The sequence below is a fragment of the Schistocerca serialis genome, unplaced genomic scaffold (assembly GCF_023864345.2).
Source record: "Schistocerca serialis cubense isolate TAMUIC-IGC-003099 unplaced genomic scaffold, iqSchSeri2.2 HiC_scaffold_1402, whole genome shotgun sequence".
In the NCBI taxonomy this organism is placed as follows: domain Eukaryota; kingdom Metazoa; phylum Arthropoda; class Insecta; order Orthoptera; family Acrididae; genus Schistocerca; species Schistocerca serialis.
The window spans coordinates 2,605,361-2,677,449 of record NW_026047628.1 but is presented as its reverse complement, the minus strand read 5'-3'; the positions used below and the strand labels follow the sequence as shown (position 1 = coordinate 2,677,449).

Sequence of the window (72,089 nt, the reverse complement as noted above, 5' to 3'; positions counted from 1 at the left end):
CAGCTCAAATTAGCGATATCGCCAGGCAAATCACTTAACAATAAGTGTGTTTTTGACTTGAATAATACTCTCTGCGCCTAGCGAGGTACATTCCACGTTACTGTGGTACCACTTGTTTCGGGCAGAGCAAGCTCTATCAAGCTGGAGCAGAACTGCAAAGGTGACATGGAGCCTCGAATTGTTTTGTGGACAGGATGTCGAAAGATCGCAAGTGAACTGTCTCGAAGTCTCAGGAATGTAACAGTTGCAATCCATGTAACCGATCACGTGTTGTAAACCAAGTGGCTCCCCATGAAATGGACGAGAATGAGAACAAAGAATGCAACGTGGCACCCTCCACTCTGCTCGGGGCCTCGATACACCGATCGTCCTTCGTGGTGATCTGATCAGAACGAGGGCTTGTACGGATTGACGGTACAGTGTCCAGTGTCCAGTGTTGTACTGTCGGGGTGGCTCTGCCCGCTTCCTCCTCAAGGGGAGCCGCAGCAGTGGCCGCAGTGCTGACAGTCAGCTGACTTGCTGACCATTTGCTAGTAAAAGTGTGCAGTACACCCCACGCCGTATCGACTACTGCTGACTGCTGCTCTCTTAGTGCTTCACTTTCAGTGGCTGCTTGTACTGATGTGGATAGGAGAAGTCGATGTACGCTCGTGTGAGGAGTCAGAGTGCAGACATGGAGGTGGCTGAAGGGTGTTTTGCAGGTCTGCTTCCGGAGTTCATGCTGTGCGGCACCCCGGAGCACCTGTCCGCCGCCGTGGCAGCTGTGGAGCGCCTGGCAGCCATCGTCAGCGGCTACGGACTGCCGCCGCCGCCTGCAGGTGTTGGGGGGGAGGAAGAGGGGTGCTCCGGCGCCCTGGCGCAGCTCCGCCGCCTCACGGACCGCCAATCCTCGGAACTCGTCCGGGAGCTCGGCTGACGGATCGCTGCCGACTGCATCGACTCCTGCTCAGTACCGAGGTACGCACCCCACTCGACGCCAAATCTACTAACTGTACAACTAATCCTCTTCTTCTGTCATTAAATTTGATCTCAATGCTGTCACATATTTTTCCTATTTCCCGAGACTAACCATCTGCCAGTAAGCATACATTAGTTAGACCCAAGGAGGCAGTGCACTAATAACTTCTACCGCCGCCTCTTCTGTTGACACTTTGCGCCGCGTAGTCGAAGACTGTGACTCGTGGCATACGTCTCTCTCCAGTCGCTATCTCCGCATATCGCTACAGGGAACAGTAAATGGTCTGATGACGATAGTCAAATATGGAAAGCGGTAACCATCAATAAAACATTTAGCGATTGAGACTCATTACCTTACTAAAATTCAATTTGAATCCCTATTTCTTAACCATATTATCAAAAATCAATAAGAGTACAGTGTCATTTGAGATGACAACAGCTGCAGTTTGATGTCGTTGTTAGTTGTAAATAAGTTCAAAAGTGAACAATAAACACTGCCAGTGGCTGAATTAATTACTTTATCCAAAGAAGCAGTTAGAGAGTCTACACCCGGTACCACCAGATAATAGTAGTGCTCCATATCATCTGCTACATATACGCCATTAAAATCTTTAACACGGCAGCAGTTAGCAACAGTAAAATTATGGAGGCCATAGGAATCATACTGCCAACCAATGGGCACGTCAGAAGTTTATCCAAACTTTTATCTAGGTTTCCTGTTCATTAAGCCATGTGGCTGTATCTTAGCATTTATATGGATCAGTTTATTGTTGACCGAGCCTTATGAACTGGTTTCTCTTTTTACACAATAAGTTTACATTTGTTAGTACTTCTTCCAAGGAATACGGGTTTATTTCTTCTGAAACATAGATAAAGATTTGAATAAACTTTTGATGTACAACTAGCTGGTTGCGTGATTCCTATTCTGCCCATACATCATTAAGTTACAGTAAGACAGTCAGATTCAAGTCAACTTTTTCTTCAAGGATCATGCAATGGCATCACGATATTACCGCCTCTAGCCTCGGAAATTCCGTCAGTTCGCCGAGGATGATAGTATCGAAATTTTCTCCAGATACGCAGCATCCACCTGAGGCCTCCTACTGATGATCAGATCCCGTAGAGCTACCAGTCTCTTGGGATGTCAGCTGCCACCTTGCAGCTGCTGTTCCAAACAGTACCGTACAACGTCTGTGGCTATAAGACTGGGTTGTCTAGTAGGTGCTGAAGGGTGCCTGAGTGTTCGTGAAACCAGGAGTGTACGCACGCAGCCCTGAGAACACGACTGTGTCATCTTCTACAAATCAAGTGTCCTGAGAATACTGATCAGGAAGGTATAGAAGATAGGGCAACACCTCGTCATGGAGAATGTTGAAATACACGTGCTGCTTCAGCTTCACATTAATCTTAATGACTGAATCCAAGTCATGGTGACAAAAACACTCACATAATACCATGAAACCACCACTGGCCTGAACTACATCCTCTACACACTGCAGCTTAAACGCCTCATTCGGCCGTCGGTCCAATCGACATCTCAGTATTTTCAGAACAGGCGAAATCGTGACTCGTATAACGCACCTCCAACCAGCCACTGTGTTTTTGGCCCACTCAAGACGCGCATCTGTGTGTGTCTCTGTGAACGACGGTCGCTGACTAGAAATGTCGAGTCTGTGCAGCTGCCTTCGCAACGATTTCTCTGCAGCTGGTTCAGAAGGAGCTGCTTCGCCTGGCAGTGCCAATTTTCGTCTGGTTTGAAACTCATTGCCGGTGACCTGCAGTGACACTCATCACCAGCCCTGTCGGCTAGAATCTTTTTACGCCACTGCCTTACATCACTACGAGTGGTTCATCATTCGTCGCAGATACTTGGAGAGTCCGCGTTGACACAATAACAAATTGTCCAGCTTTGCTCGCGGTGTGGTCGTGGACATATCCAAACGCAAAAATTCCTTCCTGCCACTCCTCGACATCGCCACGTCGACCCAGGTGACCGCGCTGACTCCACGTGAGCGACTGACACGTACACACCGCGATCGCCACCTCACCGTCACCACTGACGTCAGCGGTGGGGCGTCACGTGACCGCCTGGTGCCTCCCTGCACCACAGCATCCATCATTCCAAAGTGACCCCTGTGCTCAGTTAAGTGGAGGCAAAGCATTTCGCGTGGGGAGATTATTTCATCCTTTCCAGAAGCTCTGGGTTTTGTACACTTTTAGCCAACACTTAATTCGCGTATGATAAGCATCAGGTTGGAAATCATGCTCTAGTTGGCGACTTGAAGCTCCCTTTGTTCTTTCTTAGTTTCATTCACAAGTGGTGTACCATTATCGGTGGATTAATTTCGTTGTACAAAAGACTCGTCGTTTTACGATAACCACACAAGTGTTGTTATTGCTGTTAGAGGCATACGTGTACTGCTCACTGAATATGTACGAATCTCAAACCTTAGTTCCTCATTTGGACATAATGCCATTTTAATATAGCAAAGGAAAACTTTCCTGATATTCTGCAACTATTATTTACATAATCACAACCTAGGATTCAGGTTCTTATGCTATGATCAAGTGACAACATGATCGGTTGTGGAAAATGTTTCCGATGTGATATTATTTTCATGCTCTGTAGAGCATCGAAAGATAATACATTTTACTCAGTTTAATTTTCTGTCAAATGCAGTTATGTCTCCGTCATATTAAGAAGTGAATTAAATCTCAACACATCCGTATCTTATTTAGCTAATAAGATTGCTGAAAAGTTGATCTGTCACACTCAAAAGTGTAATTAAATTAGGAAATAAGACACTGAAGCAGTAGATCAGTTGTCACATTCGGGCAGCAATATAAGTGCTGATAGCCGAAGTAGATGGGATATAAAATACAGGCTGTCTACAGCTCAGAAAGCGTCTCTCGAAAAAGAGGAATTATTTATTGTTTAATATAAATCTGACTGTTAGGAAGTCATTTCTCAAAGTATTTGTCTCGAGTGTAGCCTTGTATAAAGGTCAAACATGGACGATAAGCAGTTGACACAAGAACAGAATAGGAGCTAACTGAAATGTAATGGTAGATCAAACTGCTGAAGAATAGGTATGCAGATGGTTTAATTAATGAGAAGATACTGAGTCGAATTAGAGACAGTAAAAAATATGGCACAACTTGACTAAAAGAAGTGATCAGTTGACAGGACATCTCCTGAGCCATCAGCGAATCGTCCGTTTGGTAATGGAGAAAAAGTGTGGGGAGTAAAAATTGTAGAGGAACACCAAGTGATGAGTACAGCAAACAGGTTCAAATGAATGCAGGTTGAAATAGGTATTTGGAAGTGAAGGGGCTCGCACAGGATAGTGTAGCGTGGAGAGCTGCGTCAGACCGGTCTTCCAGCTAACGACGACAAAGACAAATAGTTACGACAATTGTAGTGATAACAGAAATAAAGTTATTTCACATTAATGTAATGGGACGGACGAAAACCTGAATCTTGCTGGCAGATGGAAACTGCGTGTCAGGCTGGGACTCAAACCCAGTCCTCCTCCTTTTGCGAACATCGCTCTCACCAACTGAAGTATCGAGATGTGAAGAACAATATGGGAATTGGGGTCCGCCTTGATCCAAAACATTTTTGTTGTTTAGTTATTCATTCCCCAAACTAGTTTCAGCGACAAATGTCGCCATAATCAGTGGGTTGTTTAAATCTGAAACGTACAGAAAATAGCATAATTATAAAACATTGTAAAACATTATTACATGTGTACTCTTTGTTTTTTAAATATTGTTTTCTGTGAATACTTTCATAATACTTTATTTATTATACATTACAGCGTGGTTTTAAGACTGTTGTCGCTGTCTCCGGCATATTTTCCGTTTTCTTCTGTTGCCTTTTTTCTCGGCATACATTGTGTCATCTGCAACTGTGTGAGCGGCTGTTAGTAATCAAATGCAAAAACGTGAATTTGCGTATGTCAGCGTTATGCAATAGGGATTGGGTAGTGTTGTGGATAAAGTATTGGTGTGTACTAAGTTGTTGCTTAGTTTCTCGTGTAGCTACTCAAGTTCGATGGACGGTTTGCCGCTACTTTGATAAACAGAAAAACATACGGACTACTTGAAACATTTGATATGTTAAGCGTTGTTTTCCCATGTCCTTTGCTAAAAAAAAGCTACGGCATGGGCCACAACTGAAGGTAGTAGAGGTGTCCCTTTTTTTTTCTCTCTATGAGAGTTGCTGTGTCGAGAGGAAGTGAAGGAATCTTGCCTGTTTTCACTAGATGAGGCATCGCGAGGGAAAATGCTAAATTTTCCAAGGATATGCTCCTCTTCTTTTCTGGATTTACCTCATTCGCGTGGAAAGTGATTTGAGCTCTTAACCATGGCAGTGTAGGATACGACCAGTGGCCATCTTCTTGTCACCCGTGCTATGGAATACTCACCTCCCAGCTGATCGGCTGTGTAGGCTCCTCCTTCCTTTGTTACGTTGTAATTCTTGCCTTACTGCTGGAAGTTTATCACTTACTCTCCTTTCTTGCCTTGAGCTTCTGTGGCCAAAACAGATGCAACGTAGAAGGAGCAGGAGTTTTCTGTAGTTCATCACAGCTCTCGTAATCTCCATACCTGTACCATCTGCTCTCCACAGTTCGATGACATTAGTGTGGTTTCCTTGCGTAATCCCAAAGCAATCCCACTAAAGCTATTATTTCACATCTTGTAGCCTTTTTTTGCATCCCTTTATCTGTAATACTGTACAGTTTCTTTCTTAGACTGAGTACACAAGTTTGTGTATCTTACTATTTTGTCAATCATTTCCAGTCTAAGGACTGTCCATTTCACTTGACACCTCTCTGGCAATACTTTCACCTTAGGAAATATTTTTAAAATATTCTTTCTTTAAGTTTTTTGGCCTCATTAGCACATAATTTATTCCATTTTCATGTTCCTCCCTCCCAGTAAAAATACAAACAGCGGAGAGTGACTATTCGCGGTCACCGTCTGAATTGTGTTCTCGTTCAGAGTCCGAATCGCGGTCACTTCGTGCGATAAGTTCTTCCTCTTCATCCTCAGTGACGTCACCGCTTTCGTTGCCTGGTTCGGTGTCGAACCCTGGATCCTCGTTGAGTGGCCACGCAGGCTCCTCGTCGTCGGTCAGCTTTTGTGTGGCCTGTAGAGGGTGACAGCGGCCCGCTTGCGGACAAAGGGTGACGAGATCTTGTATTATTCTAAGATGGCACACACGTTGTCTATTTTGCGTTACTACAGCTCACTTGGACGAATGACAACACAACTTACCACTGAGTTAGCTGAAGCAATAATGAAGATATAGATAACGCTCGCAATTTTATAACAACGATGTAACTTTTTTGTTTATTATGTAGAGAATTGTAGAAGACAGTGTTATTTGAAGTTGCCACACTTTATACATAGACGCACCCACTCGCGAGTAAAGTCTTGTAAGGATTGGCAACTTCTTTAAGTGTTTGTAAATGTAAAATTGTGCACCTCAAAAAAAGCAGATAATAGTTATCATTCGATTACCATATCAGTGAGTCATAATTGGAATCAGTTAATTCACAGAAACGTGGTTGCTATACAGTCTGGACCGGAAGACTTGCTGTTATTAGATGATGTAAGTTGCTTCACTACTCCGAAAATATCGCCTCTAAATTAGTCATTTTGGGAACTGTTTTTGATTCGAATTCTGGAATATTTACTTCGTCTTCGTCGTACCACACACAAAGATTTTAAAGATTTAGTTGACAATGAAAGAGGAAAAAAATTCCAAATATCAACAGACGGCATTCATTGTTTTGTACATTCAAAAGTACTTCGTGCTTAATTCGCAGACCTGGAGCACGCGAAGAAATTGGTCGAATGTTTTATTTTTTGAAGGAGAAAGGAGTGCACGAACGAAACTTAGAACAACTCAAATCGAGTGCAGATTTCACATTTTAAGTGAACATGACTGCATATTGCTCATAGTAAGGCACTGCAAGGTAACTTTTTCTGATTTGATGGGTACGCATGTAAAAAGAAAATCGCGTTTCTGAAAGAGACACATTCTGACAAACACTGTCCAGTTCCTAAGATAACTGGCGTTAAAAGAAATGCGAGGTTCGAAGAATACGTTGTGACCTAGAAAGAATTACAAGTGTAGTCTTATAAAGATTTTGAGTTGTTTAAAAGTTTGTCCACATTAACGTTCAGTTACGTATTAATACAGGTTACGAAACATCAGTGCTATTGTGCCAAGTTATTCTCTGCTTTTGTGTACATTTTTCTATAAAAACATGCCAGACAAATGTGGTGATTGCCTCAGAAATCTGAAGCATGGAGTGTGAAGACTGTCGGTTGTGGTTTCATTGGGGCGAATGTAGCGGCGAGGAAACGGGGTAGATAAAGACTCCTCCACGGCAATGTAGGTTATGTAGAAAGGACAGAAAAATCGCTGAACAGGAGTCGAAAATTTGTGCCCTTAAGGCGAATTTGGAATTATGTACGCTAAGGGAAGAGAAAGAGGTGGGGTGCTAGGAAAAGGTAGAAGCGAAGGGTGAAAAAGGGAAACTGTTGAAAAAAGTTAGTAAATCGGATGTAGTGGAGGAAGGGCCTCACCCAGATGTAGTTGAATGTAGGTTGATGGAGAATATTAGCTTAAAGGAAAAAGACAGGTTGGGATCAAATCAGAATAGGAAAAGAAGAATGCTGCTTCTAGGCAGCAGTCATGGGAGGGGTATAGGCCAGGAGCTTCAGAAGGAATTAGTTTCAGCGCATCAAGTCACAAGTTTTGTGAAACCAAATGTTAGCCTTAGCCAGGTGCTCGGCGCTGTCGGCTTTAATAATGATGCTCGACCAGTCTTAACTCGCCTTTTTACCGGCACTAGTCTCTCGGTGATTGTTAACGGTTAACTCCCCCCCCCCCCCGCCCCCAGATGGCGTTTACCCCAGGAGAGAAGCCCCTTATCCATGTCACTCTTGTTCTTGCTCTTAGAGCCCTTACTTCGCCGCCTCGCAATGCAATTACGTACGTGGACTATATTGGGGGAACCTTTTTCGGTCCATGCATACGCCAATGACGTCACGGTTTTAGTACGACATGGCGAGGACATACCGAGGCTTGAGGATACGTTGGATTCATTTTGTCGTCTCGCCGGTGCTCGCATAAATGATAGTAAATGCACGTTCCTACCGTTGAGAGGCTTAGATCATGTCGTTATTCCTTGGACGATGGTCGTCAATCGCCGTAAGGGATCTTAGTGGATCGCAATCCGATCAAAATGGCGTCACTAAATTGGCGTGAGGTTACGAGTCGTGTGCACGGAGCGATCCCTGAACATGAACGGCATTCTCTTAGCCTTCTTCACAAGGTACAGGTTTTAGAGACCTATGTCATCACTATAGTATACGTCGCGCAGGTCTTCCCCCTTCCCGCAATGATGGCCCGCAGACTGAAACGGCTGTCTGGTCGATTCCTGTGGCGCCGTCATACCTTTCGTGTCCGGTATGAAGTCGTGGCCAGGCCTCGTAAGCTTGGAGGATTGGGTCTTTCCGATATCAAAGTGAAGACATCCATCTTATTCGTCCACTGCAATGTTTTAACCTATATGCGGGCTCCGCATTCAGTTACCTCTCCTTTACTTTCCCGTCTCCGGCTGGTCAGTTTGACCCTTCCTGTTGTTGTTGAACGGATTAATCCTAAATTGCGGCACATTCGTGAATACTTTCTAATTATCGGTATCTTAGGTCTGATATACTTTCTATGAGGCATATTACTACCAACATATTATCACCCCGTGGGCGTGCACCATGTCCCCTTTCTTCTGTTGAACTTGCTTCCCCGTCAACGTCTTAGAAAATGGTCTGGTCTCATCTTAGTCTTCCTGTATTGCCGATGGAGATTGCTTCAACGTGGTGTAAGGTCACTCACCGTCTGATACCAACAAGTGATCGTCTTTTCCGTATCGGCCTTCGTCCGACTGATCAGTGTGAGGGCTGTCATCAGGCTGACACCTTGCTTCACAGGCTTGTTGCTTGCGGACGGGATGATTGGCTCTGAGTCAGTCGTCAGTTAGCTTTCCTCACTCGAGGGCCTGAAACCGCTTTCCCAGACGACACTGTCCTACATCCAGACGTATCCTCTTTTCCCCAGATGAAAATGATCACGATTGTCTGGCTCTTGGGTTACTATGTTCACTATGTCATTGAGGGCGGGAACGACCTAAATCCCCGCGCTTTTCACCATTATCTGACAACTGTGCATTGGAAATGGCAGCGATTGCCATGATACCGAACGCTTTTTGCGAATATGCTCATTCTTGTGTTTAATCGACAGGCTGTTGGTTAAATTCCCCTGTGGTCCTTGTTTCTTCCCTGAGCTTGAGCCCCCTCCCTTCTAGCTTAGTTTTGTCACTTCCCACATGCACATAAAAAAATTGAGCAAAAGGGTGGGATAATAGGTTAGTCTTCCCATCCAGAATTTAATAATTGTTTGTGCTTGAACTAATTAGTTGATTTTCTTTTTTGCAGCTGATATTAAATGATGGTTTCACTATGGTTGTCTGATTTTCATCAAAATGCCAAGTCAATCTGATAATAATAAAAAAAGTTGGTAGAGCACATGCCTGCGAAAGGTCAAGGTCCTGAGTTCGAGTCTCGGGCTGGCACACAGTTTTAATCTGCCAGGGAGTTTCATATCAGCGCACACTTTGCTGCAGAGTGACAACCTTACTCTGCATTTACCAATCATTTCTTAAGTGTATGTGAAAGAATTGGTGAGAATAGTTGCAAAGAAAAAGCCAAACTGTACATGGAAGAGTCAGTTGTGAGAAATTTCAGTCATTAATTTTCACCTAGAAACCTCTTCTGAAAAAGAAATATCATTAAATTTTTGATAAATCAATGTCTGTTGGAGCAGGTGACACCACTAACAAGATATAAAAACAATGTGGGGCAGTTACAGCTGATGTTCTGAGTCACATATATAATGCATCAGTAATGCAAGCTATTTTCCTAGCCAGGTTAATATATCCCTCCGTCAAGCTACTGTACAAAAAATGGGGCAACACAGATGTCAATAATTTTTGGCCAGTATACTTGCTTACAACATTTTCAAAAATCGTCGAGAACAAAATGTACTCAAGAGTGGTTAGCCATCACAACCGTGAAGGGATTCTTAGTAAATCGCAACTGGGATTTCAAAATGCTGTTCCAGTGAGACAGCAGCATACAGTTTCACTGCTCACGTAATAGAATATTTAAGTAGTAAAACACCAGCACTAGGAATTTTCTATGACTTATCAGAAGCATTTGACTGTGTTAACCATGATATCAGAGAAATTACAATTCTACGGTATAAATAACAGCATATGACTGGTTTAAGTCAAATCTACATAACAGGAAGCAAAACGTTTATTTATATGGTTTCATTGATTTACAGAAGTTTTCCATTTTATGTAACTGGTGTGAAATTACACTAGGTGTTCCACAAAGTTCAATCATGGTTCTCCTGTTCTGAATGTACATGAACGACACCCCTTCTTATCTGAAACAAGAAGCTAAACTGACACTGCTGATGATGCAACCATCACTATTAAACCTGTAAAAGAAACACCAGTGGGAAATGATACAAATAATGTCTTTGGAAAAGTTGTTAATTGGTGGGCTGAATTTTGGAAAAAGACAGTATATCCAGTATTCTACTGCAAGGGATACAGTTCCTTCAATAAATATAACACTTCAGCAGAAGTCAGTAGTCAGGGTAGACCATACCAAGTTTTTGGGTGTACATATAGATGAGAATCTTAATTGGAAAATTCATATTTAGGATCTCATAAAGCGACTAGGTTACAGAACTTTTGTAATCAGAATAACTGCAATTTTGAGTGACCTAGGGTAGCAAGCTAACATATTTTGCACATTTTCACTCTCTGCTGTAATGGGGAACAATATTTTGCGATGACTCAACGCCTAGGCAAAAGTATTCACGGCTCAGAAAACCAAAAAAAAAAAAAAAAAAAAAAAGGTTAGAATAATGTGTGGAGCTTACTGTCGCACATCTTGGAGGCATCAGTTTAAAAGGTTAGGAATTATTACAACAGCGTAACGGTACATTTATTCAGTAATGAAATTTGTTCTCAGCAACAGGAACCAAGTTAAAATCAACAATGACATTCATGATTACAATACCAAAAGAAAGAAAGACTTACACTATCCTCTACATAATCTGTCTTTGCCACAGAAAGTGGTAGAATATGCTGCTATAAAACTCTTCGATAAATTACCAGATGATTTAATATGTCTGACAGACAGCAGTAATGGTTTCAGAAATAAAGTGACAACTGTTTCCATACAATAGATGAATTCTTGACTAGGAATAAATAAACCCGTAGGTATAATATTGCATTTTGTTCCATTTAAGGGAATGGGGTAGATACTAAAAATTTTAAGCTTTTAAGAAAAAATAAGAACCATTTGTCATGTGTGCATTTCTTATGCACTTGACATCATCATGGTTACCGTGAGATTGATCAATGGAACACGTCACTAACGAGGTAACTAACTAACAGTGTCAGTCTCACAACTTTTCTGAACTGTTTTCGAGACTTTTTGCCATTTCAGTTGTTTGCACCCCTGTACATGTGTAGATGTAACTGAGTGATCTGCAAGGTAATTCCAGTTACTGCTTTCCTCAAGTAGAGTTCCCACGTCTCTATAATGACTTTACAAAAGTTCTACAGTAACCATTTTTGTGACTAAACAAGTCACGATTACTTAGCAACTTGAGTGCGAAATTCTGTGTCTTCGTCTGCCTGTATGCCAGTAGTTTGAACCAGGCAATAATTATATATTGTTTCAGTGCTCTAAAAATAATTAAACAATGCTGATAACTTGTTTTGTTTGTGAGCTATATTGCTGAGAAATGTGAAACATAGAACTAAGTCGTGTGCTGTGCAACTGCACTGCCTTTTAATTATGGCGCATTTGCAGTTCTCCCCTCTACCCCTTCTTCACGCTCAGACAGCGTGGCGTGGTGGTGGGGGAAATATGAAACGAGGCTGACTCCTTTGGCACTTGTGCCCGGGCATGGTCGGTGAGTCGATGTCTTGGCCGCCCTTTCTCTAAAGATTTCTCACATTTCTACACACTTCGTTTCTTTCGTGATTCCTACAAACACTAACAACCATACTCTTACTGGTAACTAATTTGAATACAATCTGCTGGTAAATTTTGCTTAATGGGTATGAGGCCACCGTCCAAGGCATATTTCTGTGCCTAAGATTTCGTCTCCTAAATCTGGAGGCACCACCAAAGACACTCCAGAGGAAGTAAGCACTGAGACATCAGTAACTTAACGAAATATGAAAAGGAACCTCTCCGAGATTTTAATTTTGATATATTCAAGAACTTCCAGCAGATAAAGGTAACGCTACAATGCTAATCAAATAATGACACTACTCCAGTAAAACTGGGGTTGTATTACAGCCAGGAAGGTACAGGGAGATTAAAAGAAATCCCACAACAGAAATACTTAGGGTAATGCATCAGTCAGTAAAAGCGGATTTGATTTCTCCCACCAAGAAGAAATGTCTTATCAAATCAGAACTGGTCCCACCAAGATTGTTTGGTGTGCCAAAAATTCACAAACTCATCATTCCATTAAAGAACAGTTGCTAGTGCTATGGACTGTCTGACAAACGTGACTGCCAAATACTTGACCAGCCTTCTCCTGCCCTCTGTAACAAAAAAAGACATTTATAGAAAAAAATAAAATCCTGCCATATTTTGTCCAATTTGTGCAGTAGATCTTCAAAATCCAGACCTGGTTGGTCCCTGCCTATATTGCTACAATTATTGTCAATTAGGAAGAGGTCTGGGCACCGTGCTGGCCAAGGTAGGATTTGGCAAGTCCAAAGACAAAAAAGTTAGCTATGGATGGCTTACCATGAAGGGCAGCAAAATGGGCTGCACACGAACTGGTGTGCTGTGAGGGTGCCATAGATGACAACCAAAGAAGTCCTGCTGTGAAAACAAATGACACCCCTGAGCATCACTCCAGGCTGTCACACCATATGGCGGACAACAGTAAGATTGGTAACCCAAGGCTATCTGGGGCGTCTCCAGGCCAGGAATCTCATTGACTGGAACAGTCTTATGTGACGAGCCCCGCTTCTAACTGAGCCCCAGTGCCCAGGAAAGGCGTGTCTGGAGTCGCCTTGGAGACTGGGGGATACCAACGTGACTGTCGCCTGCCATAAGGCACAGGAACCAGGAGCGCTGGTCTGGTGTGCCATTCACTTTCACAGCAGGACCGCTTTAGTAGTCACCCGTACAGCAGAGCGATACGCCGACGATATTCCACGTCCAGTTTTGCTGTCTTTCATTTCAGCAAAATAATTTCCCGCCCATACTCGGCGAGAGGTTCTACTGCTTGTCTTCGTGCCCGCCAAACACACCTCGACAAGAAAGGTCGGCAAATCTCTCCCCAACTGAGAACGTTTTGGGCATACTGGGCAGGGTTCTCCAACCATCTCGGGATTTTCATAATCTATCCTGCCAGTTGGACATAATTTCGAACGATATCCTTCAGGTGGACATTCAACAACTTTGCCAATAAACGGGAAGATGAATAACTGCTTGCAGAAGGACTAGATGTGGACCAAAGCGTTATTGACTGTGCTCAGTTTGTGAGGCTCTCTCTCTAGAATAAATCATTCAGTTTTTCTGAAACTGTATTCATTTGTTTGTCTGCTTGTGTACATCACGTCTACCGATTTCCGTCCCTTTAAGATGATTCCTTTGTGGCGCGTCATTTTCATTTCTTTTTTCTCGTCGTAGAATGAATTTTGGCAAAGAACAGGTATGATCGCTTTAAATATTCTTTCACAATGACATATTTTCGATAGGACCACAAACTATTTGGAAAACTGGTAGTGTGACTACGAGAAACACACTCAGCACAGTTAAACCGGAGTTTTATATGTAAAACTGGAAGGAACAGCTCACTAGTCCACCAAGAAAAACCTTTGTCGTTAGACTTGTTACTTCATTATACAGCCTCATGGAGAAAAAGGACACAGAATTTCTAAATTTTCCAAAAAATTTTAGTTATAAGATGAAATCCTGAACAGAAAGAAATTGAAATATTTTACACTGTACAGATGCTTAGAGAATCCATAGATGTTAGGCATAGAATGTCTGCAGAAACCTCACTCACACATGTCGATACATTCAAAAAAATTCCAATCATTGTCCCAAACTGGAAAGAGCAGTTGGGGGCTGGGCTTAAATAATCTGTCACCACAGTAGTTGGAGGATCACCCCAACCATTTAAACACTACTTTCAGAAGAAATGATTAATCTGAGATTGCAATATCTGCTTACAGATATGGAGCTAATCATCAAAAGGACCAAAGATCTATTCCCATTAGTAAAAGCAGTCACCGTCCACATCATCAGAGTGCAGTGTTTATGCGAATAACAAAGGAGCGTGAGGGTTCTGAACACTGTAAAGGATGTATGGCCAGAATTTGCAATAGGAGGATTATATAAATTGTCTTGCACACACGGTCAAACACACATAAGTACGAGAAGCAACTTTAACGAAAAGGAGAATGACTGAAATTAGACGAGTTGCTGGCCTTAGTATTGAATACAGAGACCAGGCAAACCGGCAGAGGCTCGACAACAGACGCACTCGTGACCCTGCACTCTTAAGCACCCGTGTGATGACATCACAGCCCGACTGTGGCGTGGATGCGTATAAACAGTTCGGCTTGCTGAGTTTATAGAAGTTTCAAACTGCTGCCTGAGCCTTCATACCCTCTGAAAATGTCTCCAACATTTGAATACGAAAGGTTAGAGACCTTTCCCACGTTCTTTTTTTTTTGTAGTCTTCAGTCTTCTGATTGCTTTGTAGCTGTCCGCCACGAATTTCTGTCTTATGCCAACCTCTTCATCTCAGAGTAGCACTTGCAACCTACGACCTCAATTATTTGCTCTATGTATTCTCCAATCTCTGGCTTCCTCTACAGTTTTTTCCCCCTACAGCTCCCTCTAGTACCATGGAAGTCATTCCCTCATGTCTTAACAGATGTCCTATCATCGTATCTCTTCTCCTTGTCAGTGTTTTCCACACATTCCTTTCCTCTTCGATTCTGCACAGAACCTCCTCATTCCCTACCTTTAAGTCTACCTAATTTTCAACATTCGTCTGTAGAACCTCATCTCAAATGCTTCCATTCTCTTCTGTTCCTGTTTTGCCACAGTCCATGTTTCACTACCATTCAATGCTCTGCTCCAAACATACATTCTCAGAAAATTCTTCAACAAATTAAGGCCTGATACCAGTAGTCTTCTCTTGGCCAGGGATGCCCTTCTTGCCAGAGCTAATCTACTTTTGATGCCCTCCTTGCTCCATCCGTCATTGGTTATTTTACTGCCTAGGTAGTAGAATTCCTTAGTTTCATCTACTTCGTGACCGTTAATCCTCATGTTAAGTTTCTCTCTGTTGTCATTTCTGCTACTTGTCATTAGTTTCGTCTTTCTTCGATTTACTCTCAATTTATATTCTGTACTAATTAGACTGTCCATTCCACTCAGCCCACCATGTAATTCCTCTTCACTTTTACTCAGGATAGCAATGTCATCAGCGAATTGTATCACTGATACCGTTTAATCTTGAATTTTAATCCCACTCCCGAACCTTTCTTGTATTTCCACCATTGCTTCTTCGAGGCACAGATTGAAAGTAGGGGCGAAAGACTACATCCCTGTCTTACACCCTTTTTAATCCGAGTACTTCATTATTGGTCGTCCATTCTTATTATCCCCACTTCGCTCTTGTACATTTTGTGTGTTACACGTCTTTCTCTATAGCTTATCCATGTTTGTCTCAGAATTTCGAATATCTTACACCATTTTACATTGCTCAGCGCCTTTTCCAGGTCGACAAATCCTATGAATGTGCCTCCATTGTTCTTTAGTCATTCTTGCCTCTCTGGTGCATTTACCTTTCCTAAAGCCAAACTGATAGTCATCTAACGCCTTCTCAATTTTCTTTCCCATTCTTCTGTACATTATTCTTGTCAGCAATTTTGATGGATGAGCTGTTAAGCAGAGTTTTCGATAATTCTCGGACTTGTCTGCTCTTGCAGTCTTAGGAATTATGTGGATGATATTTTTCAGAAAGTCAGGTGGTATGTCGACAGACTCATATATTCTTCACACCAACGTGAATAATCGTTTTGTTGCAGTTCCCCGAATGATTTTGGAAATCCTGATGGAATCATATCTATGCCTTCTGAATTATTTGATCTTAAGTCCCTCCAAAGCTCTTTTAAATTCTGATTCTATTACTGGATATCCTATTCTAAATCGACTTTTGCTTCTTCTGCTTGTATCACATAAAACAAATCTTCCCCTCATAGAGGCTTTCAATGTACTCTTTCCACCCTTCTGTACCCTCATCTGCATTTAACAGTGAAATTCTCACTGTACTCTTAATGTTATCACCCATATTTTGATTTCACTCAAGGTTGCTTTGACTTTCCTGTATGCTTACTCATTCCTTCCAACAATCATTTCTTTTTCGATTTCTTCACACTTTTTAGACAGCCATTTCGTCTTAGATTCCCTACACTTTCTGTTTATTTCATCCCTCAGTGACTTGTATTTCTGTATTCCTTAATTTCCCTGTACATTTTTGAACTTCCTTCTTTCATCATGTATAATACAATAAATACTTGAGTTATTTCTTTTATTACCCATGGTTTCTTCGCAATTACTTTCTCTGTGCCTCTGTTTTCCTTTCCAACTTTCTGTGATTGTGCTTTTCAGAGATGTCCATTCCTCTTCAACTGTACTGCCTACTGGGCTATCCCTTATTGCTGTATCCATAGCGTTACAGATCTTCAAGCGTATCTCGTCATCCCTTACTGCTTCTGTAACTGACATCTTTGCATATTGATTCTTCTTGACTGATCTCTGATACTTCAAAATACTCCATCATTACTACATTGGATATGAGTATATATCTGCTTTTGTGTACGCCTTACAATCCAGTATCTGATTTCGAAATCTCTGTCTGACCATGATGTAATCTAACTGTAGACTCCCCATATCATCCAGCCTTTATTAATTATACATCCTCCTCTTGTGATTAAGAGTATTCGCTATTACTAGCTGAAATTTATTACAGAACTGAGGTAGCTTTTCTCCTGTCTCACTCCTTGTCCCAAGCCCATATTCTCTGGTAACCATTTCTTCCAGGTCTTCCCCTACAACTGAATTCCAGTCCCCTATGACTAATAGAGTTTCATCTCCCTTTACGTACTGTATTACCCTTTTCATTATCTTTATATACTTTCTCTATCTGTTTATTTTCAGCTTCCGATGTCGGCATGTATATCTGAACTATCGTTGTCGGTGTTGGTTTGCTGTCGATTGTGATAAGCACAGCTCTATCACTGAACTGTTCACTGTAACACACACTTTGCTCTACATTCCTATTCATAATAATCCCACTCCCGTTATACAAGTATCAAAAAACATTTTGGATCACCTGGTTCCCAGAACTCCTGAAGACAGACGTTGACTGTGGATATTGTATCATAGACACAGTCCCTTTGACTGTTCAGAGATTTCACTAAACCCGCCCAAACATGTAAACAACCATGCATGAGCAGTGCCTATCAGATGGAGGGAGTCCGACAGCCGATCAGTTGCAGTCATTCCACCAAGAACACAGCTCATGTTGTCTGTAGTTCAACATTGCCTAGACAGTCAATACCGCGGTTCGATCGCGTCCGCATTGTTACTTTGTGCCACAAAGGGCTCGCAACAAGAGAAGTATCCAGGCATCTCGGAGGACATACAGAGAGACAGGAACTGTCAATGACATGCCTCGCTCCTGCCGCACAAGGACTACTACTGAGGGAATGACCGCTGCCTACGAATTATGGCTCGGAGGAACCCTGACAGCAACGCCTCCATTTTGAATAATGCTTTTCTTGCAGCCACTGGATGTCGTGTTACGACTCAAACTGTGTGCAGTAGTTTGCATGATGTGCAACTTCACTCCCGACGTCCATGGCGATGTCCATATTTGCCACCACTACACCATGCAGTGCGGTACAGATGGGTCCAACAACATGCCGAATGGATCACTTAGGACTGGCATCACGTTCTCTTCACCAATACGTTTCACATATGCCTTCACCAGACAATCGTCAGAGACGTGTTTGGAGGCATCCCAGCCAGGCTGAACGCCTTAGACACACTGTCCAGCAAGTGGAGCAAGCTGGAGATTCCCTGCTGTCTTGGGGTGGCTCAAAATGGTTCAAATGGCTCTGAGCACTATGGGACTTAACATCTATGGTCATCAGTCCCCTAGAACGTAGAACTACTTAAACCTAACTAACCTAAGGACAGCACACAACACCTAGTCATCATGAGGCAGAGAAAATCCCTGACCCCACCGGGAATCGAACTGGGGAACCCGGGCGTGGGAAGCGAGAACGCCACCGCACGACAACGAGCTGTGGACTCTTGGGGTGGCATTATGTGGGGCCGACGTATGCCGTTGGTGTTGGAAGGGGCCGTAACGGCTGTACGATACGTAAATGCCATCCTCTGACAGATAGTGCAACCACATCGGCAGCATATTGGCGAAGCATTCGTCTTCATAGACGATAGTTGCACCCCCATAGTGCACATCTTGTGAATGACTTCCTTCAGGATAACGACATCGTTCGACTAGAGTGGCCAGCATGTTCTCGAGACATGAACCTTATTGAATATGCCTGGGATAGATTGAAAAGGGCTGTTTATGGGTGACGTGACCCAGCAAACTCTCTGAGGGATCTTCGCCGAATCGCCGATGAGGAGTGGGACAATTTGGGACAACAGTGCTTTGATGAACTTGTGGATAGTATGCCACGACGATTCCAGGCATGCATCAATGCAAGATTACCTGCTACTGGACCAGTGGAGTGGGCTATTCACTGGCAAGCACAGGTTCGAATGTACCGGTGTGTACAGCAATCTGGACCACCACCTCTGAAGGTCCGCTGTTTGGTGGTACAACATGCAGTGTGTGGTCTTCATGAGCAGTAAAAAGTGTGGAAATAATGTTTATGCTGAGCTCTATTCCAATTTTCTATCTAGGTTCCGGAACTCTCGGAACCGAGGTGATGCAAAACTTTTTTGATGTTTGTAATATTTTCTGCTACTGTTGATATTACCATATACTCATCTAACCAGAAATCCTTGTCTTCTTTCTATTTCACTTCACTGACCCCTACTATATCTAGATTGAGCCTTTCCATTTCCCTTTTCAGGTTTGCTAGCTTCCTTATCACCTTCAGTCTTCTGACATTCCACGCCCCGACATCAGAACATTATCCTTTCATTCATTATTCAACCTTTTCCTCGTTTTCATCTCCCCCTTGGCAGTCTGTTCCCAGAGATCCAAATGGGGGCTATTCCGTAACTTTTGCCGATAGAGAGATGATCATGACACTTTTTCAGTTACAGGCAACATGCCGTGTGGATACACGTTATATGACTTTAATGAATTGTTTTCCATTGTCTTCTGCATCCTCATGCAGCTGATCATTGCTGATTGTTCCGCCTTTGGGGCACTTTCCCACCTCAAGGGCAAGACAGGGTGTCTCTTATGCTGGAAGTCTTCGGCGACCAATGCTGATTATTAATGAAAATTTAAGCACTGTCGGGTATCGAATCCAGGAACGAGGACTTTTGGATTGCTAATCAAAGGCGCTACTTACAGAGCAGCTACACCAGTGTCGGGCACCCATCCACAATAGCAGCCCAAAATATGACCGACTTGTCTCCCAGCTGAACCCATGGACAGAGACGTGCACCGATTGCTGGTAACCTACACAGCCTTGTATGACGAGCCCCAGGCGTCATTCGAACCTGTGCTTGACGGTGAATAGAAGCCCACTCCACTGGCCCAGGTTCCGTTTCACGTGACCTCTTAGCCAATTTCTTTGCACTCCAAGGTCCTAGGTAGTTTTTTTTTGTTGTTGTTCATAATGGGCGCCTAGGAACCAAATTCATCGACTGCAGCTGGCTATTTACTGGTTGAAATTAGTATTATATTAATGCCTTCAGTTTCTGACGGGCATTGATATATATCATCGGGGGCAGGTGAAAATGTGTGCCCCGACCAGGACTCGAACATGGGATCTCCTGCTTACATGGCAGACGCTCTATCCATGTGAGCCACCGAGGGCACAGAGGATATTGCCACTGCAGGGACTATCTCGCACACGCCTCCCACGAGACCCACATTCTCACCTTTCATGTCCGCACACTACAGTCATAGTGACCCACCCCAACGCACTCATTACTCGTGGAAGACATTCTTACCAAGTCCCGTAAGATTTCGGGGAATATGTGTGCATCTGCACAGAAGAAAAAGGTCATGACCGGTATTGCCAGAACTATATACTTATATGGATGTGGTGTCTGTTCTTACGGACATGTCCTGCAACTACTTCCTTAATTACCTCGGTGTCTCACTTTGCCTGTCACTGTCACCTATGCAGCTCTGCGCGAACCTATGAAAGTCGTTTAAAGTCCTATCCTAAATAAGCTGAACCACATTTCTAGAAACTACTGTGGTGGAAGTGCAGACAAACAAAAGAACGCTGTAATTTTTCTTGCATATTGAGCTGCTGCATATTGTGTTAATGCGAGGGAGAACGGCGCTCATACAATTAACACGAAAGGGACCATTTTGGATATTAATGGCATTGCTACAATAGCTCCCGCTTAGTGGTTACCTGTTCTATCCAGTTTTGTCTATGCTAATCTCACAATCAAAGATGCCAAATGCTAATTCTTGAGGCAGAGTCCGGTAAGAGTTCAGTCCTAAATAGCGGAGACCACCAACTGAGTAGGATTGCACAGTATGGTCTTTCTTGTCACGAAAGCTCAAGATTCAACCTCATCCAAATGGCACACAGGAGACCTGGCTACGACTTGAAAAAGTGGGTTCATAGTGGAAGCGCTGCCTGTGACTGTGGTGCCGAGGAGCAGACGGTGAGGCATGTTGTGGGGGAGCGCCCACTCCGTGTGTTTAAAGGTGGTCTGCCGTGCTTGTCCTGTCGTTGTCCTGGCTGCATGTTTGTATGTGAATTCTTGTGTTTCATGAGAGACGATCACTCCACCAGAATATGTCAGAAGACTTGCATACCAGTCATAATTTACGCCAGAATACTTGTTTGACACCTTGATTCGACACTAATGAGCTGGTGACCTCTATCAATGAGAAACGTAAAACCTGGAGAAAGGTCACGTTGAGTTTAGTATTCGCTGTTCTATTCTACAAAATACAGTCAACTTTCAGAATATCATCTGTTACATCTGCTGGCTCCGTTTTGTTTTGAAAGGTTGAACAACATGGAATGGAACATTACAACGCTGCAGAGGGATGATCTGAGGCATGACGTCGTGTCCCAGTCACTGCGTGCTGTTCGGAGGATCACAAGAGCCGTGGTCGCCAGGGAAAGATGTGAGAGCCACCGTCTACGTATTTACAAGTGGAGGGACTTGAACAAAACTGGTGAGTATCTTATATGGGAGTACGTTATTGATAAATAAAGCGTGAAGTGCTCCTTAAGGTATTCTATAAAAAATCCCATAAAAGTTAATGGACACATGATGATGGAGTTGCGACGGACTGAAAACTCTGTCCAAATTATACATAGAAATAAAAACATTAGATCTAAATAATAACAGCACTGGAGAAAAGAAACAGTTATCTACTGACAACCGATCACATCCAACACGGGAAGATCACCAACTGGGTCTCATATAAAAAAAGCAGACTTGCAAAATATTAGCCCGAACTATAGATCTCGCGCGAAGATTTGTGCCATAGTTCTGAGAGTACGCAGTTATAGCCTTCTGAACACATAGCTTTTCGACGCTCGTGTACGACTTGTTTCTGACACTCTCCAGCCCACTGCGGTCGACCATTGTCAGAGCATGAACTACTGTACGGTAGGTACAATGAGTGAGAGGTTTGTGTTTATAATGTCGGTGAACCAACAAGCGATAGTGTCGCACCTCCAGGACCAGTATACAGTGACGATCAAATTGCAACGATTAAACCTCAAAGCTCGTGAAAGTTGTAACTAGTAATGATCGTTACATGTGGCTATTCGTCTAACTCTTACACGCAAGAAATGAAAGTGCGCAAGTGTTTCTTTCTGATATTATTTCTACATTGTAATTTACTAGTAGTAATCATAGAGAACATCTGGTAAATGTAGACAACAAAAGCTGATTGACGGTAGAGTCTTCTTTATGAGAGGATGACGGTGACAATGATGGCGATTCGCTTTCACAAAAAACCACTTTCGTCAAACGATTTCATTGATACAGTGGAACACAGACGTAAAATCAAGAATTGACTGATTAAGCTTGCTTTGAAGATGTAATATTGTCAGATTTGACCTTGCCCCTGACCACAACAGAGATCTATGTATCAGTGTGTGTGTTTTATATAAAACTGCTTGAGAATATCAGTACTAGAATATCGCTAAACAATGTTGATCATATATGTGCATGAGATTGACATACTATCTGCTCATATTGCTTACCTGTTTTACATGTTAAACAACATGTGTTCCACTTGTAGAACAAAGTTTCGAAACACATGGGGCAGGCGTGACTGGTTCCACTCACCTCCTCCCACGCTTTCAACATGAAGCGAGTATGAGGGGTCTGGATGTCACCCCGCTCCCCCCCCCCCCCCCCCTTTCCCTGTACAGTAGCCTGCGCTCGTGCATTAGGCAGTTGAAGTGGGAAGGAGCCAGTGACAGGCAACCTGCACGTGCAAAAGGTTAAAAGCAGTGCATTAAAGAAGTCTTCATTTAATGTTATCATAATTATGGACATTTATTTTAAGAGGGAGCGGGTGTTCGGTTGCTATGGTTGAGATCTTGCAAGTGTACCTTTTTCTCCTTAAAACACAAGGTCAAGTTGGTTGTGTTTACTTGGAAGGTTACAAATAATAAACAAGAAGGATAAGGACAGATTTCAGTCGATGTCAGATAAGGAGAGATCATGCCAACACAGCAGTAGAGCACACCGCCTCTAGCCTTGACAAGGGCCTGAGTTCACCGACAGAGAGACTCCACAAGTCTCTCCAGCTGTGTCGTGCTCAGCTGACGTCACTCAGCAGATCCCGTAGAGCTGCCAGATCGCAGGGACATTGAGACCTTCACTGTCCACACGCTTGTTACAGACATTTCCTGTCAATCGAATCGTTTAGCGGGCATATGGGGACGTGACAGGACGCCTGAGTGGTCGTAAAGCCAGGAGCGCGTCCACGCAGATCTGTGAACACGGCTGCTGTCTCGGGAGAGTCCACAGGATACTCAGCATGAAGCCAGGGCACCGGTCCGCAATTAAAAGATGTGATGTGATGCGCTCTAGACTGCACGTACACGTAATATGAGCATAAATCTCTGACACGTGATCTTCTAAGACTCCTGTCCGTTGTCATTCTGATAAAAGCGAGAATGGAGAAAGGTGGCGCCATTTTATTCCGAAATTTTCAGATCTTTGAGGCCATCGGGTGTCGCGTGTGGCCCGCTGACACACATACGCTCCAGAGGGTACGGGGATCCACTACACGATGGCATCCCCAGCAGGACAGACACTATGAGTCGCAAGAAAGGGTAGAGCCGGTGGCCTTAGAGATAGTTTAAAGTTGATAACAAGCACTAGCGGATTTTGGCACATTTATTTACTTCTTTACGCGTTTATTTCACGTGATAAAATTAAGGCGCTCGTGCACTCTCTTACACATAACCTGACACCTTAGTGAGTCAACAGCACAACAAGCGTAGTACACGAGCAGCAGGCAATAATGTTAATTATACTACTACAACTAATAACAACAACAATAACGATAACAATGCAGACAGATATGTACTCACGTTTCTCTTGATGGGACATGCACAACTGTTGATATTCATCACCAGTGATACAATTAAATACAGTTGGAAAACTTTGCAACAGTAGCTTGTTTTATCATTGATGACAGAAATTAATGTAAATTCCATATGTTATGCTTTATATCAGAATACACATACTACAAAAATTGTAGCTCTGCATTTCTGACATAGATGTAAAACAGCGTAAAACATCGATTTTTGGAGCAACTGTTTCAAACATGTGGATGCATTAATTTTACATGTTTCTTCGCCTTTCTCTTAACAAACTACATAATGACAAAAAATATCAAAGTTTTACGTACTCCAATTTCGTAACATTATGGCTGCAGTACAAACAATCATGATCGCATACCAGATTTAGCCTTGCAGCGGAGTGGAAGAGAGCGGAGTCCCTTTCTCTCTCTCTCTCTCTCTCTCTCTCTGTCCCATTTGTTTTAACTTGCAACAGTCGCTAGCTATCGCAAACTCTTGCTTCCCCACAGCAGGAATACTTAGAAAAGGGTCGAGGCACAGGAAAGTACCAGCCTTAGGTTACGTCCGGGTCACACAGAAATTTGACTGTGAGGCATACCCAGATATAACCTGAGATGTCCATTGAATAGCGATGAATTATGGACTGAAGATGAAGGGAATGGTCTGGAAGAATAAATACGGAAAGGAATGGCACATTGAAGTTCAAGACAATCATGAAATGCATCTGAATTTCTCTTAGGCTGTAGATACAACGTTTACGAATGCCACACAGGCAGGATAGACATTATGAACAGCGCATCCTAGAAGTTGGAGAAAAAAAGATAAATACAAGGTGTTAACGGAAAAGAAACGTTGCGAAACAGAAAAAAAACACTTCAGTTGAAGTGTGAAGAAGAAACAACAATTGGAATGGAAGACACTGGAGATCCGATATAAGAGTCATACCTTAACACAGATTTGGAACGCAGAAGCAATAGGTAACATATCTTCGTATTTACCGAAATCATCGGCGGAAGCGTCAACCGAGAACTACACAAGTTGGCGTGTAGACTATACGAGAATGGCGGTATACCGTTAGGTTCAATTCTATAGACAAGAGCAGATACTTGCGAGGCCTATCGCACAATTAGCATAACACCTCATCTATCAAATTTGTTGACAGGAATAATACACTATGCGATCAAAACTATCTGGACACCTGGCTGCAAATGACACAAGTTCGCGGCGTCCTCCATTGGTAATGCTGGAATTCAGTAAGGTGTTGGCCCACCCTTAACCTCGATTACAGCTCTCATTCTCGCAGGCATCGGTTCACTAAGGTACCGGAAGGTTTCTTGGGGAATGGGTGCCCATTCTGCACGGAGTGCTGCACTGAGGATAGGTATCGATGTCGGTCGGTGAGGCCTAGCACGAAGTCGGCGTTCCAAGCCGTACCGAAGGTGTTCTGCAGGCCAGGACTCTGTGCAGGCAGTCAATTACAGGGACGTTATTGTCGTGTAACCACTCCGCCACAGGCCGTGCATTCTGAACAGATGCTCGATCGTGTTGAAAGATGCAATCGCCATCACCGAATTCCTCTTCAACAGTGGGACGCAAGAAAGTGCTTGAAACATCAATATAGGCCTAAGCTGTGATAGTACCAAGCAAAACAATAGGAGGTGCAAGCCCTCTCCATGAAAAACACTACCACACCATAACAAAACCGCCTTCGAATTTTACTATTGGCACTACACACGCTGGCACATGACGTTCACTGGGCATTCGCCATACCCACACCCTGCTATCGGATCCCCACATTGTGTACGGTGATTCATCCCTCCACACAACGGTTTTCCACTGTTGAATCGTCCAATGTTTACGCTCCTTACACCAAGCTAGGCGTCGTTTGACATATACCGACGTGATGTGTGGCTTCTAAGCAGCTGCTCGACCGTGAAATCCAAGCTTTCTCTCCTCCCGCCTAACTGTCACAGTACTTGCAGTGGATCCTGATGCAATCTGGAATTGCTGTGTGATGGTCTGGATAGATGTCTGCCTATTACACATTACGACCCTCTTCACCTGTCGGCGCTCTCTGTCAGTCAACAGACGGAGTCGGCCAGTACGCTTTCGTGCTGTACGTGTCTCTTCACGTTTCCACTCCACTATCACATCAGAAACAGCGGATCTAGGGATGTTTAGCAGTACGGACATCTCGCGTACAGGTGTATGACGCAAGTTACACCCAATCACCTGACCACGTTCTAAGTGCGTGAGTTCCTCGGGGCGCCTCATTCTGCTCTCTCACGATGTCTAATGACTACTGAGGCCGCTTACACGGAGTACCTGGCAGTAGGTGGCAGCAAAATGCACCTAATATGAAAAAGTTATGTCTTTGGGGTTGTCCACATACTTTTGATCACGACAGATGACGATCATTTTGCTTGTCAAAAGTGTAATAGCACAAGAGAGCAGCACGTCTGACGTTGTAATTTATGAGGTAAGCAAAGCTTGAAAACAAAATGGACACATTCATAGGACCTGTAGACCTAGAAAAGCCATCTGGAAACTAAAATTGTCCAAAATGTTCAAAATACTGAGAAAAGTAAGAGTATAATTCAGCGAAAGGCGGGTAGCATAGAATACATGTAATAACCAAGACGGAAAAATAAGAATGCAAGCCCAACAATAAAATGCTGTCCCATTTCCTACCAACGCCTTCGGTATGTTCCATTCTTCATGGTTCTGCTGAAAACCTTATCATTTCTTGTCTTATCAGTCCACTTAATTTTCAACATTCTTCTGTAGCATCACATCTCGAACACATTGATTTTCTTCTGTTCCGGTTTTCCCAATGTCCTCGATTGAGGGCATGTACAGAATGGCACTATCATGCCATCCATACTACACTTGCATTACAAAAAATGCTAAAAACAACGCATCACTTACATTGTGCCTCAGTAGACGTCAAATTTACGAACGTTCTGACGTGTATATACCTCACCGTTCTATCTGTGTGTTGAGTATTCTAACTCTGAGAGTACATCATCATTAAATGAGCGTAAGGATCACAGAAATGGCATAAGGTACATTTATTGTTACCAATGTCAACATAATTAACATGAATCTCATCAAATCACTGTTCATGTGCACTGTTTACATGGCAACTGAGGCAGTTGGTGGGGGAACATATTCACAAGTCGTTTTTCATTAGCTCTCATCAGTGATCGTACATCCAACAGTAAATGCTTTATATCAGAGTATCTTTATACCACGTTTACTTTCGTTAACAGAATTTACCATCCTATATTACGATACAGTCAAATGACATAAAGGAATAAGGTGAGAAATTTGTTTATTATCATAGGGCGTAGTAGCACATATGGTATCTACCTCCAAGACTTACAGTAGCTTGGATACTCATAAAAACATAGCATTAATAATCAGATACATTTCATTTTACATGTAAATTCATTGTACCAAATTAACAACAGAAAGACATAAATCGCAGTTATCATAGACGAATTGATCCACACGACAAATAAAAAAAAAAAAGAAGTACAATAAACTGAGATAAAAATGTGTGATTGGATACTTTCCACAAATTACAGAACATTATGTGTACCACTACCTAATTGTAAAATGCACTAACAGTATGTAACGTACCATACCAGTACAAATGTAGCCAGAGATTTCCATGGTCCCTAGAACGTTTAGGGGGAGAAGGGCTTTTTCAGTTGCACTTGCAAAACACCTCATACAATTTCTTCCTGAATTACTAAAATATATTACTTATCTTAAAATAAAGACGTCACAAATATAAAAACGTGTATGAGTGGACACGATTCTTCCTTGTTTTCATACAAATCATACAACTCAATAGGAAAGGTCATAAGGACTACTCACATTATAAAACCAGCATAGACACGATTCCGTGCAAATCGTTACTTCTTATGTTTGTCAGTAAGTCAATGCCAAATAGGCAAACTACACATCCTCATTTAACTTACCTTTTATTATTAGGACACAAAAATGATTGGAAATTACCTCAAGATCTCTAATTGCTTGAGTCTGTCTCATTGCTGAGCAAGTCGTGTGGGTGATTTTTTAAGTAATTTTATGTTACCATTTCTTCAGGTTAGTTGATACTTCTACCCCTAGGCAATGTATCAAGAATCTTTATCATCGAATCTACGTTAGGTGATGGTACTCTTCTCGCTCTGCCTGATGTGCTCTTTAAACTTGTGATTGGAATATGAGCTTTGTAACATCTGGTCGAGGTGTCCATGTTGTAAATCTTACGATTACTGACAATGTATATTCATCTAGTTTCAAAAGGTAAATGCCACTTGTATACACTCTGTGAAGGCAGAAAGTGAAAGCTGTGCTTCCACAGAGACTTGGACCACTGGCTTGTTCACCAGTAAGTCGCCTCCCGTCTTGTGCAGAACTGCGGGCCCAGGCGGCGGTTTTCCGGGAGCGCCTCTCCAGCCACTGGCGAGACGTGTCGCAGCTGCTCTCACTCGGCGCGACGCACTTCTCACAGCTGTTGGTTCCCCTCGCGTTCGAACACGTGGTAAGTGGTGATTTTTCCTCCTCTTACGAACTTTGTTATATGTACCATAGGTGATAAAATTACACACACGGCCTGGTCAGTTCACGGAGGCTGTTTCCAGGTTTATCTGGTTCCCACTGGAGTTATATTTGGTTCTCCAGTTCTATTACTAACCCTCTGCCAGAATTCTGAACGACCTCTACTTCTGTGAGCCTTGTGGGGCTAGGACACAGGGAAGTTAAGCTCAGAATGGTTGAGGATAGGGAAGAAAATCGTCTGTATCTTCCTTTTCTGGTATTTGCTCGCTACTTCTTTAACAGATTTACGACACTTTGCATCGGATCCTGGTTTACAATCCCAAGCCTGTTAGCTACGTATTTAGTGGGGACTGGTCTAGTGTCTATTGTCTCTGTTTTTATGTGACCACATGCATCTTTGCTTCTTTGGAACATGTACTCCTAATGGAAGGAGGAAAGTAGGAGTCGGAGATTACATAGCCAGGAAATTGCAGCGTCTAATAAGGTAGCAGATAAATAAATTTTTACGCACTGATATGGGTGTTGTCATTGGAAAATATCGTAAGGATACTTTGGCAAGGGTCAACAGCAGGTGACACGAAAATCATAGCATAAGCAGACGATGTGATTTTACAGGAAGACCATGAGCAGAAATTGAAGAACATTAGTTTATTAGCCTACAAAGGCTAAAACATAACTATATCTTTCTCATGCTCACTAATACAAGTCATAATTTATTTCAGAGAAGTCAAGTCCCGTTGATGTTGGTTCAGTACTATTCTGTAAGTATTTTAGGGTAGCTATAATTTATGCTATAGTAACAATTGACATTCATAAGAATTGCGTAAGTTGACATCTGGCCTTATAAAATTACTTCTCCTCAACATGGGGGATCGTCGAGTTCGCATCTCCTAATTAACTGGTATACATGTCTGATAATGTATACACTTCTATACAACTGCTCCAACTCCTCCCACCTAAACTTTCACGTGTCCATTCCCAGGGACTCCGTGACCAGATGTTAAGTAACTGGTGCTTTTGACACGACAATGCTCCAGCCATCACAGCCACAAAGGATGAGGGACAATAACCACAACCTGAAGATGAGGTCCATCAGTTGGCGCATTTTGCGTCAGTGGTTGTCGGTCTATTGTCAAAACAACTCAAAGTTTTTACTTTCCATGTACCCTACAATTTTTTTATTTCGTAATTGATTCATGTTTGTTGCAATACACACATTCTCTTATGAATAAGGTAATGATTTCAGTTTATAATATGTAAAAAACATTTATTACTAATAGAGACAGAAGCTTTCAGTGTATACCTACTTATGACAGCAACAGCAATGGCAGCACAAAAACAATAGACACCCACCCACACACCCATACACACACACACACACACACACACACACACACACACACACACACACAATCTTGCACACACCACAAATATATAAAATACTTTCCTTACAGGGTTTGATGTCGTATGTATATCCTCACTAATATATATATATATATATATATATATATATATATATATATATATATATATATACAGGGTGAGTCACCTAACGTTACCGCTGGATATATTTCGTAAACCACATCAAATACTGACGAACAGATTCCACAGACCAAACGTGAGGAGAGGGGCTAGTGTAATTGTTTAATACAAACCATAGAAAAATGCATGGAAGTATGTTTTTTAACACAAACCTACGTTTTTTTTAATGGAACCACGTTAGTTTTGTTAGCACATCTGAACATATAAACAAATAAATAATCAGTGCCGTTTGTTGCATTGTAAAATGTTAATTACATCCGGAGATATTGTAACCTAAAGTTGACGCTTGAAACCTCCGACGTTCAGTTGCGTGTTGTAAGAAACACGGTCCACGGTCGGCGAGCAGAATCTGCAGGGACATGTTTACGATGACGACCGTGTTTACGAGTGTGGCTGTAGTGCACTGTTGTGGTTTGGTCTAACTGACGCAGTGTCCGCGTGTAGCGCTTGCTGCTATTGTTATTCTGCATTCGTCTCCGCACGTAGACCAACTGTAGTACACCGTGTTACCAGACGTCTGTGATAGTGTAGTGTTGAAGGAACTGTGACCATGGTGTATTCGAACTCTGAAAAGGCGGAGATGATACTCATCTATGGCGAGTGTCGACGAAATGCAGCTGAAGCCTGCAGGGTGTATGCCGAACGGTACCCGGACAGAGAGCATCCAACGTGCCACACATTGCAAAACATCTACCGCCAACTGTATGCAACACGTATGGCCGTAACACGCAAACGGGTCCGTAACAGGCCCGTCACAGGAGAAGCGGGTGCAGTAGGTGTGTTAGCTGCTGTTGCCATGAACCCACACATGAGTACACGGGACATTGCGAGAGCCGGTGGACTGAGTCAAAGTAGTGTCATGCGCATTCTGCATCGTCACCGCTTTCACCCTTTCATGTGTCGCTACATCAGCAATTACATGGTGATGACTTTAATCATCGAGTGCAACTCTGTCAATGGGCATTGCAGTTCTACCTGTTAACCGATGAAGCGGGTTTCACAAACCACGGGGCAGTGAATCTACGGAACATGCATTACTGGTCCGTGGACAATCCTCGCTGGCTCAGACAGGTAGAGCGACAGCGATCGTGGACTGTAAATGTATGGTGCGGAATCATTGGCGACCACTCCATTGGTCCTCACTTCATTGCAGGGGCCCAAACAGCTGCAACATACATCGCGTTTCTACAGAATGATCTGCCAACATTGCTCGAAAATGTCCCACTGGAAACGCGTCGACGTATGTGGTATCAGCATGATGGTGCACCTGCACATTCCGCAATTAACACTAGGCTGACCCTTGACAGGATGTTTGACGGACGTGGAGGACGCATAAATTGGCCAGCCCATTCTCCTGATCTTACATCTCTGGACTTCTTTCTGTGGGGTACGTCAAAGGAGAATGTGTACCGTGATGTGCCTACAACCCCAGAGGATATGAAACAACGTATTGTGGCAGCCTGCGGCGACATTACACCAGATGTACTGCGTCGTGTACGACATTCATTACGCCAGAGATTGCAATTGTGTGCAGCAAATGATGGCCACCACATTGAACATCTATTGGCCTGACATGTCGGGACACACTCTATTCCCCTCCGTAATTGAAAACTAACGGGGTTCCATTAAAAAAACGTAGGTTTGTGTTAAAAATCATACTTCCGTGCATTTTTTTTTGGTTTGTATTAACCAATTACACTAGCCTCTCTCCTCACGTTCGGTCTGTGGAATCGATTCGTCAGTATTTGATGTGGTTTACGAAATATATCCAGCGGAAATGTTAGGTGACTCACCCTGAATATATATTGTGCAATAAATCATTCATGACCTCACACATGCAGAGAGAACTGTGACAAACGGTTCACCAAACTGTACCAGAAACAAAAGTCACACGCTAGAATGGTTTAATAATTAATAAAAACACTCAATCCCTTCAGTGAGTAGTCTGGATGCAGAAGGGTTCCAAACCATCGCGACAGATGGATCACTTGTGATCGTGAAAAGGCAGCCCTGCTTCCAGCTACAATTGCAGTCCATACCTCAGTATATACCTCGATCGAAAGATTACCTGATCAGCATTTGTGGTGCAGCGCCAATGCCCCAATGCCGTCGAGGAAGCACCTGTTGTAGTCCCCGATTAGGAAAGCCTTTGAGGCTTTGCAAATGGCTGTGCTCGTCATGTAAACTGGTGGGATGGTCCAGCTGTACCAATGGGACTTATCCCTCAACAGCATCAGCAGCCACATATTTCATCTTTTTCCTCATTCTGGCGACTTCCCCTTTGGACATCCATCAGAACCCTCCAAATGATAGACTTTGTGGTCTGGTTTGCCTGTAGAGGCTGTTTAGAGCCAGGTAAAGGATGTAACTGAAATCGTCAGACAACATGTACTCCTTCTGGCTCATTTGCAAGTTATTCGCCTTGGCATACCTATGCACAGGTTGGCCAAGTCACTCCTGTATCGCATGTTCCAAGGAGACAAGCAATTCAACGTTGGTCAAGAATTCAATGCTGGCATGTGTCTTTCTTAACATGGCATCCCACGAAAGCTCAGGCATGCACTATAGAATTTCTCGAAGATGTCGGCAGGCAGACGTACATGGTGTTCATTATTTTACATGTTCTTATAAATCAGAGATGCCGAACTCCTACATTCACCAGGTGTCTCTTAGTTTACTGGAGAGTCCAGATTTTCGTATAGACAGACCTCTCCTTCGTCATAAGCTGAAACTTTGAATCATCGAGATATGTGGCTCCCTTTGCTATGCATATCTTCAGGACGCGTCGGTTCAGCATGTTTCTAAAAAGATGTGAGCATGAAGCGTTGTGAACATAGAAAGTGGAACATTATTCTTTGTGTGATCAGCACTGAAACGACATGTATATCCGAATGGTGCCAGAAATGACACTGATCTTATCATCCTACATCCCAGACTCACCAAAGTGCTGAACTAGAAAGTGGGCATCATACTCACTTAAATTGTCGAAAAGACCGCTATGTGGTGTGGCAGTTACTTAAAGAGCTTGTAATCTCCGCTGTGGGACTTCTCCATTACATGACAACAGGCTCTACAGGGAGCTTCCTCATCTCTGTCCAGTCGCGGTCCCCAGATATAACGATCAGCTACCTGCCTTGTACAATGCATCATTCTCCTTCCAGTTGGTCGTGAGGATGTTCTCACTATAAATGTTATAAACATCCCGTGCAAAATTTTCCAGCTCAGGGAACAACCATCTCACAGTATTCCCTCGACATAAGATTTTAATTTCTTGTGATAAGAGTTGTACGTGTAGACAACTTGATAGGTAGCCACATGTCATATGCGTCATTCTGTGACAGTGGTATGGGACCCCGAGGCATCACCTTCACACTGTCCCACGAGAGCTAGGGGGCACTCTGAATCGATGTAAACAACGAAGGGACAGAGCCGCTAGTGAGAGGCATTCTTAAACTTCGAGAACCATTTACCCTTGATAAGCATTTCCACCCATATAGGTTCTTTGCTTCAGAAGTGAATGAGGTGTCTTTCAAGATACCAGCTCTTGCTAAATGACTTGAGACATCTACAGCAAAAATATCTTGCAAGTTATTGTTCTCATTTGAGAACAAAGTAGGTGGGATACTTATTTGATCCAAACATAGTGTTGCTTATCGCCTTTAGAGATTAGCAGCAGGTCTACACTTTTGGGACGTTTACCGGCTAATTTGGACAAGATGAGAGGACCAACTACTTTATGCTTGACTTCTTTGTTGTTGTGCGACACAGTGTGTTGATATTCTTCTTCTTCTTCTTCCGGCTTACCAACATTCAGCCCATAAACGCGAATCGAATACTCGCAGTTATTACTGTCTTTGAAATGACTTGGAGTACTATGGGGAATTCTGTGCTCGGGAAATTAAAATGTCACTGGACATCTGATGTTTGGTACGCATCTGTGTGCCTTCATTTTTAGGATTATTTCTATCGCTAGCGAGAAGCAACCACGCAAAGCAATTTAAATTTCTCTCATCAAGATTTTGGGCATTAAGGGATAATTTTAGCAATATATTCTTTCAAAGAGGGATGTAACTGGAACCCACAATAAGTGGGTCAAAATCTTATGAATATAAATCAGGGTGGAGTATAGAGCTGAGTGTCTTACTGGACCCCATTTCCTGCATCTATGACTCAGTATGACCACTCTGGTATCGACTCGCCCCATGATGTCGCAAACAGTTCTAACCCAGATTTGGACAATGTTCTTCTTCTCAGCATCACGTCCTCTTTTGGGGGTGCGTAAATCCACAGCAGAGAATTGCTTTCCACTTAATGACGGGATACTATGTATCGATGATGTATCCAGGCAGCCACAGAGAGGGGTGGGCTGCGGTGTAAGCCCAACTCCTAATAACCCTGCGCATAAGAAGAAGAAAGAGAAGCAGTTGACAAGAATCTAATGAATGAGAAATGAAAAACTGTATTCGATCATTGATAATAATAATAATAAATTATGAGTACTTACATGTATAACTGTTGTTGTGTTCATTACTGGAATACACTTCAAGCAACTCATTATCAACGGGCGTGTTTGTCATTAAGGTCATATTCAGCATGGGCATTAGTGGAGGTGTATGGCGTCGGCAGGGGCATGTTCCTGAGGGAATATGGACAAACGCAAACGACAACTCAGCTTCAAATGCACAAGTAGCTAGCGGTTCTGTCAGAATACCGATATTCTCACTGCGCACATCTGCACACAAGAGCATCTCAAAAATAAGCACAAAAATTTTTATACTGTAGAATAATGAAGGTAGAACTCACATATTTACTCCTGAACAATCGAAGTCATTCCCCAGGGATCATCTTCATCATTATCAGGTGCTGGTTTCAGGTGGCACAGTGAGTCATGGCTGATCGCATCTAGCGAATGAGACCCCATAAGAATCACTAAAAACAGTATAGAAAATATGTATATTTACTTTAATCCTCTGCCAAGTTGATCATGGTGAATGACAGCACACCCCCGTCGGTAAATAGTGACAGCAGTGCGGCGTCATCATTGCCATCCAATGTGCGTGGGCGCCCACTGCAGTCACCATCATCACCACGGTTGCCACACGAGCGCTTCACTCCGACGTCAGTGCTGGCTGGCAGTCGCAGGCAGCCCTCCACAGGGCAGTTCACAGACCCCTTCAGCCACGCAGAGTGCGCTGATGAGGAATTCAAGTCGCAGTTCATCACGCTCCTTCTCTCACCACTAACATTATTTACACATAGTTCATTGGGACAGGTCCCACCATATTGGTACACATTTGAACGTGCCTCTCTCAACTTGCTACTACTCTCATTACTTACCAGGCGAGGGTGCAAAGCAGCACGAACGGGTTTATTTCTCGACAGAAGAAGAACTTCACATATTAAACGAGTGGGATTATGGTGCGACAGAAATGCACGAAATGGAATTTGATGGCTGCAAGCAGTTGCTCATCGGCTACGTTTTGAGCGACACTTTGCAGGAACTTGGAAAATCATCTCGACAGTTCTCGAAAAAGAGTGTAGATGTTACGTGGTAAATAAACGTAGCTGACAAAATATCTGTACAGAATGCAGTAGGTAGCATCTAAATAAGTATAACAGTTTTATTAAAAAAGGATTTATTTATAGCTAAGCCTTTGTAATAGTATTTGTACCTATCTGCAACACAAGTAAACCCGATTTTCTTTCCACCACCATACATTTGCTCGAGATGTCGGATTGATGGACAGTGGTATGATTCCAAATTCAGGATGGCAGCGTTCTTGAAAATTTCCCGCATTCATACCACCCTCTCACAACCTTTGACGCGCACGACGCTGTCTCTATGATCAAACTTTCGGAGTTTATGGCGGGTCATGGCCCATCGAACATAGGCCGGTGTGAGGTGGAGGTTACACCATTAAGTTAAGTAACGGTTTAGACTTTGTACATATGTACTGTTTGTGTTTTCCTTTTTTTCGTTTATAAATGTATAGCTATGGTGTTCTTTTAATCATTGACAAAGGTCTTCTTAGGCACTTGTGGGTTTTACTGTTCTGAAGAAGGTGTAGTTATCTACGCCGAAACATAGGTTAACACTAGGTGTATTTTTCGCAATCGAGGCGGGTTTCTAGTTTTTTAATATAAACTTTCGGAGTAATGCCAGCATATCCTCATAGATCATTCCTGTATCGTACCAGCTTCTACGCTGATGGAGTCGTGTCAACCACGCTACTGTCTTGTAAGTCATGTCACATTTCATTGTTATGAATAGCTAGGGCCAAGTGACAACTGTGTAGGAACTTGTCAAAACACCGACTGAGCCGGCGCATGTGACAAAAGCTTGCACAGCAGCAACATGTTGCACAGGCAGACAGGCAGTTTGGACTCTGGAAAGCAGGTGTTCAGCTATATCTACAGGTGTTTCATACACCACCAACATCTTGACATAACCCCAGAGAAAGAGGTCCAGGGTTGTAAGATCCAGCTATCGCGCTGGCTGTAGCACAGGATCTCCCATTTCCAATCCAACAATGAGGGTGGGTGTTGTTTAAGTGTTTGCAAACATTAACATCAAAGTGGGCTGCTCCACCAACGTGTTGAAACGACACAAATCTGTGGACAACAAAAGGTACATTCTCCAAGAAATATGGTAACATATCTCGCAGAAACATCGGGTTATGTGGACAAATCAGATGGGGAGGCAGCAAATAATGTCGTACGAGTGGTATTGGCTAACAACTAGAAATACCTTGACAGAGAATGTTTGCTGATGGCCACCGATATGAGTAGTCTGGGGATTGTCCTCTTTCCAGATCTGGCTGTTTGGCTGTCCACCGTCATAGATAAATGAGGCCTCATCGGCAAACAATACAAACTGTATGAAGTTTGATCGTACAGCACTGTGGAGGATAATGGATTGGTAGACGTGGAGGCGGGGTTCAGAATCCTTTTGTCCCAGTGCTTGCACACGTTCCTTATCATAGGAATGTAATACCTACTCCACCAGTACTCTACACACTCTGCCCTTTGAAGCGTGCATTTCTCTCGTAAATTGACAGCTGCTTAATGCTTGGTAATCGGCTACATGATATAACACCATCTCTTCAAAGTCTGTTGCTCAGATAAGTCTTTGGCGGGTACTTTTGCTGGCCCTCCGTGGCGTGAATGAACCTCTCTCTCTCAAGTCGGTATCTACAGAGGTAAACTTCTGCCAATTACGATGATGTCTGTTGAAAAAGCATTCTCTGTGCACTCATGTTGCTTTACAGCCACTACATCCTACTGGACCGCACATTAAATACACGTCTGCAAACTCTTGCGACAAGTAAGGTTCCATCTATAACTATTCACTGTGCACTGTACACAGCAACACACCTCACAATGACACGTCACAAGCTGTCTGACGCAATGGACAGCTGACAGCAGGGTCTGTGTTGTGCCTGCAGCGCAGATTATTGCTCCAGTGCGATGCTTGCAGTCGTCACATGACACACGTGCTACGAGCCAGGTTGTGTACAGTATGTATGTTTGGAGGTCAGGAGTGTACACTGTTTATCAGCTGCTACTGTTCGACTGCACAACGGACACACGAGATCTTTGCAAGAGTATGAATAACTGCAGGCATTATTACAATACATGCATTGAGACTGACAGTCGTTGGTTGCAACAGTTACTATGAGCTTCATTGTTGTTAGGTAGTGCATGCTGTGTACGTCATTAGCACAATAAATATGCATTTTCGAGCATTGGTTCCCTATCTCATGACTACAGCATACATTTTATGTTTGGATGCACTAATGTTCGTACGTTATGCTTTTAACAGATCATCAATGCAATGCATGTCCAAATGGCAAAAAAAAAATTTTTCATGTGATATAATTACAACTTAACAAATTTCAGATTTTTTCCTTTACTTGTACTGGAAAACTCAGTTGCTGCCAAATCTCATGATTCTAAGTCAACCCTATAGGTTTCGGTGAGTGAGTTTTCGATTATCAAAATATGTGACATAAATAATGGCCGTATCTGTTGACTGGAGTGATTTATAAGCTTACAATTTTTACGTCGCCAAAGGTCCATAGACCTATATATCTGACATAAATTTGAATTGATACCCAGAACTGATCCAGAGAAAAAGAGTCCTAGCAGACGGACAGACAAATAACAGACTGATAAAAAATAATACGAAAAGTATTTTCTAGAGTTATATAGTTACAAATTAAGGACTTTCAGATTTAGGCCATATCTTTTGATTGCATTGACTTAGAAACTTACAATTTGTCCAACGCCAAGGGAGCATAGACCTTAACATGTGACATAAGTTTGAACTTCGTACCCGAAACTGGTCCAGGAAAAAGGATCTTAACATTCGGATAGGCAGACAGACAGATTGATAAAAACAAGACAAGGAAGTATTTTTTATTGTTATATAATTAATATAATTACAGATTAATAATTTTAGGATTCTTTTCCTTTACATGTACTGTGAAACCCCGCTTGCCAAATTTCACGATTCCAGATCAATGGAAAGCACCTTTCAGGGTTTGACGAGTGAGTTTTCGAGTGTGGATATATGTGCCATAAATGGCCGTATCTCTTGATTGGAGTGACTTGTAAGCGTAAACTTTTGATGCCTCTCTGGGAGCACAGTCATTAATACGTGACATGAATTTGAACTTGATACGTAGCGACAAGGGTTCTTAACAGTCGGACCGACAAACGGACAGCAAAGCGATTCTATGAGGCTTCCGTTTTACAGATTGAAACATCGAACCCTAATGATTCCACAGTATTGTGTCTTCATCCACTGGAGTTATTTTGAGACACTTTCTCTGTTTTGGTTTCTGTGTTAACATCAATTAGAACAAATGGGACAGGCTCATTTTGTCCCCTCTGAAACTCCAACGTCAATAAGCCGTGCTACATCCCCTCAAATCTGCAATATTCGAGACGTGTTCAGATATAGACTACATCGTTTTAGATGAAGAGCAATAAACGGAAATTTTCGGAAAAAGCGAGCAGCCAGGCAATGGAGCAACGCTACAGAATGCTGAGTCAAACTGACATGTCACAATTAATTCAGATAATTTTTCTGACATGGAACGGCTGATGTATATCATTGTGTTTGTAAACGGTCGCAACGTGTGTTCAGGTTTCTCATAGCATTGGTAGCGAGTAAGATTTTGACGGAATGGTCTGCGATCTCACCATTCTATTTTCGAAAATCGCTCAAAAGTTTGGATAGAATCTCCTCAGAGCCACAGCCTCGCCATGTGGCTCTACACGTAGGAACTCGACGCTGCTGGTGGCCCCAGAACATTCCAGTCGGACACGTCGTTACGAGAGTATGCATTCATATATCCAGACGTCTGTAATGTCAACTACCTGCGCCTCTCTTACTTGATGTCATAGTTTGAGAAATGTGTGTATTTAATAAAACCCCACTAGGCATCTGCTGTGCGTAAATGTTTCAATGCGTGTACAAAACTGAATGTACCACACTCACGCGCTGGCAGTAATTTCAGTGTTATTTACTAGTGGTACACGTAACTGTAAATTAAGACACACTGCTGCTTGTGAATATTATGAGAGGAATTTGAACTGTTTTCTGTGTGTCTCAGGGTAACCACACCAGTGATCAGCAACTCCACGGTTGGATGAAGGACGTGGAACGTGTGAAAGACATGCTGCACACGAAAATAACCGGATTGGTAAACGACGCGCAATGCGTCAGCAAACAGGTAGAACACTACGAGTTGGAAGAAGACAAGGACAGGCCGGGACGCTTGATAGTCAGGTATGAACCAGTGTGCACTCAAATCTTTGCCGTACTCGCTATGATTCATTAGTGTTTATTTCACTTTTTTTCGTGGAAGTCTTCATTACTGCAATAGAATATGCTGGGATCATTTAATTCAGGGTGGAATAAAGAACTACGAGTGAGAGACCGTAGTGAAAGAGATGGTTACAGAAACTAGTCATTTGCGAAGTATTTTGATTCCACGTGTTACGTAACAGATAGCGCGAAAAGAGACACAACGAACGATGTTACTGCTTTGACTAGAGAAGATGGTTGCAGATACGCCCAAAGTTTTCATAATTTGTGGAAACAATGACGTGGAACCTGACACAAAAACTGAGCGTGTCCTCATCTTGTGCGGAACAAAAAGAAAGTTACTTGCGGGATAAATTAGGCCAATACCGTGTAGTAGGCATCTAGTCGTTGAGGAAAAGAGGCCACGGGTCATGTTCATCTGAATAGACGAAGAAAAAATCTAAGCACCCATGAGGGAAGATGTCAGCAAAGGGAGGGAAGCGGGTTGGTGTGCTTAAATCAGTCTGTAGCATATAGCGTAAATACCGGAAGTTGCAAGCGAGAGGCAAGCGGAATAGTCTCTCGAGTGGTTTTCATACGAGGCCGTGGAAGGGAGTAGTGTAGGAGATATGGTGGCAGCATGGAGTGTGACCAGGTGGCTTCCTATGTGGTAATGGGTAAGCTCCCAGTAGGCTTCCCACGTCTTGTGGCGGTGTTCTTGGATTATATTAGGTGGCTTCTTGTGGGATAGCTATGGAGGTGGGAAACATGGATTAGAATCGACAAATAGACTCAGTCGTGATGGCTTCCAATTGCATGAAAGACTTCTGCAGTTACGTCTGAAGAGCTTGGTATGGGAGTCACTCTGGGATGAGTGTGTCTCGGAAATGGGTTAGGTCTTCTGAAACGAAGGTGATCAACTGACGTCCACAGTTAAGTTCATCATGGGAACTGATGTGGAAGTAAAGCTGTGGAGAGGCAATGGTCAGTGTGAGCACGGAAATTATGTGGTATGGGATGGCTCGGACAGAGACAGGCAGTAGGTTGGTAAAATTCACACTGAGGATAAAGTATTATGGAGAGTGACTGAACATGATTTGTAGGTAATTGGTGCTGTTTTTGAGGAACAGTATTGTTAGTCCACATTGGTTATTGTGTGGGGATTTTTGGTTCGCTACTCTACATCTGTCATCGGTGCTGTGACTGGGTTACTGGTTCACTGTATACAGAAACCTGCACATGGTATGACGGGATATAATTATGGATAATCTGTCAGGCAGTGGTCACGAATGTACCAGTGGCTGGGGAGGTGACTTGAAAAGTGTATATGAGTATATTGTTAGACAGGGACAAAGGAAGCTGCAACTCAGGTAGCAGAGTACTCGCAAAGTCCACATTGGGGGTTTTAGTCTAGGTGGTAGTTGGAGGTACTCTCATGAACACTCGCCAGTTGGTACACTTATAGAGAAATCAGACCGCTTTCAAAGTAAAGACAGATGGACTGTAAAAATATTGTCAATAAGGTGTCGAAGTATTGGTAACAAAGTTCACGAATTTACCGAACTCCAAACAAGTTCTCAGACTCAAATTATTCTAGGAACTGAGAGCTGTCTTAAAAAATTGTTCAGTTGGCTCTGTGCACTATGGGACTTAACATCGGAAGTCGTCAGTCCCCTAGAACTTAGAACTACTTAAACCTAACTAACCTAAGGACATCACACATCGATGCCCGAGGCAGGATTCGTCACACGTTGACCAGTCTGTTTTGGCGCTAGAATATACCAAAAGGAAGGCCGAAGTTAAGAATTCCTCGTTTAAGAAATCGTTCACGCAGGAGAATAGCACAAACGTACCGTCGTTTTGTCATCTGACAGAGCCCCGTATTGACGACATTGTAATAAGCACCCCTGCCATAGAGAAACAACTGAAAGAGTTGAAGATAAATAAGTGGTCATGTCTGGATAGAATCCCAATTTGGTTTTACAAACAGTACTCTACGTCATTGGCCTCTTACTTAGCTTGCATTTACCGCTAATCTTTCGATCAGCGCTAAGAACCAAGTGACTGTCAAAAAATGCAGGTGACTCCAAAGAAAGGTAAAAGAACGGATACGACAAATTACGGACCAATATCCCTAACTTCTGTTTAATGCAGAATCTTTGAACATATTCTCAGTTCCAATATAATCAACTTTCTCGAGACTGAGGGGCACATGTGCACGTATCAGCACGGTGTTAGCATCGCTCGTGCGAAACTCAGCTTGTCCGTTTCTAAGATGATGTTTTTGTTGTTGTGGTCTACAGTCCAGAGACTGGTTTGATGCAGCCCTCCATGCTACTCTATCCTGTGCAAGCTTCTTCATCTCCCAGCACCTACTGCAACTTCCATCCTTCTGAATCTGCATAGTGTATTCTTCTGTTGGTCTCCCACTACGATTTTTACCCTCCTCGCTGTCCTCTAAGACTAAATTGGTGATCCCTAGATGCCTCAGAACATGTCCTACCAACCGAACCCTTCTTCTACTCAAGCTGTGTCACAAATTCCTCCTCTCCCCAATTCTATACATTACCTCCTAATTAGTTATGTGATCTACCCATCTAATCTTCAGCATTCTTCTGTAGCACCACATTTCAAAAGCTTCTATTCTCTTCTTGTCTAAACTATTTATCGCCCATGTTTCACTTCCATACATGGCTACACTCCATACAAATACTTTCAGAAACGACTTCCTGACACTTAAATCTATACTCGATGTTAACAAATTTCTCTTCTTCAGAAACGCTTTCCTTGCCATTGCCAGTCTACATTTTTTATCCTCTCTACTTCGACCATCATCAGTTAGTTTGCTTCCCAAATAACAAACCTCATTTACTACTTCAAGTGTCTCGTTTCCTAATCTAAGTATAATCCGATTTAATTCGACTACATTCCAGTATCCTAATTTTGCTTTTGTTGATTTTCATCTTGTATCCTCCTTTCAAGACACTGTCCATTCCGTTCAACTGCTCTTCCAGGTCCTTTGCTATCTCTGACTGAATTACAATGTCATCGGTAAATCTCGAAGTTTTTATTTCTTCTCCTTGGATTTTAATCCCTACTCCGAATTTTTCTTTTGATTCTTTTAGTGCTTGCACAATATAGAGATTGAATAACATCGGCGATAGTCTACAACCGTGTCACATTCCCTTCCCAAACGCTGCTTCCCTTTCATGCCCCTCGACTCTTATAACTGCCGTATTGTAATTAGCCTTTCACTCCCTGTATTTTACCCCTGCCACCTTCAGAATTTGAAGCACAGTATTCCAGTCAACATTGTCAAAAGCTTTCTCTAAGTCTTGAAATGCTAGAAACACTGGTTTGCCTTTCTTTAATCTAGCTTCTAAGATAAGTCGTAGGATCAGTATGGCCTCACATGTTCCAACATTTCTACAGAATCCTAACTGGTCTTCCCCGACGTCAGTTTCTACCAGTTTTTCCATTCGTCTGGAAAGAATTCATGTTAGTATTTTGCAGCCGTGACTTATTAAAATGATAGTTCGGTAATTTTCACATCTGTCAAGGCCTGCTTTCTTTGGGATTGGAATTATTATATTTTTCTTGAAGCCCGAGGGTATTTCGCCTGTCTCAAACATCTTGCTCTCCAGAAGGTATAGTTTTGTCAGGACTGGCTCTCCCAAGGCTATCAGTAGTTCTAATGGAATGTTGTCTACTCCTGGGGCCTTGTTTCGACTTAAGTCTTTGAGTGCTCTGTCTAGCTCTTCTCCTCTCCCATTTTATCGTCATCTACATCCTCTTCCATTTCTATAATGTTGTCCTCAAGTACACGTCCCTGTATAGACCCTCTATACACAAGTGGTTCTCTTTTCTCCAAATGTCTCTTTATTTTTTTTGTAGGCAGTATCTATCTTACCCTAGTGATACATGCCTCTACATCCGTACATTTGTCCTCTACCCATCCCTGCTTAGCCATTTTGCACTACCTGAGGATCTCATTTTTTAGACGTTTGTATTCCTTTTTCACCTGCTTCATTTACTGCATTTTTATATTTGCTCCTTTCTTCTATTAAATTCAATATATCTTCTGTTCCCCCAGGGATTTCTACTAGCCCTCGTCTTTTTACCTACGTGATCCTTTGCTGCCTTCACTATTTCATCTCTCAAAGCTACCCATTCTTCTTCTACTGTATTTCTTTCCCCAGTTCTTGTCAATCGTTCGCTAATGCTCTCCCTGACAACCTCTGGTTATGTCAGTTTATCCAGATGATGTACTTAGTGCTATGGATCAAGTGCAACAGGCAAATTCCATATTCCTAGATTTCTGGAAAGTATTTGACACGGTGCCCCATTGTGGACAGTTAACGAAGGTACGAGCATATGGAAAAAGTTCCCAGATAAGCGAGTGAATCGAAGACTTCTTAAGTAATAGAACACAGTACGTTGTCCTCAATGGCGAGTGTTCTTCAGAGGCAAGGGTATGGCGAGGAGTGTCCCAGGGATTTGTGACAGCACCGCTGTTGTTCTATGTATACATAAATGATTTGGCAGACAGGGTGGGCAGCAGTTTGCAGTTGTTTGCTGATGATGTCCTCATGTATGGTAATGTGTCGAAGTTCAGTGAGTGTTTGGTGATACAAGACGGGTTAGAGAAAATTTCTAGTAGGTGTGATGAATGGCAGATGACCCTTACTGTAGGAAAACGTAATTTCAAGCGGGTGAATAGCAAAAACAATCCCGTAACGTTTGAGTACAGCATTCGTAGTGTCTAGCTTGCCACAGACACGTCTTTTAAATATCTGGCATAACATTGCGAAGTGAGGTGAAATGAAATAAGCATGTGAGGATTCTGGTAGGGAAGGCGAATGGTCGACTTCGGTCTGTTGGGAGGATACTAGGAAAGTGTGGTTCATCTGTAAAGAAGACCCTGTGTAGGACGGTAGTGCGACTTGTTCTTAAGTATTGCGCGAGTGTTTGGGATCCGCGCCCTGTCGCATTTGAAGGAGACATCGAAGCAGTTCAGAGGCGAAGAGGTAGATTCGTTAGCAGTAGGTCTGATCAGCATCTAAGTGTTACAGATATGCTTTGGGAGCTCAGGAGGGGCTTCCTGGAGGGAAGAAGACATTCATTTCGAAGAATACTACTGAAAAAGTTTAGAAAACCGGCGTTTGAAGCTGACTGCAGAACTATCCTGCTGATACCAACATACATTTCTGGCAGGCTCCACGAAGATGAGATACGAGAAATTAGAGCTCATTCTCCGTCGTTCTATCAGCAAGTGGGACAGGAAAGGAAACGACAGGTTGTGGAACGGGGTACCCTCCGCCACGCACCGCACGGTGGCTTGCGGATTATGTATGTAGATGTAGATGCAGAACACGATAGTTGAGGTGAAAAATTGGTTTCTTGTCCATAAATTTAGTGAAATCATTTTTGGTTTGGTTTTATTTGGAATGGTGAGGGTTCATCTGCTCTATTTAATTTGTTTGGTCTTATGACTGCATGCATGAGGCTTGTGGAGTAATAGGTGGCCCCAGTTGGGTGAAGATAAGGGCCGCTAACAGGAGTTTATGACGGTGGTGATGACGCTACAATGGCGGCGGATGTGGTTGGATCTCCTGCCACTGGCAATGGTGCGGGCGGTGGGGCGGGCGGCGGTTTTGGGGCTGCGACGTTGCTGGCGAGAGAGTGGACGATGGCGTAGGTGACAGTGATGGTGATGGAGCATTTGACGGTGGCAATGGCGAAGACGCTCCTTCGTGAGTGGTAAAACAATGAAGAGGAGGAGGAAGGGTCGGAGATTATCGGCGAAGAACCACTAAGACGGTGGAGGTAAGGCAGCTGAGGTGGTGTCGTAGTATAGTGGGTCGTACCAGTGTAATGGAGAGTTTACTTCATACTCGAAATGTTGAGAGAACATTTTCAGGTTGGTATGAGTAAAGCGAGTCAGAGAATATACTCGACCCGAGAATGTGCTCAATTGTCAGTGAAAGGGCGAGGGATGTTGCTCAAAACAAAGAACGCTCTCCGATAAGGTATGGCTAAAACTACAGGAGTTTCTCACAACCGAAAACGTTGTAGCAATCCTCGATATTGGTAAGTTCTGTTGAGGTTGCGTTTTACCGACTTTTTGGCAGTAACTGCAGAATTCATGTTTCTTAGAAGGCAAAAAAAGATATATGTATCCCAACGAAATGCTGAAGAGAGGAACTGTAGAGGTTTATATCGGTCTGACAATAAGAACATTGCGAGTATCTGCCAGGTAAACTTCCCTCTAGAAAATCACAAAAGAAGAGAGGGCGACCTTCCAGACGAAGTGAAAATTAAAACATTTTAATTGCTATTTAGTTACCCAAGTTTTCAGACTGATGTACGAGAACATTTAGGTTGTGGTGTCACCGCCAGACACCATATGTGCTCGGTGGTAGCCTTTAAATCGGCCGCGGTCCGTTAGTATACGTCGGACCCGCGTTTCGCCACTATCAGTGATTGCAGACCGAGCGCCGCCACACGGCAGGTCTAGAGACACTTCCTATCACTCGCCCCAGTTGTTCAGCCGACTTTGCCAGCGATGGTTCACTGACAAATACGCTCTCATTTGCCGAGGCGATAGTTTAGCATAGCCTTCAGCTGCGTCATTTGCTACGACCTAGCAAGGCGCCATTACCAGTTACTATTGATGCTGTAAAACATGTACCGTCAAGAGCGATGTTCACCAGTTATGGATTAAAGTTAAGTATTCCAGCAGCTAGGTACGTTTTTTGCTAGTATATTTTCCTTGACCTGTTCCAGACCTCACGCCAGTCTGCGTGAGCTAAAACGCGTGCCTTTCGGCTTCCTCATAGTGGGTTGGCTGTCTTGCCAATCCACAACATAGGTGTAGGCCTACACCAAACAACCGTGTCAGACATTTCCAGATGTTCACCATCACGTCTTCTCACTGGATAAGTCCTATATTGTGTGATGTTAGAAATAACTAGGCGTGTCAGAAAAATTAATAACTAGTTTATTACAAATCTAGCGATCTGTTCCTCGTAACGAACCACATGGGCGGCCGCTTACGTGCTTCAACACCCGAGCAGACCGTTGTGCGCCGTATTTAACCAAAATTATCTTATCGATCTCATTTTTGAGACCTTTGTATTCCTTTATGCCTGCTTCATTTATTGCATTGTTATATTTTCACCTTTCATCTATTAAATTCAATATCTCTTCTGTTACCCAAGGATTTCTACTAGCCCTCGTCTTTTTACCTACTTGATCCTCTGCTGCCTTCACTATTTCATCTCTCAAAGCTACCCATTCTTCTTCTACTGTATTTCTCTCTCCGACAGAGTTTCAGTTTGGGGTGGATAAAAACTCATGTAATCTTAAGGTTTCGTTTGCATAATGTGTTCACCTGACTGCTATAATAGAAAAGATTAGCTCATGTTGGATTATCGGTAACATCGCTAGAAGACGCATTTTCGTAAACTGTAGGTAATCGTTTTAATAATTTGTTGCCACACATAAAATGAGTAAATTGAAACGTAGTGAAACTCTGGGAGAACACACTGATGCCGGTCCCATACACGTCGCCTGTTTGAGCGAGCTGAATGAAATGTAACATGGCGCGTGCTTTCTGTGCCGGACACGGCAGACCACACGCACGCCGAGAACTCAGCAGGGAACAGAGGTAGTGGGAAGGAACACTCTCGTCAGAGAATATGGCTGCGAATGTTTTACTCATAAGAGCTTTCTCAGAAAATGTTCTTTTGCTCTGAGAATCCTCTTCAGAGAATGTCCTCTTGTTTATTAATACGCTCCGGTGTGTTTATTGTCTGTTGGATGTCAGTACGAAGTCGAGTACCGGAGATGCATGAGGGGGCTCAGAGTTCCAACGGCAGTGGTGGAGCTTTGGTACCGCCCTTCTAGTTCAGGCAGGGTACCATTTCGTGTATCTTCTATAGTACACGTATCACCATTTATAGTAGGTCAGCTCTAAATTCCTCCACTCCACTTCATTACTGGACTCGCATGATACCTTTAGTAATGGCTCCAGCACTACTAGCCAAAACCGTGGACCGCACACTGACCCCTGCCTCTGTACGCAAATTGACGATTGTCTTCCGCGCTGGTGGTCTGTCTCGCTCGTCGACCATCCAGGTCCCTGTGGCGAGTATTTATTGCGTCTTCTGTTGATCTGCCACTTTGTGTACCAATGCACGTGCTCCCGAACTGAATATGGCAGTCAGTATTGTATCACTACCGCTGTGTAGTACATTGCAAATTGTCCAGAAGTTTCGAAATTTTCTTTACACTTTGTTTTAATGGAGACTGTATGTTCACCACCTTCATGTACTTCAATCGATTTTCTGGTTGCCTTATGGAATGAACGGTTCCATTACGTTAAAAACAGCCCTTTCCCGAAATTCTTCCCCAACCAAATCTCCGTATAATGATTATTCAGATCATTGTCAACATGCACGTACTTCCTCCCACTGGGGCGTGCAAATGATGAATTTAATCACGGCACGGGTTCTGAGACCTAGCGTGCCACGTGGAGTAGGTGTGGTGCTGTGCGTCCAGGCAGAACACCGTGCGGGGATACGTCGCATGGAAACGATTTGACAGTCTTAGCGCCATGGCACCGACGACATCTCTTGGGAGGGATTGCTTTCCGGTGAAACTGCGGACCCAGACATCACACGGAACTCATTACCATGCAGCTTCATGCTTTAATTGACAACGCTGTTCTCAAGTAACAGTGATAACCAAGGACCATGCTACAAGGAGCACAGGTTGTTGCGCATTGTCTCAGGCTGTTTGTAAGCTTTCTATCGTTTATGGGCTATAGTGAATGCAGTCGTAGACTAATTAGGAAAAAATTGCCTCATATCCTATTGTGAGGGTTCCATTCTCGTCATGAGATGTACCTGATACATATGCATCGAATCGGTCTACAGAACACTGACCTTAGGACCAAGTTTTACGGCCAAAAATGCCGTAGGATAACTTGCAATGTTAAACGAGAGACCCACACCAACAACTCACGAAGCGAGACCCAGCGAATGGTTCAGAACTGGGTAAACAAACATTTGTATGCAATAGTTGTGAGCTATTTTGTGAAGTCTTACGTCAGCAGACATGTGCTTTTGGACGTCAAGCTCTAAATATATCATACATAGCAGTGTCAGACGCTGGGATGCGCAATTCCGGATGTAAGCGGAAACATTATAAAAAAAGCCACAACTGACAATGGTTTAAATGAGTAAAACAAAACACATATTGTGGAATAAACACATACTTTTGGTAGTTGCAAAGATGGATTTGAAATATCTTGAGTCATCATAATGCGCTGTCCTTAACCACTGGATTAGCTGAAAGGTACTGGAGAAGTGGAATGCATGCGAAATTCTTCTTTAAAGAAAAGACGCATTCTGCAGGAAGCGCTTCAGTTCTGCAGTTTAATGTGTCTAATTTACATCTAAAATCAGTTCAAACGATGTAGCAGCAGAGAAAGCAGTGGATGTTCTGCAAGAAATAGTCAAAATCAGTATCTCTCTTGAGTGCTCTGAAATGGGAAATCTCGAGGTGCAAGAATACTAAAAAACGAATAGCTTTGCGATTGTTTGCTGTGTTTCTATGCTTCCTTTAAAGAATGCGAAAGTTCCAGGTATGAGTCCCAGTCTGCCACACAGTTTTAATCTGCCAGGAAGGTTATCATCCACCGCTGAGTAGAAATCCATTCTGGATACATTTACATTCTTGCATACACTGTACACGGTTGGTTTTTAACTTTTAACCCCTTCGGCTTGTGTGTTGCAGGCGGCCGCTGTTGAGTGAACGCCTACTGCCCTACCAGCCGTGGAACCTTTCCTCTCACGACGACTTCAGTGCGCTGTGCAAGGAGCGGCAGCCAGAGGCGTCGCAAATGTTCAGCCTCGCTGACACACTGTACGCCTACTATCGTTTCAACAGGTACACTGTAGCTGTGTACGTCGATATGCTCTACGAAGATGATTTCAAGACTGTAGGTAAGCTTTATGGCTATGCGCTGACGACTGTCCAGTTATTTAAGAAATGAGGTTCAAATACGCTTCTGAATATCTACTTTTGGATCTTACGTGATTTTGCATGCCACCCAAGGTAATCACTGGTGCTCTTTCCAAAGTCAGTTTTTCGACTGCTTGGCAACCCTCCATCTGGACCTGTTACAATCTAACTGCTTCATTTCGATGTACTGTTGTCTCCTTCATTGTACAGGCAGTAAAAAAGACTACATTCAGAAAATTTTGCTGTGTTTAGAGAACACTGAGAAAGAACATAGCTTTGTGACACAAACGTCACAGGTGGACCCTGCTCGTAGACCATGAAGGTTTAGACGTTAGTGATGTTCAGAGACTGTGTGATGTTTTAGTGATGTTACACTAGTGGCGGCTGGGTGCTAATGATTGTATAACATATTCGAAACCTGTTTCACAAATAATGGTTGCAGCCTCAGCCTGACAGGCAACCAGCCCACCTGGAGTGTCTGCCAGTGTCTGGTACACCGAACAACTCGACTCCCTCCCGTAGGAGGCCCGCAACGTGTCTAAAAGGGTATTCATCGCACAGCAGGTTGAACACCGTCTCTGAACGTCAGTGGAGGTGCGACATTTGCGTCACATAAAAAAGTGTTCCTTTTTATATTCTCTAAACACTCTAAAATTCTGTACATGTAGTTTTTTTCAGACCCAGTATAAGGCTTGTTTTAAAAATGGCGGCTGGTTTCTGTGACACAACGGTTACAAACAAACTTTTTGTTAATACTGTAACTGGTGTAGTGTTCTAAATTTCGCTCTGTTATGATATTGTTCGATTTAATAACTTTCTTTACGAATAATATTTTGATTTGTAACTGAACAGTTAATTGGACAAGATAAACTGTTAATATTATTCTTACAAATGTATGTTAATACTATGGACTGCATTGGGACTGAGGAAAAACGGTATTTTCAGCAACGGCACCTGTCTGCTAAACAATTCTGTTTCATCGAGATCACTATATTTTTTTTATTTATTTATTATTTTATTCTCGATGCTGGACTTATCTATTACTCGATCATTCGATCTGTCTATCGTGCACCAGATGTGAAAGGAGTTGTAATCGTTAATTGCTCTCCTTGTAACTGCCAGACAGCTTCTTGCTCGGTAGGGAGTAACTCCATTTAAATGAGAGGAGGGGAGGACAGCGAGCCCCATGGGAAAATTGATTATGCCTGCCTGTGTCGTTCTTGACCGCTTCAGGCAACTGAACTTGCAGGGTTTTAATTGGTAATAAAGTGACTAATTAACAAACTAAGATGGTCGACAAGGGTTACAACAGATAAAGAAGTAAGTTGTCATAAGAATATGCCTATATTAGAACCAGGAACTCTAATACTGCAAAGACCTACCTTTAAAAAATTTCGGCTACGCCAATAAATTACTGCAGACATTCATAAGAATAATACTGGCGCATAAACGGAAATATGCATTGTTAGCAAATTATTAAACAAGTAGACGTGTCGGGGAATGAGAGACTCTTACGCTGCTCTCTGCGGCGTGTCTATAATTATGCCTGAAACTGTAATGGACCCTGAGAATACGTGTGTGAGCTGAAGTCGATGTTTCAATTCCTTAAAATGCGAGCGAGTGCTGAGAAGATTTTACAGAGCGAGCAGCGACAAGAGCTGACAGATTTGCGGACAACTAGCCGTTTGTCTGGATGCTAACTTTAAGCCCGACATCGAACATACTGTCAGGGGAAAGCCGTAATGATAATCCAGAGAGATTGCGGCAGTTCGGTGGAGATAACAAGCGGGGTGGGGGTGTGGGGGAGCAGGAACGGTTGCGAATCTCTTATCTCTTCTGAGCACGTGGCGATGTTGCAGATGGCTTACGACATCCAGCACGCTACCCTCGCCACTTTAAAACCGTGGCGCTTTACTGCCTGCTTTTTTACGCATCACTACCCAGCAGAACTGTAACGAGAGGAGGCGGCCATTCCCTGAGCCAAATGCGGAAGCCTCTAATCACACCCGAATGAGCGTCCCCACTGACCATCTGACGTCAAACATTAGGACTCACTTCAACCGCTGACAATGGGAGTGGCCACGATCTACCTGCTGGTACACAGAGAGCTGATAACGCCTTCATTCCTCAGACGCTTTCCGTCCTGCCTAGGTGGCAAGTGGCGCCGGCAATAACACTTTCTGCATCGGGACGCCTCTTTGAGAATTATAAACCTTTCACATTTTCAGTGAATTGTACATTACTCAAGGGCAGAAAATGTATTATGCGATGGTAAATCTGTAGCATCCAGTCTCGAATACTATAGTTGACTGGACAAACATTTGTGAAAGTATAAGTATAATCAGTTTCATCACGCATCACTTTAGTTTAGTAATTGTTAGTTTAGTTCATACACAGACAGAAAGAGTTTTTTGAATATTGTGGAATCATTAAGAGAGTATATGTTGTACATGTTGGTTACTGACAAAAATGCTTAGTTCTAGCAACAAACCTGGTAATCACTCTCTCCCCCAAATTATCCTACGAACTACCTCACATGACAACCTGGCCACAAAAACTAACAAAAGCCTCAGCCTCCATAAACCTCCCAACCTACAAAAAAGGGAGATATATCTCGTAATTTCTAGTAAACATATTCCACACCCACTACTTCTCAAAACCTCTCTCCAACGACTTACTCTTTTGTTTAGTCCTACCCATCCACTAAATTCCTTAGGCCTAAATCCTTGGGGCCCAGTCTGAAAAAGTACTAGCAAGTCTAAACTAATCTAATAGCTAATTCTTAGGAATGAATCCATCTTTACAATTTGCAGAAATCCTGATTTCCTCCTACAAAACATCCCAGTCAGTCACTTTGGAAGCAACACTTCTCTTAGTACCACTCAATCCTACTCAACCTCAGTCTCTGAGTCCACTCCTTTTCACCGCTGTCAACCAGGTTGGTGAACATGACACACAGTGGAAGATGCTGGGCAGGAATTAAATTCCCATTCCAGAACCCAGATGACCAAAACCTTCTGTATCAACAATAATTCTCACATTATTACAGATTTCTCGTCCACAACAGACCATCACATCAAGAACAGAGCCTTGATTTGCTGTCGCTGCCATTGTGTAGAATCAACTAAATCGCAAACGCAAGCCTACAGATGTCAAAAATACTTCCTGTGTGACGACTAGCTGGCACAGAATCGCAGAACGATCCCACCTATCCCAGTTACAAACAAAACCAGCCATCAGCAGACCGAGGAACCAGTCCAAGTTGCAAATTTTTACTTTCTATTCATTCGATGACTAGTTTCGGACCGAGAGCGATTTTCAGATCGTCATAATATAATCGAAAATGGCATAGCCGAATATGTCAAAAATGTGCCATGAACATTTGCAGCGCATTCAGAATAAACAAAAAGTAAATATTGGGACTTGGACTGGTTTTTCCTTCGACTGAATAACAGAAGTTGCCGACCCAAGCTGCTTCAGCATGTTGGATGTTCGTAAAACCATCCATGTTAACTGTGCCCAGATGTACAATCTTTGCACACATGCGTCGTTTACACAGCTTCAGCGTTGAGCTACATGGGACTTAATTATTCTTCATAAAGAGTTACTGGAGTGGTAAGATCCGAAATTTGTCATGGCCATTTACAAGGGTTGTTGAGGTGGTAATGCTGGGATTTCGTCGTCATGTAAGGGTACAGTACCCGTAGTATCGATTATGCACTATGCAGAGATCATACATGGTTTAAGCAAAGACTGCAGTGCATTCAACAATGTGCGAGTGGGTAAGCAATAGTCGAGTGTTGGAGTCCGTGGGTGGAAGTCAGGTGTGAGAGGCTAGAGAGAGGTTGCTCGGTAGCGAGGCCGAAGATGAGTGGCAGAATGGCACACAGTGTTTGATGTTCATAAATGTTTATAAATGGAGTTATTTAATTAATAAATTCCAGCATTTAAGAAAGGAGATGTTATCATTTAGTAGTTTTCACAGTAAAGGAAGTGGACAACAATGAGTCTCAGGACAAGGAGGAAAGATATATATATTGCTAAAATAACTAAAATATAGCTTCACCTACAGCGTATGCCAATAATATAGTTCGGTGCGAAACTGGGGGCAGGTTACATATGGTGACGTGTGTGTCGGACTTCAATTCCACAGCAATCTTCGGAAACGATGGAGAAGACAACACAGTATTTCAGCACAGCAGCGCTTCGAAATTCAGTGAACTCAACGTTGTGTAGGAATGAACACGAATAGGAATAATTAATAGTGTTACTGTCTTTTATGTTGCGAGTGAACTTTTCAATTTAGAGCAACCATAAGTTGTAACGAACAGTGATTGTTGTGAACAATGTTAATATGGCTAATTCAGAACAAAACGGTAGTGTTACTAAAGACGAGGGAGGACAATTTAATAACGTGGTTGACGGAGAACAAATTAATGTGAGGGAAAACACTAATTCGACCGAGAACAGTGGTATTCTTAGTTTTGATTTGCCTAACAGAAGTTCTACACCGATGGTTATCCAGCAAACAGAAACTGCTGTTGTCAGTAAAAACTGTATATCTCAATTGTTAGAAGCAATCAAAAATGTTCATGAGGAAAATAGACAGGCGTGTGTAGAAATAAAAGCTTTTCATGAAGAAAATAGACAGGCGCGTGTAGAAACAAGAGAGTTTCATGAGGAAAATAAAAAGTTGTGTGAGGAAATAACAAAATTTTATGAGGAAACAAGAAAGTTCCATGAGGAATTCAAAAATGATTATCAAACACTAACTAATGCGATTAGCAATTTGCGAACGGAACTCGCCAGCTCATTTTAACAAAAGCGTGATGAGCTCCGAAAACAATGTCAAGACAAACATGAGGCCATTGGCAACGAAATTACAGATCTTAAAATTCAAGTTAATGGACGGTGTAGGAAAACGGAAGATTTTATTTGAAAAGTTAATGACAAAGTTAAGGCTCAAGACGACGAAATAGTCAAAATTAAAAGTTCTTGTTAAGCCAACAAAGAGTCGATAATTAAGATGGTTAACAGCGTACAAACGCGATGTGATGAACTAAGTGATGAGGTACATGAGATATGACAAAAGGTAACGAACAACGACACAATGTCAAATGGAATTAATAAAGAAATTTTGCGCGATGAAATTAATGCAGTATTACGTGAACCAGATAACAATATTGTTGCTTTGCCGCAAGTAATTGTTGACAATGGACTGAGCGGTCGAAAATTTCATGAATATGAACCGAAACAAGGCATCGACGCAGTTGCTTTCATTAGACAATTCAAAGATGCGTTTCCGAGGCATTATATGCAACGTGCTAAAATTGACACTTGCGTCAGTCACATGAAGGGTGAGGCACATATTTGGGGTATAAGTGTATCCGACAATTACACCAAGTATGAAGAATCTGAAACAGCATTTTAAAAAAAATTTGGTCGAAAGAAAAACAGTGGGACGTAAAATCAAAAATTCTCACACCGCCAAATTATGCAAGACAGAACGGTACAATGCATGAGTTTATGCAAAGGTACTGGAACGACAATGCATACTTGGACGATCCGGTTAAATAAGAAGAGCTAATGCTTATATTAATGCAGAAATTACCATTTTTGGTGCGTGAGAAGTTAGCACTCACACCACAGTTAACAATGGAGCAAGTGTGTTTGCTAATTGACCGAATGGAATTGCTCAATGCCGAACGCGATCAGTAATTTCAATTACCCGAATCGTCAAAACGGCCCAGTGCGGGAAGGAATCCTAAGTTACGAACGACCGAAAGTATTTGATCACCTAGACGATGATAGACACAGGAGAAACGAATACAATGTACAAGACGGATTCAGGTCAAATCATCCGCCGAACAGGCCACACAATGACAGAGACAGGTATCGATCGCCAGAACGTGCAAGAAGCCGCGATCGCAATCAGCGAGATTCTGAACCGTTAAACAAAGCAAAGTTTCGGAGACGACCCGCTCCGGAACTCTGTCACAGGGACAAGGGTCGGATATTATGATAAATGCCATAAAGTGTGAACATGTAAAATATGTCAACGAAGGTTTGTCTCGAGAAAATGAAGAAACTAATAAAGAAATTCTGATGCCGTTTGTTGAAGTCGAAGTATGTGGTATTGTTATGCATGCATTAATTGATTCAGTTAGTGAGGCAAGTGCTATTTCTGAAAATCTGTTTTCGCAATTAAACAATCTTGTCGCTATTCCCACATTTCCTGTTAACAGCGTACATATTGTCAGTGCAGTTGGAAACCGAAGCAAACCAGTCAAACGGCAAGCATTACTAAGATTTCGTATTCAAGGGGACGAATATGAGCAGAATGTTTTAATCATTGGTTTTCTCAATGTTGGGCTAGTTCTCCGAGTTGATTGGTTGTCAGAGATGAGTTGCTGTAATAATTTTGAGGAGAATTGTCTGCGGACGTGGAGAGATAATAAAGAAAGAAGAATTGTATTCAACGGTTTTATTATAGATAATAAGGGCGCTGCGGGCGTGAAAATAAGTATGATGCGCTATAGAGGAGAATATGAAGCTGCCACTTTAAACAATTCAGAGAACTGCGCTAAGCTGCAAGAGAGGAACGAGGAGGATACTCTAAATTGTATTCAAACCAAGATTCGAGCGTTAGTGGACTTGACTGAAGCAGAACGAGAAGAACTGAGGGAACTACTGAGGTGCTACGTCGATATATTTTCAAAGATACCAGGATTAATTAAAGGGTATGTTTGTAAAATTAAAGTAAAGGACCATGAACCATTTCGCAGTTTGTCATATGCAATAGCATTGGCAAAAAGGGAAGCTGTTAACAAGGAAATACAGAGGATGTTGAATAATCAAATAATTGAGCGCTCAAATAGCGAATATTCAAACCCAATACATGCTGTAGCAGCAGAACGGAAGCTGGCACATGACAAAATAGTGAAGCCCATTACGTACAAAGTTGGTGATTTAGTACTTACTCGAACTCATACGAAACCATCAAGTGCAAATGAAGAGATAAAAAAGTTTCATCACTACTACAGAGGACTATTCAAAATTAGAAAATTTGTTCACCCTAATTCGGTTGAAATTGAAATGGTGCAGTCCGGTCAGTATCATAGCCTACAACATGTAGAAAACATTAAACCGTATCATCTATAAGAAGTGTTGCAAGCCAGAGATGCTCTGTAAAAAAGGAAAAAAAATGAACATTGTGTTATCTGTGTACATGTCATTTTGCCTGTGTGAATAAATGGACAATAGTCGGTAGGTATTGTGAGTTAGTTATAGTGGACAGTAGTAGGTAGCTACTGTGAGCTAGATGCAATCAGTTTTAAGCATTTTATGCCGTCACGTAAACATTGTGCAGTGCTTAAGTCAGAGACACGTCTATAAGCAATAATAGGAACGCGTGGCGCGAGTGTTGTAGTTACTACAGACTGATTGACGTGCGCCAGCAGTGTATTTTGTTTCGCCACTGCCGTAATTCCGTTTAGTGTTTGTATGTTGGTGAGCCGATGTGGAGTCACCGACGTGAAGCGATAAGCGCGCAGCGCGGTCGTCACATGTTACAACTGCAGTAGAGGATGTACCAAGCCCTACGACGACCTAGCACGCAGCGCGACTGTCGCCTGTTCCAGCGCTGCGCCAGCCTGTCAGGTTGGCGAGCTGTGTGGAATGCGGAACCATGGGATGCTGACGTCAGCGGCCAGCTGATCAAAACAACAACAACAAGCTTCACGGCACGGGAGTCGCTGTTATGACGCTGTTACTACAATTCCAACAATTTGCAGAGGCAACGAGTCTACAGACCCCGATGGCTTCGATGCCACAGCCCTATAATTCATCGAAAGCTACGAATACGGGTGTTTTGCATCGCATCATATAGGGAAGTGAAAAAGCAGAGTAAACAGTGAAAGTGTTATTGTTATTGTGGTGGTATATCCCCAGCGGTATCGATGCCACAGCCAAGTGCATTGTGAACCAGCGTGTTTGCGTGTGATTTATGACTCAACATATAGGCAGGGACCTATTCAGCGTAATTAGATATGAAGTGCTACATAAAAAAAGTGTTTTCCAAGGTGATTATTTGCTTATGGATTACTTTCCAAGGTATGTGCCTTTTGTCAAATTTCTTGTATTACTAACCCTGTAAACTGTGTGCCATAAATATAACAATATCACATTTTCAAAATATGCTGCCACTTAGAGTGTTAATTTATGTGGGGTAGTAATAGAATATTTTCCTGTGAATATTGTGTAGTAGTAAGAGTTGTCTGTTTATTATTTTGTTTATTTTTTTATCACAGTCATTCATTAGGCCTATGTTTCATTCATTCAATAGAGTGACTATCTGATTATTAGTATTTCATACATCACAAAACAAATATTCATGAACAAGTTAATAGACACTTGTTATTCGTGTATCACAGTTAGCCATACTATTTATTTGGGACGTTGCAGCATTGTGTTTCATGTTGCTATGTTAATGCAATGACATTATGCAGTGTGCACAAGCATTTGCAATTAACCTGACTTATCTTGTTGCTAATTAGAGAGTAATTTAATTATATAATTTGATTAATGTACTGTGATTAAGTGATACTTGAATTTCTTAAACACCATTTTCCTTACACAAATGAGAATTATTTTTAATGACTTGAGGTTCTCCATTATTATTATTATTATTATTATTTATTTTATGGCCTTCATTGGACCACTCTAGTCAAAAATACAAAGTAGAAAAACAAGTTCTTTCACAGGGATACAATTTGGCTCAACAATAACTTAATATGATATTTAGGTAATATAATTATTAGAGTCTATTCTTATATGAAAGGTGTTTTGCTCTTCTGTCTGCCCAATATTTCTTCATTCTCTCAGATATTTTCTGTCTTTCTTCATCTGAGACCACTCTTCCTGTACTCCTTTTATTGATTTTCATTTGTAGTCTGGTTTGTGGGTCTTGCAGTATTCTGGTTTTCTCGTCTTGTTTTTTAGGTCATCTGCAGTAATTTTGAGTTCTTTTATATCTTCCTTAATTTCTGTAATCCATTTAATGTCGCTCTTGCTATTCCAAAATTTTTGTATTATTTTTTTTTACTAATTCTGTTTTCTGGAGTTCTCATCAGATGTCCAAAGAATGAGATTTGTTTCTTCCTGATCGTGCTCATGACTGGTTCTATTTTCTTATATACTGTTTCATTTGATGCTATTCTCCAATGTCCATTTATTTTATACTGTTTTTTAATACATGTCCTAATTATTCTTCTTTCTATTTTTAGTATTCTGTCAATTTCTGCTGTATTAGTTGTTTTGAAGATAGTTTTCACTGCGTATGTTATTTATGGTTGTGTAACTGTTTTATAGTATTTTAATTTTGCATCTATAGATAGGCTTTTGTTGTTGTATGTAGTTTTGGTAATGTAATTTGCGTAGTTCAGTTTTTTATTCTATTCTGCCATGATGGCTTCTCATTTAGATTGTATGTTATTATTTCGCCTAAATATTTAAATTTATCAACAATTTTGATTTCCTGCACTCCTATTGTAATTTTGTTTGCAAGTGGTGGATCAGTTAGCATAATCTCCGTTTTTTCAAATGATATTCTAAGGCCTACTTTCTCTGCTATTTCTTGTAGTGATTTCACTTGTTGCCTGGCTTCTTGAATGGTGTTGGGTAGGAGAGCAAAATCATCAGCGAATCCCAAGCAGTTCAAGCTAATATCATCTTTTGCACTTCCAATTCTTATCATCTTTGGATTGCCCTTGTACCATTCTGTCATTATGTATTCCAGTGCACAGTTGAACAGTAATGGTGATAGGCAGTCACCTTGTCTTAAGCCTGCTTTTATGAGGAATGGTTCCGAAATTTCTCCTCCAAGCTTCACTTTTGATTTGCTGTTAGAATGAGTTGTATTATTTTAATTAGTTTTGGACAGAGTCCTAGATTTCTTAAAATTTTTAGTACTGAAGGTCTGTGGAGACAGTCATACGCCTTCTTAAAATCTACAAATGTTATTGCCAGAGGTTTGTTCTGTTTCTTGTAGTATGCCATAATCAATTTTAAACTAATTATCTTCTCTGCACAGCTCCTCCATAGTCTGAAACCTCCCTGGTATTCCCCTAACTCCTGTTCTAATTGCTCTTTGATTCTTTCATATAGGATCTTGGATAGAATTTTGTATGTGCAATCTAGGAGAGAGATTCCTCTGTAGTTGTCTGGGTTGCGCTTATCTCCCTTTCTGTGTAGTGAGTGGATGATAGCTGTGGTCCAATGTTCAGGGAATCGTTCTGTTACCCAAATTTTTGTTAGAGCCATGTGTAAGGAGATCCTGACTGTGTCACTTGCCTATTTCCACATTTCAGCAAAAACCTGATCTTCTCCATATGCCTTATAATTTTTTTGTTCTTTAAGAATTTTTTCTACCTCTTGGAAAGTTGGAGGGTCTAGTTTGTTAGGTTTGGTTTTTATTGGGGTATTTATGTTGATTTGTAAGGGTTCTTTGGGTTCCTCGCAATTCAGAAGTTTGTTAAATGCTTTTGCCATGATTTCTGCATTTTCCTTGTTACTGTGTGTCATTCTTCCATCTTCATCTTTCAGTATTAGTGTAGGGGCCTCACATTATTGTAGTTGTTTCCCAAAGATTTTATAGTAGTTCCTGGAGTTGGTTTTATGATAATTACCATCTATAAAGTTTATAATATCTTTATGGAATCCTCGTTTGATTCTTCTAATATTTTGTGTGAATTTTTTTCTTTCATTTTTTAGGTTGATGGCATTTTCTTCAGTTTTATGTGTATGAAACTTTAACCATGCTTGGTGTCTGTCTTATGGAATTTGTCACATTCTGATGTCCACCATGCATGTTTCCTTTTTGGGTTCAAGGGAGCTAGATTCTCAGCTTCTTTTTTAAGATTAGGTATTTATTATTTTTAATTAGCTGATGTGGGTCAAACCTCCCTTTTATTTTATTAGTTTTTCTGGTCCTCTTCTTTAATGGAGTGAATTTGATTTTAATTTTAACTATATAATGGTCTGAACCTGTGTCTACTCCTCTCAGTACTTTAACATTGTGGACCTCCTCCTGAAAATTTTTGTCCATACGGACATGGTCTTGTTGCCACTCCCCCTTCCTCCAGTCTGGATGTTTCCACGTTCTAAGTTTACTTGGCTTCCTCTTAAAGTATGTTGATTTCGATATAAGGTTGTATTCTCTGCAGAGTTCTATTATTATTATTTATTTTATGGCCTTCATTGGACCACTGTAGTCAAAAATACAAAGTTTTAAACAAGTTGTTACACATGGATACAATTTGGTTCAACAATAACTTAATATATTTAGGTAATATAATTATTAGAGGCTATTCTTATATGAAAGGTGTTTTGCTCTTCTGTCTGCCCAATATTTCTTCATTCTCTCAGATATTTTCTGTCTTTCTTCATCTGAGACCACTCTTCCTGTACTCCTTTTATTGATTTTCATTTGTAGTCTGGTTTGCGGGTCTTGCAGTACTCTGGTTTTCTCTTTCTTGTTTTTTAGGTCATCTACTGTAATTTGAAGTTCTTCTATATCTTCCCTAATTTCTGTAATCCATTTAATGTCGCTCTTGCTATTCCACAATTTTTGTATTATTTTTTTACTAATTCTGTTTTCTGGAGTTCTCATCAGATGTCCAAAGAATGAGATGCGTTTCTTCCTGATTGTGCTCATGACTGGTTCTATTTTCTTATATACTGTTTCATTTGATGCTATTCTCCAATGTCCATTTATTTTATACTGTTTATTTATACATGTCCTAATTATTCTTCTTTCTATTTTTAGTATTCTGTCAATTTCTGTTGTATTCGTTATTTTGAAGATAGTTTAAGCTGCATACGTTATTTCTGGTTGTGTAACTGTTTTATAGTGTTTTAATTTTGCATCTATAGATAGGCTTTTTTTGTTGTTGTAGTTTTGGTAATGTAATTTGCATAGTTCAGTTTTTTAATTCTATTTTGCCATGATGGCTTCTCATTTAGATTGTATGTTATTATTTCGCCTAAATATTTAAATTTATCAACAATTTTGATTTCCTGTTCTCCTATTGTAATTTTGTTTGCAAGTGGTGGATCAGTTAGCATAATCTCCGTTTTTTCAAACGATATTCTAAGGCCTACTTTCTCTGCTATTTCTTGTAGTGATTTCACTTGTTGCTTGGCTTCTTGAATGGTGTTGGGTAGGAAAGCAAGATCATCAGCGAATCCCAAGCAGTTTAAGCTAATATCATCTTTTGCACTTCCAATTCTTATCCTCTTTGGATTGTCCTTGTACCATTCTCTAATTATGTATTCCAGTGCACAGTTGAAAAGTAATGGTGATAGGCAGTCACCTTGTCTTAAGCCTGTTTTTATGAGGAATGGTTCCGAAATTTCTCCTCTAAACTTCACTTTTGATTTGGTGTTGCTTAGAGTGAGTTGTATTATTTTAATTAGTTTTGGATGGAGAGTTCTACAAGTCTTTGACCGTTTTTGTTCGTAAATTTATGTGGACTCCATTTTCCAATTATATCTTTATATTTCCTTTCTTTTCCCAACTGAGCATTGAAATATCCCAATAAGATTTTTACATTCTTTTTATTTACTCTGTTCACAGTTTGTTCTAGAAGGTCCCAAAATTTATCTACCTCTTCCTTTGTTCCAAACTGGGGACGTTGTTTCATTGCCCTCGGTCCTGGTTTCCCATTATAAATTCTGTATCCTTGGGATTCGAATGAGTCCTCTGTGGTGTTTCTCATTTCTTGGATCCCTGTTATTAAAATTTTTTGTTTATTTAGTTCATCTGTGAGCACCTTGAGTTTTCCGGTCTGAAGTAGTGAGTTTATGTTGTGTGTTGCTATATAATTTATCTGCTTATGTTTAATCTTCTTTTTGTGTTTTAGTGTGCATTTTGATGGTTGCAAATGCTCCGATTTGTTGCTGTCTTCTAGGTGACTACCCACCGAATCCGATGTAGCCTTTTCCTGACTTTTTAAGCAGGACGGTTGAATTTTTGCCTAAAAGACCTTTCCTTTTTTTTACTTTCGAAGGTTGTCAACCTTAGTTGGAGCAAGCTCCGATTTACAACTATGATTGTTAACCACAGAGGGTGTGTTTGGTACGAGAGCTATTTTATTTCACTCAAGTCTGCCGGTAAACTGGTGAGGACTTCCCTATCAGCCATCTGGGACGTGCCACGTAGGAGTATCACCTCTCCTCCTACTATCACAGCATTAATAAGCAAATAGTTTTGACTAAATAATGTAATTTCACATTTTTTTCATTTTTGTCTTTCTATATATTTTTCTACTTTATTTTTCTACTTCAATATTCAAATCTAATATCACTATTACATTTTTTCATATTAAAGTATTATTTTGGTGGGGATATGTAAGGGTACAGTACCCTTATGTAATATCGATTATGCACTATGCAGAGATCATACATGGTTTAAGCAAAGACTGCAGTGCAGTCAACGATGTGCGAGAGGGTAAGCTGTAGTCTAGTGTTGGAGTCCATGGGTGGAAGTCGGGTGTGAGAGGCTACAGAGAGAGGTTGCTCGGTAGCGAGGCCGGAGATGAGTGGCAGAATGGTACACAGTGTTTGATGTTTATAAATTGAGTGATTTAATTAATAAATTCCAGCATTTAAGGAAGGAGATGTTATCATTTAGTGGTTTTGACATTAACAGAAGTGGACAACAATGAGTCTCACAACAAGGAGGAAAGATATAGATACTGCTATAATAATTAAAATATAACTTCACCTAGAGTGTATGTGAATAATATAGTTCGGTGCGAAACTGGGGGGAGGCTACAGTCACTATTTTAATGTGGCTTCAGATATTGCAAAACATAATCCGAGGCAAAATTGTTCATTAAGGAACCCACACACCTGAACAGCAAAATTTGACTCAAGCTCTGTCCTACCATAACCGCACATGATCCGTGACTGCCTTCTCATTGACCAGAGGTACTGCAAACTTCTGTTGTACAGTTAAATAAAAGTTCCCATTCATGTAAGCTTCAAAAGAATGTGGTCCAAACATGTATTGCGATCACACCAAGGCCCATGTGACATGAAGTGGGTTTCTTTCTAACTCTTGCTGATAATAGGTATTTTCCTTAGACAAGAAAACAATATTTCTCCTGTGCAAACTGCAGTATATGGTTCATTTATCAGTAAACAGTCTTGAGCCCAACGAAGTCGGTAGGCTACAAATCGTAGCTCCATATCATTGTCAGTTAATTCAGTAACAAACATCAGCCTAGATCCTTTCGTATTCAAATTTCTTTCAATGTGGTCTTGCATTGTTGAGCAAGATGCTTGAAGTCCAACTGCTCTTTTGCAAATGGATTTCATTGGAGACGGCTCATCTGATTAAGAGACAGTGACACACATTTCCTCTCACGTTTTATTGCTTCCAATACGTGACCTGTCTTTGAGACAACCTGAAAAAACAGGACATTTATCTCAGTCAGGCGGGCTACTTTACGAGGTAGACTGTGGCAAGTTGTCTCATCATGCCCTTCGTAGTTTTTTTCTATCTATGGATGTTCATGCTCACACAAATCTGCCACTAATCTCTCCTTTGAAATATAGCTGTTGCACCATGGGTTCCGAACTCAGAGACTACAGTGCTGAAACAGAAATACAACACTGATAACATTGCTTTTTCTCCAGCTTCAAAGCAGTAATATCAATAAAACTTATTGCTTTCCTCATTTTTATTAAGCCAAGAGCGACACAGGGACCTCTTGGACACCCTGTAGATGAAATAGACTTGCATGGTAACAATGATATCTGTCTTTCTGAATAGTCTTGTTATGACATGTCGCCTTACATAATTCTGAGTAACTGAACCTGGATAGTATAGGTAAACAACGACCAATCTTATCACCTAGAGGAGACTTTGGATCCAGCTACTTGCAGTATATGGGCGCCACATACTTGCTGTCATATTTTTGCAGATGAGGAGTGGCAGCTGGAGGACAGAAGCAGCGCTACGCTCTCCGTGGACACTGACTGTGTGCAGCTGTTGGCGAACGCCCTGGACCACCCCACGTGTCCGCTGGAAGACCTGCGACCGGAGACCATCCAGCAGCGCCTACAGTGCCGCGAGCAGCTGTGGGGTGACGTGGTGCAGAGATGGCCCCACATACCCGTGACCAGCTATCTGGCCTACACACAGAGGGTGAACGTCAACCTCTGTCTGCTGGCCTGGATGGCAGTCAACTCGTACAGCATTTGTCAGGGCGTCCCGTTTAGTATGATACAGCCCGTGAGAGATGCTCGCTGCTACTTCGATAGTCCTGACGATCAGTCGTGTCTGGAATCGAACGCTACAGATGCCATCTGCTCTGTTTCCAGAGCTATTCTGCTGCTGAAATGTCGCGACTTTTCCTCCACTACGGCTTCCGATAATTGCATCATTTATTACCCATTTATAGAGCTATATAGTTCTAGCAGCATACTGTATCCAAAGCTAACAGAAGAAACACTGAACCGCAAAAACCGTTTAAAGAACGACAACTTGAAATACAAGGATTTCAAAATCGATAGCTTAAAGCCTTTAGAAATCTCATTTATACTGGTAAACATTATTTTCCGCTTTTCGACAGCCGGAGTATACATGTACCTTCCCCAGTTACGTAACTTGCCTGGAAAGATACTCTTGTCCTTTCAGATCACGTGCATAATCCAGATCCTGTGTTCTGAGGTCGTGTATCGTATGGCAGGTTTCCCTGACATACCTACAGCAGTGCTGGTAGATAGCGCCCTCACACTTCTCAGCTGTATCTGGCTAAACTCATTCTGCTACCAGATGTATGCTTGTGTTCGTCATCTCAGGCTTCCTAACGACCTACTACCTGCTGAAGTAAGCAAGTTATACCGTCGTCAGGTGTTGTACGTGTTAATGCCGTGGAGTATAGTGTGTGTGGCAGCTGTCGCTTTGGAAAAGACGAGTAAATATTACCTGATCCACAGTCGTGTGCTAGTCCTTGTGGGCATTTGTCTGTCAGTGGCTTTCAATTTGGTTTGTTTCGGACTGGTTGGATACATGTACCTACGTAATCGGTATTCCATGCGGCAACTCAAAATTGTTGATAGCAATAAATTTGCCTCAAAGAAGCAATGTATTTTTATGTCAGTTAAGGCTGTTATCGTAACTGGAATAGGTGTTACAGTTAGAATTGGGTTCCACGAGGCTCAAGGAATTGCGCAGTTTGTTTATTACGTACATCTAGTTACAATGGTGCAAGGACCAGTGCTCTTCGTCTGTTTCGTTTGTAATGGAACGACGCTCCCCATACTGAAGAACAGGATACTAGCGTGGTTTAACCCAACTAACATCCCTGCAGGGGGACACCTCTGCTCAGCAGCTGAGAGGAATCTGGCCAGGAGAAACAATGAGCAGTCTCTAGTTACAGAATCCTCTCTGTAGCCTCCTTCAGTATTTTTCTCCAGTAACTGTCTTGACAGTAGATTGCATTAAAGCCTGCAATAAAAATGAAATCTATATAATATGACAACATTAAATGTAATTAAATGTGATATCGTACAGCCAGTACTTCTCCTTTCCAATGTCTTCTTTATTTTTAACTGTCTACTTACTTGGAAGTGGTAGCTTCTGTCTACGTATCCTATGCACTGAGATTACTTACTACAATCGTTGGGAAACGCTTTGCATATCCAAACACACACACACACACACACACACACACACACACACACACACACACACATACATAGATATATATACACTCCTGGAAATTGAAATAAGAACACCGTGAATTCATTGTCCCAGGAAGGGGAAACTTTATTGACACATTCCTGGGGTCAGATACATCACATGATCACACTGACAGAACCACAGGCACATAGACACAGGCAACAGAGCATGCACAATGTCGGCACTAGTACAGTGTATATCCACCTTTCGCAGCAATGCAGGCTGCTATTCTCCCATGGAGACGATCGTAGAGATGCTGGATGTAGTCCTGTGGAACGGCTTGCCATGCCATTTCCACCTGGCGCCTCAGTTGGACCAGCGTTCGTGCTGGACGTGCAGACCGCGTGAGACGACGCTTCATCCAGTCCCAAACATGCTCAATGGGGGACAGATCCGGAGATCTTGCTGGCCAGGGTAGTTGACTTACACCTTCTAGAGCACGTTGGGTGGCACGGGATACATGCGGACGTGCATTGTCCTGTTGGAACAGCAAGTTCCCTTGCCGGTCTAGGAATGGTAGAACGATGGGTTCGATGACGGTTTGGATGTACCGTGCACTATTCAGTGTCCCCTCGACGATCACCAGTGGTGTACGGCCAGTGTAGGAGATCGCTCCCCACACCATGATGCCGGGTGTTGGCCCTGTGTGCCTCGGTCGTATGCAGTCCTGATTGTGGCGCTCACCTGCACGGCGCCAAACACGCATACGACCATCATTGGCACCAAGGCAGAAGCGACTCTCATCGCTAAAGACGACACGTCTCCATTCGTCCCTCCATTCACGCCCGTCGCGACACCACTGGAGGCGGGCTGCACGATGTTGGGGCGTGAGCGGAAGACGGCCTAACGGTGTGCGGGACCGTAGCCCAGCTTCATGGAGACGGTTGCGAATGGTCCTCGCCGATACCCCAGGAGCAACAGTGTCCTTAATTTGCTGGGAAGTGGCGGTGCGGTCCCCTACGGCACTGCGTAGGATCCTACGGTCTTGGCGTGCATCCGTGCGTCGCTGCGGTCCGGTCCCAGGTTGACGGGCACGTGCACCTTCCGCCGACCACTGGCGACAACATCGATGTACTGTGGAGACCTCACGCCCCACGTGTTGAGCAATTCGGCGGTACGTCCACCCGGCCTCCCGCATGCCCACTATACGCCCTCGCTCAAAGTCCGTCAGCTGCACATACGGTTCACGTCCACGCTGTCGCGGCATGCTACCAGTGTTAAAGACTGCGATGGAGCTCCGTATGCCACGGCAAACTGGCTGACACTGACGGCGGCGGTGCACAAATGCTGCGCAGCTAGCGCCATTCGACGGCCAACACCGCGGTTCCTGGTGTGTCCGCTGTGCCGTGCGTGTGATCATTGCTTGTACAGCCCTCTCGCAGTGTCCGGAGCAAGTATGGTGGGTCTGACACACCGGTGCCAATGTGTTCTTTTTTCCATTTCCAGGAGTGTATATATATGCTGTATTTGTTGGATTTATTAGTGTTCAACCAGTATATATATATATATATATATATATATATATATATATATTGGTTGAACACTAATACCTGAAAACGCCCCTAAGAAGTGGCAATATCGCTTAGGTTAAAAGTGACTGACTTGGATGCGGTAATTTCATAGTGATAATCTGAATTTGTTATCTTCCAAATATGGAAGTGTCGTTTTTTGAGTCATCCTTACCCTATTGACCTGTATATTTCGTACAGACAGTCGAGGGTAATTTCCCGAAATTAGCTGTATTTGTTGGATTTATTAGTGTTCAACCAACATATATATATATATATTTCCATCACCAAAGTCAGGTTTTAATAACATGTGATTATGATTAAGATCATTCGTTGACTATTTCAAATTGATCTAGTTAAAAAAGTCAGCTTCTAAGCTGCTGATCCCAATTACAGTCACTGTTTACAGACTAGAGGTAAAATTGAAAATACTTAAGTTTAGTACAAGTATTAGTATGCCTTGCCAAACGTGTAACTCTTCGAACTGGTATGCACTTAATGGTGTTGTCACACTGTTTGCCTTTCATCTCAGGCTCTTATTTGGTTTGGACATAATGCGTAATCCTGGTGGATTGGAGGACGATGTGATTCTTATTGCTGAGTCCTTGCATTCACCTTATGGCTGGGTTAAAACTTCTGGGTAAAAAAAACATCACCTGGGATTGTTTGTCGAACGTCAAAGCATTTTGTGTCCTGTTCCAGTGTTCTGGTTGTCTTTTCGACTAATTTTTAAAAACTAATCTCTAGTATAATACGAATGAGTTTATGAAATAATTGTTTAAGTCAGCTTTTGACGAAAATATATATATATATATATATGTTGGTTGAACACTAATAAATCCAACAAATACAGCTAATTTCGGGAAATTACCCTCGACTGGCTGTACGAAATATACAGGTCAATAGGGTAAGGATGACTCAAAAAACGACACTTCCATATTTGGAAGATAACAAATTCAGATTATCACTATGAAATTACTGCATCCAAGTCAGTCACTTTTAACCTAAGCGATATTGCCACTTAGCTAACATCACCAAGCTTTCCGTGAGCTACAGCTCGCGCGACAACGCCCACACTGATTACTCTGCAACATTCGCAGAGAACAACAGGAATGGTCCTGCAGTAAAATCTAAACATTCACCAAGCGATCTTGTGAAAAATTTGAGCACGGTATAAGAGACACAACGATATATGTACCTCTTGCCGAGGAACTCCCAATTGATATCATCATTTCTCGTACCTTCACTCGGGCCAGCTAAAGTCCAGGAGACTCAGTGCTAGATCCACGATATTTCCTGTAAAACTCAAAAATGGTGAACTTGTTGTAGCCTGTTGGAATCTCGCCAGACTTAGAAATAACGCCCACTTTTAACAATCACTATGACACTTTTATCTTCGATCGCAGACACTGAAGCGAGACTGAATTAGGCGACAGCATAGCTAATGAGTACCTGCCATTTACTGTATGATCTACAGCTATTAACCACAAAAGCAGGAAAAAATTAAACCAACATAGATTCACGGATTCTAATCGCCGAAAAATTCAGATTGAGACGTTTAAGCACAAAACCTAGCGTATCAGCTACTGAAACCACTTATTATAACATATTACAACCAACAAACAGTGCAAGCAATACAACGTGCTGTACCTGAAAACGCCCCTAAGAAGAAACCAACATAACACAGAGAAACACTAGTTACATACATAATAAACAAAATTAAATAGAAATAAAATTCTGAAGACAATACAGCACTAACCAAACGGACGTTTTGATTTGAATAGTCCCAATGCTGTAATAAAAAGAGAAGCCCGCCAAGTGATGGGCGAGGGAATCACAAGAATTAGGCCCCACAGTGCCAGTCGCTTTTGGAAAAGAATTCAAATGAGCCATAGCATACCATCTGAGAACAGCCAGCCTTAATAGCAGATGACAATGTCATCCATTACTGATGACCTCAACTAAGATCTGCAAAGTGCTACAAAAAAAGAGTCACGTTCATCCATGGTATCCAAAAATCGACAAAACTCACGAAGAAACGACACTCCAAAACCAAATGCAACCGCTGAACATCCACTACTTCGTAAGATTAAGGAATCTGAAACGTAAAAAAAGCAGACGAGGGACTAGAGGCACAGGCGGACAACAACTTAAATTTCTCCTTTCACAAAACACCTGCCACAAACACATTAAAATATTTCTTCATACCGGCCATGAAACTGAAAACAGTCTCTTTAAAATAGAAACAAGCTAAAATGAAGATCATTTCCAAACCTGATAGACCAAAAACCACCTCGACTCATAAATTAATGTCCTTTTTGTGATAGGGAAAACTTTCGAGACAAATTTTAAAAAAATTCAAGGAATAAAGCAACATATTCCAAGAACAGGCCGAATTCAGTGGGAACCTTAGCCCAGGTTACCCGGTCCTAACGTTATTGGGAACAGGTAAGTACAAGACCTTATCTGTGATCACCATTTCGACGAGATTTACGCCAGTCGCAAAGACGGCACGTGGAACAGCCACGTCTCCACTACTACACACGAGCAACACAGCTGACATCGCTAAATCTTGGTTGAGGAATGAATGAACAGCTCCGTAGATTAAAATACCCTGGATTCACGAAATCTGTCCTTCAGCACCTATATGGGACCTTCAATTACTCATATTTTAAATATATATTTATTCCCCACACATCATCCTTGAAGTTACGTCAGACACATTCTGCAAGTCAGTTATAAACAATGAAGAAATATACCAACTGGAAAATAAGATGTTATAACGCAGAAAGATGTTGTCGTGGCCTTCATTCTGAAGACTGGTTTCAAACACAGCTCTCCATTCTGAAAGCCTCTTCATCTACAAATAACTACAGCACCCTACATCCTTCTGAATCTGTTTACTGTGTACACAATTTGGTCTTCCTATACGATTTTTACCTCCCACACTTCCCTTCAAGACTGAATTGGTCATCTCTTGACATTTCAGAATGTGTCCAACCATCCAATCCCTCCATTAGTTCAAGTTGTGCCACACATTTCTTGTCCCTCGAATTCTACTCAGTATATCCTCACTAGCTATGTGATCCACCCATCTAATCAACGTTCTTCTGTAGCACCACATTTCGAAAACTGCGATTCTCTTTTTGTCTAAACTGTTTATCATCCATGTTTCACTTCCACATATGCCCACACCCCATAAAAATAGCTTCAACAAAAGATTTCCCAAGACTTAAGGATATATTTGAAGTTAACAAAATTTGCTTCCTCAGAAACACTTTTCCTGCCATTGCCAGTGTATATTTTATATCCTCTCTACTTTGGCCACTATCAGCTACTTCGCTGCACAAACAGCAAAAGTCATCTACTTCTTTCAGTGTTTCATTTCCTAATCTAGTTCCCTTAAGATCATCTGATTTAATTCGATTACGCTCCATCATCCTCGTTTTGCTTTTGTTGATTTTCATCTTATATCCTCCTTTCAAGACACTGTCCATTCCCTTCAACTGTTCTTCCAAGCCCTTTACTGTATCTCACGGAATTACAGTTCATTAGCAAACTTCAAAGCTTTCATTTCTTCTCCCTGAAATTTAACCACTACTCCAAATTCTCTTTAATGCGCCTCGACGCTTATAACTGCCCTCTGGTTTCTGTACAAGTTGTAAATAGCCTTTCGTTCTCTTTATTTTACCGGTACTACCATCAAAATTCAACACAGGATATTCCATTCACCATTGTCAAAAGCTTTATGTAAGTATACAAACGCTATAAACGTAAGTTTATCCCATCTTCTAAGATAAACTGTATGGTTAGTACTGCCTCATGTGCTCGCACAGTTCTTTGGAGTTCATACTAAACTTCCATGAGGTTATCAGTTTTCTCATTCTTCTGCAAAGAATTCCTGTTAGTGTCTTGCAGCCATGATTTATTAAACTGATAGTTCAGTAATTTTCACACAAATC

General features: G+C 42.1%; 1 protein-coding gene across 1 annotated transcript; it reads left to right on the top strand.

Moving 5' to 3' along the window:
- Window positions 1-21,372: 21,372 nt before the first annotated feature.
- LOC126442759 (uncharacterized) lies at window positions 21,373-66,380 on the top strand. Its single transcript, XM_050090793.1, has 5 exons — window positions 21,373-21,535; window positions 28,340-28,467; window positions 39,647-39,822; window positions 49,642-49,850; window positions 64,857-66,380. The coding sequence occupies exons 1-5, from the start codon at window positions 21,373-21,375 to the stop codon at window positions 66,329-66,331; spliced, it is 2,151 nt and encodes a 716-aa protein (XP_049946750.1). The 3' UTR covers window positions 66,332-66,380.
- The last annotated feature ends 5,709 nt before the right edge of the window (window positions 66,381-72,089 follow it).

What these genes read in the sequence shown, in the direction of transcription:
- LOC126442759 (XM_050090793.1), top strand. Translation starts at nt 21,373, where the DNA reads ATGGAATGGAACATTACAACGCTGCAGAGGGATGATCTGAGGCATGAC. An exon ending in GAGGGACTTGAACAAAACTG is followed by an intron (nt 21,536 to 28,339) that starts GTGAGTATCTTA and finishes CGTCTTGTGCAG; the next exon opens with AACTGCGGGCCCAGGCGGCG. An exon ending in CCGGGACGCTTGATAGTCAG is followed by an intron (nt 39,823 to 49,641) that starts GTATGAACCAGT and finishes TGTGTGTTGCAG; the next exon opens with GCGGCCGCTGTTGAGTGAAC.